At 40.5% G+C, this 72,089-nt stretch overlaps 2 protein-coding genes across 2 annotated transcripts; both read right to left on the bottom strand.

Annotated features, from left to right (window-relative positions):
• Window positions 1-23,870: 23,870 nt before the first annotated feature.
• Window positions 23,871-26,374, bottom strand: LOC146081109 (olfactory receptor 6B9-like). Its single transcript, XM_083189084.1, has 2 exons — window positions 26,359-26,374; window positions 23,871-24,835 (listed from the first exon to the last, which is right to left on the bottom strand). The coding sequence occupies exons 1-2, from the start codon at window positions 26,372-26,374 to the stop codon at window positions 23,871-23,873; spliced, it is 981 nt and encodes a 326-aa protein (XP_083045210.1).
• Window positions 26,375-26,383: 9 nt separating this feature from the next.
• Window positions 26,384-56,512, bottom strand: LOC146081103 (olfactory receptor 6B9-like). The gene is made up of 3 exons (XM_083189071.1): window positions 56,245-56,512; window positions 33,321-34,252; window positions 26,384-26,425 (listed from the first exon to the last, which is right to left on the bottom strand). Exons 1-3 carry the CDS (start codon window positions 56,510-56,512, stop codon window positions 26,384-26,386), a joined length of 1,242 nt encoding a protein of 413 aa, XP_083045197.1.
• Between the last annotated feature and the right edge of the window lie 15,577 nt (window positions 56,513-72,089).

The following is a 72,089-nucleotide window of genomic DNA, read 5'->3' as shown; positions in this document are numbered from 1 at the left end:
CATATAATACAATAATTAAGCTATCCTTTAAGTAAAGCATTGTCATTAATTTCAATGTCTGTAGTGCCCTGCTCCAGAGAAATTGTCGGGTAGCAGAGATCCAGTTATGCCACCTGTGCACCCCAGAAACCAGGAACCTACATTCGCATGGGGATGCCCACCATTTTCCTGGGTGCACCCAGCATTTTCGTGGGTATGCCCAGGAAACACAGGACGTTCACATCCGAATGCCCCCAGCCTGCCTCCTCCATGCCACCCCCCTTGTGAGCAACACAGATACTTTGCAAGTCTTAAAAAGGCGCCCACATAGAAGCTCTGCACATGCGCATAAGCAAATATGTGGATGCACAGAGCTTCAGCATTAAACCCCCATGCGAATGCACCGGTATGCTCACAAATCAGAATGACCGCACATACCATAATACCCATGACACATTATGCCACACACCATAATGCCCATTACATATTACACCACAAACTGTAATACCCATTGCATATTATACAACACAACATAATGCCCACTACGTATTATGCCACACATCGTAATGCTAATGACATAAAATGCCACACACTGTAATGCCCATTTGCACATTATGCAACACACAGTTATGTCACTGACACATTTTTATGTCCCACACTCAAAAATGCCCGTTGTAAATTATGCCCCAAAGTAAGGCTTCTAATTACTCACTGCCAGGGGTTTCTTGCCAAAAGATGCAGCTTTCTGCATCCTCTCCAAAGCACTATGCAAATGATCCCGGCACTTCCGGGTATTGCTTTACATGCACTGGTGTAATAATAAATATTGGACCCCTTCATGGAATTTTACTGTCGCTTAAACACATAATACCCCCTGCAGTGTGGTGTAGATGCATAATGACCTTGCAGTGCAGTGTAGATGCATAATGTCGCAACTAGTGTTGCTTATAAAGAATGCCTCTAGTGGGACTTACCATCCTACATGTTTGTTGTTTGTTACATGAATTTCTCTAGTGGGACTTACCATCCTACATGTTTGTTTGCCCCATGGCAACAAACAATGTTTTTTGCCATGGGGGTTATATGCTCGTTGCCATAGGGTTTACATGCTCATTGCCATGTGGGTTATGGCTAGCTGACATTGCTTATAGTGATGTCAAAGGGCATGAGTGCATACTCACCCTGTCCTCCTTGGCCCGCAGCTTCAGCATGGTGCTGACACACAGGTTGATGGATAGACTAGCAAAGACCTTCCTCTGGAGCCTGGACTGTGGCCTCTCCATCATGTCCCACAGGGCAGCTTTGCAGTAGGCCAGGTGGGGGGAGGGGTCAACAGGCAGCAGCACTCCAGCTAGGACTCCTCAATGCCCTAGTAGTGGAGTTCGTTGGGAAGGAGAGGACACAGCAGCCACAGCTTCCCAGCGCACAGGAGCCCAGTGATTACCACAAATGCGCCAGCACCCATATTGATGAGCAATCTCCGCCAGACACAGCCACTCCTGCATCCTGCATCCTGACAAAGGAGATTTATGTTCTTATAGTGTCACACACACACACACACACACACACACATAGGTCACGCTAATCTTGCATAGACAGGTGAATTGAGCACCACCTGGAGATCCAGAGCCTTAAATAACCCCATACGGTTACAAACAGCTTAGATACCAGGCATCTGCAGCCCTATATGAACCGGGCAGCTGCAGTGGGACTCTGGGCAGATCAGAGACAGTTCTTTGAGAGGGGAATGGGGGAGAGAGGGATATTCAGGGTCCGCACACGGTTTGTCCAATAAGGACAGATGCCCCGAAAATAATTTTTGGGGGAGAGTAAGTAGGCTGCCTTTATCAAGATATGTGGCAGTGGGTGCTATCCAGGCAATGTGGTAGATATAGGAACGAGAAAGAGAAGAATTGCGCTGTGGATGCACACCAAGGAGAAGGGTTTGTTTGCCCCATGGCAACAAACAAGGAGAAGGGTTTGATTTGGGGGGGGGGAAAAGGTATCGTACCCCACAAAAAAATGGTATTTAAAATATAACTTTTATTATTGGTTACTAAAAAGAAAAGAGACCAACTTCTCTTGCAGATTTTTTATATATATAATCGCATGGGGTGGTCCCTTTCCGAGACTTGCGAAATTATTGGAGAATTAAAAATACTTTAAACGGTACTTATGTAGTAACTGGGCTGCCGATTTTGAAATCGGGTCCATCGCATCGCACCCGACCAAATCGCATGCGATGCGATGCGATGCGATGCGATGGACCCGATTTTTCCATAGGATTCAATGTTAAAATGGACTGAGTCCATTTTAACATGGAATTCAATGGGAAAAAGGGGTCCTTTTCATACCCCTACTATCCAAGTGGGCATGGAGTTGGATATAAACCTGTGGCGAGCGTAGCGAGCCACCGAGCCCGAAGCGTGGCGAGCGTAGCGAGCCCCGCGAGGGGACACAGAATACCGTCCCCTCGCGGGGCTCGCTTCGCTCGCCACGCTTCGGGCTCGGTGGCTCGCTACGCTCGCCACAGGTTTATATCCAACTCCATGCCCACTTGGATAGTAGGGGTATGAAAAGGACCCCTTTTTCCCATTGAATTTCATGTTAAAATGGACTCAGTCCATTTTAACATTGAATCCTATGGAAAAATCGGGTCATCGCATCGCATCGCATCGTATGCGATGCGATGCGATATCGCATCGCATCGCATCTGATTGTATGCCTTAACTTAAGGCATACAATCAAAAAATCGGCAGCCCAGATACTACATAAGTACCCTTTAAACATACAAACATGTAACATACATATGTGACGTGCTTTGGCACGAAAGAAAGAAAGGTGATTTTTATAGGGATAAAAAGAGTTTCCCTAGGGCTGGCTACAAATTTTTGCTGTGAATTTGTCTTGCTGTATTGGATAGGTTGTATTCCTTAGTTGGAGAGGGGGATGTTTTGGGTGTCTTTATTGATAGGGGTTTTAATTCCCACTTTTATAAAACCTGTTTGTATCCATATCCTGGTCAATACTTGGTGGATGGTTTGCTTCCCCAAAATTATTGGGTCTGTGCGTTTTTATTCCCTTCTGTGGGGCTATTCAGTGCTTTAGGAAAGGTGTTATGGATGGTTTTCTCATCCGTTTATAGGGGTTTTAATTCCCATTTTTATAAAACCTGTTTATGTCCTTATCCTGGTCAGTATTTAGTAGATGATATTCTTCCCCAAAATTATTGGGTCTGTGCACTTTTTATTCCCTTCTATGGGGCTTATTCAGTGATTTAGGAAAGGTGTTATGGATGGTTTTTTTTATCCGTTTGTAGGGGTTTTAATTCCCACTTTTATAAAGCCTGTTTATGTCCGTATCCTGGTCAATATTTAGTAGATGGTTCTTTCCAAAATTGTTGGGTAGACTTCAGAGCTCAGTTATACCAAAGAATACATCAAATCAAATATAAAGATTTAATTTACTAGAATATACAGAATGGATGAATCTAGACCCCGGAGTCTGTAAACCCCATAAGATGTACAGCACCATAAACAATTTACTGGGAATATATTGGCCCTGAATCTCAGAAAAACTTATCGGTAACTGTCCAATTCAATAGGAGTCATATCACAAATATAACAACACAAGAACAACTTAGAAATGTCGAACAATTAGAAATAAAGACATTGAAAACATATGACAACTTATAATATACAGAGTCCGGGGCTTGAACGTCATGCAGATAAAATATTAGAAACCCTTTGTAATGGACATACAGATTCCAGGGATGACAACATCCATGACGAGTATAACCAAATAACCAATGAAGAATAAAGAATATTACGCATGTCCGGAAGAGTCCAAGAAAACACTCACCATATAAATGAAAGACGCCCTAACTCTCATAGCAATATCAAATATGAAACTTAAAGAACAAAGTTAGAAAAAAGAAATTAAAAACAAAGATTATAAAATATACAGAGAGCAGGGCGAGTCATAGGAACCCTGAATTTCCGGGTCGCGGCAAACACCAGCCGCGATTGGATGAAAGACACCACGTGACCGGAGAAGTGACGTCACAAGCCGGTCACGTGACCGACACGCCGCAATACAGGGCGGAAATAGCCTCCACAGTGAGGGCAGCACCAGTAAAAACCGATTGGATGAGCACATGACCCTCAATAAGCCAAATGATTGGCTGAGGTGTACTAATAAATATAAATATGATACACAGGAGACATTCGGCTTGTGGCTCTGAGGAAGCAGTACTTGTGAAACACGTGTCAGCCTTAAGCTGGCTACAAATGTTTCTAATCATATTGAAATGTTTAGTTAAATGAAACAATGTTGTTGTGAATTTTGTTTGCAAACTTTGAAGTGCTAGGAGGGGGAATGACCAACTGGAAGGTGTTGAAATAGACATAATCCCAAACAAGGGAGATATCCCAAATCTGTCTGAACAAAATAGCCAGACATTTTGGGAATATATATTTAATATAAAAAACTCAGCGGATTTAATATCAGCAAAATTCTAATGCTGATAAAATAATTTGTCTAAAAATTATATAGACAAATAAAAGTCTATTAACACTATGTCTAGGTGACCGAATGCCTGCAAAAAATGTCTTACACTGACTATAAGGGCAAAGTGTCAGAAATCCAGTTATAAACGTCATTTGAAACCTGTATACATTTACACCACTAGTCTTGGTCATAAATATTCCGAAATTTATCAGTATCAGATTTCATGTAAATTGGGACTAAACCTGTTACTGTGCATAGTATTTACCCTGATCAATTACCAAGGGAGCCTTGAGATCCAGTGGACACATCTAATGGCTGCACCCTGATATATAATAGATGGTATAAAACATCAGACACTATAACCACCCAGGCATAGAAAATAAAGGGATACTAGGAAACCAGTAATTTATTGGTATTCTCCATCCCTGGTATCGGATGATATTAATGCAAGGTGGTCCACATATGGGATAATAAATAAATGCAGAAGTCAATGGCAACTAGCCATCCAGATGAATAAGGAATATTGAGGAATTAAACCCAATATTTGGCACTCACCATTCCCTGCATTAAAAAATATTCACATAAGGCAACCCATATATGAAAAACCTTCTATAACATCGTTCCTAATGCACTGAATAACCCCATAGAAGGGAATAAAAAGTGCATAGACCCAACAATTTTGGAAAGAACCATCTACTAAATATTGACCAGGATACGGACATAAACAGGCTTTATAAAAGTGGGAATTAAAACCCCTACAAACGGATGAAAAAAAACATCCATAACACCTTTCCTAAATCACTGAATAAGCCCCATAGAAGGGAATAAAAAGTGCACAGACCCAATAATTTTGGGGAAGAATATCATCTACTAAATACTGACCAGGATAAGGACATAAACAGGTTTTATAAAAATGGGAATTAAAACCCCTATAAACGGATGAGAAAACCATCCATAACACTTTTCCTAAAGCACTGAATAGCCCCACAGAAGGGAATAAAAACGCACAGACCCAATAATTTTGGGGAAGCAAACATCCACCAAGTATTGACCAGGATATGGATACAAACAGGTTTTATAAAAGTGGGAATTAAAACCCCTATCAATAAAGACACCCAAAACGTCCTCCTCTCCAACTAAGGAATACAACCTATCCAATACAGCAAGACAAATTCACAGCAAAAATTTGTAGCCAGCCCTAGGGAAACTCTTTTTATCCCTATAAAAATCACCTTTCTTTCTTTCGTGCCAAAGCACGTCACATATGTATGTTACATGTTTGTATGTTTAAAGTCTTTTTAATTCTCCAATAATTTCGCAAGTCTCGGAAAGGGACCACCCCATGCGATTATATATATAAAAAATCTGCATGAGAAGTTGGTCTCTTTTCTTTTTAGTAACCAATAATAAAAGTTATATTTTAAAAACCATTTTTTTGTGGGGTACGATACCTTCCCCCCCCCCCCCCCCAAATCAAACCCTTCTCCTTGGTGTGCATCCACAGCGCAATTCTTCTCTTTCTCGTTCCCAGATCAGAGACAGAGCTGCTCGAAAAATCTGTATCATCTACACCTGACATGGCATAGAACATTGGGATCAACGGCCAAGCTATACAGCTTCTCTCCGGTCGGGGGTCGGCCATCTCTGGTCTGGGTGGCCGCCCACAGTCCAACATGGAGCCGGCAGCTTTATTCCATCTAGGCACCTGCAATTACGGTTCTGTCTAGCCAGGATTTAGACACTCTCAGCCCTGACAGCTGCATTCTGCCCCGACACCTATCCTGTGCAATTCCTCTCCTGTTGGGAGTGACAAGTGGTCTTGTCACATACTACAGATGCAAATTCTTCCTTCATAAAAGGATCAAAAAGCCGGTAATTGCCGAGAAAGAAATGACAGACCCATCTCATTCTGCACTCTTGGTACTGGTAAATATAAAATCTACTTGCTGTATAAACTGGGTTTGCAGTGTAAATGATTGGCGCTTAAAAAAACTAGAGATTTCTTACCAAATCTCTCACTTTTTGAATCTCTCATCCTATTAAATTTCACCCTATGGCTCTAATAACACTATGGGACTAATTGGAGAACTTTTGTTGCATTTACTAACTCTGCATTAAATAGCTTTATATATGCTAACTGCTTCTAAATAAAATTGCATACAAATTGGATAATCGATGGCAACTGTGATTTCCAAATAAATATCTGCCTAACAATATACTGAATCTGCACTGAGTGGAGCCACTAATTGGACATTTTGTGATATATATATTGTGGGTGTTAGGTGTTCTCTAATTGTGTTTTTTAATTGTGTCTTTCTACATTTTAATGTTATCTTTGAATATAAAGTTACCCCTTTTTTAAGGAAAATTAAGTGTGTGTGTGTGTGTGTGTGTGTGTATATACACTAAGAATAATGTGTAATTGAACCAATTATTCAGTCTAGACAGCAATCCAAATGAACTCTATTATATCCCTAAGGATTACTAATTGCCAGGCAACAATCATAAGTCATTATTGCTAATAAATAATTTTCAAATCCACCCAGAACAAAACAGTAATACAGGGGCAATACAACCAGTCTCAGATAGCATTTTATTGTCAGATATCAAATATGACTGCATTTTTGGCATAATAACTGATATGTAACACATTTCCATGAAAGCAAAATTACAGAGGAAAAAGTACATTGTATGTTGAAGTTTTGAGGTTTGGCAGATGACAGTGATGACAATATTTCCAGATACTGTAGAAACATATATTACAAAAAATATAAAAAAGAAATACCTGTAGTATATTGTTGACTTGAAATCTATGAAGAATAAATACTGTTATTATGGTGTGGTTCTCAATATCCATTTTTTCTTAATATGTTGCGCACAGAAAATAATAAATACAGACTTGCTAAATAGTTAATTGTTGCTAATTATAATGAAAACATTGTAGTGCACAGAAAAAGCTTGCAATAATGATAGGATGGTGGTATTGTGCCTCATGATCTTAATATTGATGCACAGATCGTTGAATAAAGTCACTGAAAGAACTGATGGTACTGCAGGGAGAGATGCCTTATGATACTGGACCTGGTCAGATGAATAGCTGTTGTAGCACATGTGCATTGAATGTTCAATATACATGTGCCAGAACAGCATTTATTCTAAAAAAGCAGACTGTGGTTTCTCCTGGGCATCCAGTGACAAGGAGAGCGGAGGAGGAGTGAGTACAGATTGCCCAGGACTTGGTCTACGTCTTGCCCACTCACCCAACCTTAACTGTCAGCTCCCTTTTATGTCATCAGATGGCCTGTAGTGCCTGCAAAGTACTTGTTGATACTGAGCATCAGGGAGGAAGGGTTAACATTTAAACTGATTGTGCCCCCCTTCTTAATCAGCTCCTGACTGGAGAGCACAACAGCACCCCTTGTAGGGAATGCTGAGCCATAAATACTATAAACAATTATACCTTTTGGGACGGAGACATGGACAAACCCCCTTTCATTAGGACCATCGCCTATTACTTGGGCAGGGCCATTCTGTCCATGTCCAAGTGGGCATCGAATGGCTTGACTGCACATGGAACCATTCATTCTCAGAATATGATTCTGCAGGATGAATATGCATCACCATCCAAACTCAAACTTTCTTTAGAAATTGCTCTGCTCCTGAATAAAGATATATATTTTTTTCTCTTTGTGATTGTTTCATTAAAAGTTACTGAGTGCAGTAGTGAGTAATCACTAGATAAAATTGGTAATTTATAGTGTATGATGATGATGATGATGATGTACAGTAAACATTCTGAGAATAGTTAATTATGGCAAATTCAAAGGTGAATGATGAACTGATTGGTTAGATGTATTCTGATAAAATAAGAAAAAAGTTATCATACACTTAAGAATATTTGAATATTTCTTATTAATATACGCTTCATAATTAATTATTTTTGTATGTTATAACATTACTGCATTGTTGAAAAAAGGAAACAATTGGTTCAGTTAAACCTAACTGTGGCAATGCAGTATATAATATGTCTTAATGGGGTAAGAGTTTTGAAAATATGAGAGATCAGCAGTAAACCCCACACTTATTAAACTCGACCAGTGTAATAGACTCTGAGAACATGACAAACTCTTATGTTTAATGGTCTGAAAAAAACTCTCACGATTTAAACCTCATTCAAATGTTTTCCCATGTTGAACACACAACTCGCAATTTCACATAGAACAGGTCTTAAAACTCCACTAAAAAGTGTTTTTATCAGTGTGGGAAAACATTAGTACACATTAAAACATATTTACAATGAAGAACATTGTCTATTATTATTATTATTATTTTTATTATTATTATTATTATTGTGAGGAGGAAGACCATTGACTCCTTCCTGCCCCTATCGGTGACCCCCATATCCAGACACTATGGGTGCAATTTAATAGGATGAGAGTTTCAGAGAGAGAGATTTGGTACGAAATTTTTTAAAAGCAGGAATGATTTACACTGCAAAACCAGTTTGATTTTGCAGTGTGAATGATTGCCGCTTGTGTTCCAAGGAGATCATATTCTTTTATCATGCCGGGGGTTCGTTTCTTTGATGTTAGTAGATCTTGCTCTCGAAAGATATATAAATATAAATACGGGCATTCAAATATGAATAGATAAAAACATACTTGTGTGATAAAAACATTAAAATAGTTCTTGTCTATTTAAAAATATATATTATGTATACAAATTAACCCCTTATACTTCTCACATAAAGGTAAGAGAAATTTATACATTTTTTAAAAAAAACATATACTCAGTAGGAAAAACATATATTGCCCTACTCCTGACTAAAAAGCTTATGAAAATAAAAAAACAGGTCTTAAAGAATGAAAAGACCAAATATCCAAAGATAATTTTTTACACATTGGATGAAATATTCTGAGAACAGGACAGCATCCCAGAAGACAGTTTAACATTGCTTGTCATTTCGGTTAAATCCCTGATTGACATACACGGAAAAGAGGAACGGTATTTGTTGACAAGGGATGCACATTTCCTTTAACATTTCCTCTCCTCATATGTGGTGCAGATAGTGGGCATATCCAAAACCTTTGTATTTTTGCACCAGTCTGTACAGATGGGAGGGCACCTGAAGGGATACACTGTATTGGCAGCCTAATGTGCACTAGCAGAGACTTATACACTTCTTGTTTTTTTTGTGCTGCTAAGCTGCCGTGGTCAAAGTAGAAAGACCGGTGCAATCTTTGTTAAGTCTGATCGTTCGGTTCGGGGTCTATGGAGGAGCCGTTGAGGTTGCAGATATCTGCACTGTGTCCTCCTGGTTTAACCGCCAGTCACTGTCCGTACGCTGATACGGCAGCGGTGCTGTTTATTTATCTGCCGCTTGCTGTGCAGCCACTGTGTCTAGTTATAGTGTGCGCTCAGCAATTGAGCATGCAAACTTAGGTCTGTACGTTTTGGAGTGGGGAGCCGTTGATTGTTAAGTTTTAAACTCAATACATCCTATCTCATATATAAATTGTGCCCCCAACACAAGTCTTCTTATTCTATGTGTATTCTATGTGTATTCACATGGTTTTGTCCATTTGAGAAGGAATTTGCCTCTGAGAGTGAACCAGAATAAGGGCCACAGTTAGGATGCTATAAAGTGCTGGCTGAGGTCAATGGTTTTTCACATAGGAGTCTATGGGCCTCCAGCTCCTTCTACAGGGCCACAATTGCCTGTGTTTGTTCCTGTATGGCCTGTGTCTGCTGCCACATCTTCTGCAGCTGTTTGACCTGCATCCACTTCCATGTGGCCTAGGGTAGGTTACAGGTAGCCTGTGTTGCAGCATGCTGTTGTTCTTTATAAAGCTGCCGCTCAATCAAGTCCAGCAGGCTAATTGGTTTTGCCAAGAATTGTGGAGGGACAAGGCAAGTGGGAACACTGGCCTGCATGGTGGGTGGTGGTGGCTGGGGCTGCTCAGTTGGTGGCACATGTAGCATAGTCACCAAGGAAGTCAGGATTCCTAAATATTAAATCCATGGTAAATCAAAATACATGTAATAAACAGTTTAACTGTTCAACTACCTAATAAAGACACTGCATGCAGCAAATGTATCTCAATTTAAGTTAGTTTTACCCCTTATTTAATGCCTTATTTTTAGTTATATAAATGATTATGTCCTATTTTAAAATGTAAAGCTTTTAAATTGATTTATTTAAAAAAAAAGAATGCTTTTAACAATTATTGTTTGCACAAAAGACAGTGTTTACTTGTGTCATTTTTTTTATCAAGGACAGTTACGTTTTTTCAATTAAATAACTATTTAGTTATATTTTTTTGCTTGCCAACTTTTGTGGTGATTCTGTGGTGAATTTAGCTTACTGTGGGCATGAATTTGAAATGGATGGTATTGTACAGAAGCAGTTGTGATTCTCAAATGCTATAGGAAGCAGGGACACGCAGCCAAGGGACGCAGTGCCTCCTCTGTCATTAATGATTAAAATAATTCATAGAAGATACTTATGACACATATTCTGTGTCATGAGCAGGGCTGCCGAGAGGAATGCCGGGCCCTGATAAATTGGGGCGTGGCCTAATCGTGGGAGGCATGTCCACCTCCCGCGATTAGGTCACTCCTCCAAAATTATTACGGGGGAGTGTTATTGTCCCCCACCCCTTTAGCAGCAGCACACACCTACAACATGTACTGTTCTGACAGCAGGCTCAGCATGAGCTCTCTTGATGTCAGTGAGATGCTCATGCTGAGCCTGCTGTCAGCACAGCACATGCTGTACATGTGTGATGCCACTGCATCTTGGGATGGACAGAGGGGGAGGGGGTCAGACCAGGGCTCCTGCAGGAAGAGAATTAGTAGAACATGAGGACACACTGACTTTGGGTACTGGGGGAAGTTTACTAAGGTGAATTTGCCTGATATAGGCGTATTGGTAAGCAGTTGTATGCAAATATGACTGCCTATGCATATTTTCCGCATTTACTGTCCCGAAAATACGTCAATTCATATTCATGGAACATTCGTATTCGTATTTATGAATACAAATGCATACACAATTGGAAGAATAGGAATAGGGATCCCGCAAAAATGAAAAAATGCACCAGGATTGGCCTCCCTACTTGAATATTGATGATTTATTTATTTTATTTATTTATTTGTATTATTAATAGCCATGCACATAAATTCTTCACACACATACTGTAAGTGCCAGGCTGATATCTATATACTTTTCTTGTTTTATTGTTACACTGCCCAAGTACATATTTATTGCTTTAGAATTAGATGCTATTACTCACAGATAAAGGTATAGTGCTGGCATTTTATTTCTACCAAAATATAAGAAGTAGGATCCTTCCATTGCAGACTCTCCTACAATCACAAACAACTGTATTGGCACTTCAGAAGACAAAAGTTATCCGAGAAATATTCAAAAAGGCCATCAATTATGAATACAATTACAATAACATTGTTAGTCTTTCACATTATTTATATATATATATATATATATATATATATATATATATATATATATATATATACTATTACTGTTTACTTTATCATTAAATTAACAAGACCTCTGATTAGTGTAGCTCCAGTACAAATTACGAATTCCAAAGGAATGTTAGTATAATGTGACTTGATCTTAAAGGATGCAAAAGACAAAGGTTTTGGGATAAATCCACTTTCAGCGCCACTACTGAGGAAAGGTATTATGAAAGGAGATATACGTTCCTTATAATTAAATACCGTTCCTCTTCTCCGTATGTGTCACTCGAGGATTCAATCGAAATGACAGGCAATTTTTAATGTATCCTTTAGGATGTCGTCCTGTCCCCGGGGTATTTCGTCCAGTATCAGATCAAATTGAGAACTCCTTTTGGGGAAATTCTCAAATGAAGCATGGATTGAAGGGATAGCGTTCTGTCCTGTCCGGATTCAGTCCAGTGCAATGTCCCTCCTGCTGGTAATCGTGGCCTCCGTTCTCCTCAGTGCCTCCACAGTCCCGTACACCAACGCGTTTCAATCGCTGACTGCGATCTTTTTCAAGGTTGAACCTTGAAAAAGATCGCAGTCAGCGATTGAAACGCGTTGGTGTACGGGACTGTGGAGGCACTGAGGAGAACGGAGGCCACGATTACCAGCAGAAGGGACATTGCACTGGACTGAATCCGGACAGGACAGAATGCTATCCCTTCAATCCATGCTTCATTTGAGAATTTCCCCAAAAGGAGTTCTCAATTTGATCTGATACTGGACGAAATACCCCGGGGACAGGATGACATCCTAAAGGATACATTGAAAATTGCCTGTCATTTCGATTGAATCCTCGAGTGACACATACGGAGAAGAGGAACGGTATTTAATTATAAGGAACGTATATCTCCTTTCATAATACCTTTCCTCAGTAGTGGCGCTAAAAGTGGATTTATCCCAAAACCTTTGTCTTTTGCATCCATTTGTACAGGTGGGTGGGCACCTGAAGGGATATACCACATTGGCAGCCTAGTGCGCACTAGCAGATTCACATACACCAGTCTTTTTGCACTTGATCTTAAAGGATTCTTACAGAAATATAAATGCACTACGATACATACAATTAACTGTAATAATAAGCTGATGGTGCTCAAAACACCAATTTATAAAAAAAAAATTCTGCAAGCAGATTTCTTAAGATAGTGCTCAAATCATAATTTTGTTTCTTAAAATAACAGTAAATATATTGCAACTATATATATTTTGCTAAGACAATTTTGGAATTCCCGAAAAAGAAGAAAATACAAATTAAGAAATTAATTCAGCAATTTTGAATGTGTTAAGGTTTCTTTCTTAGGTTGGTAATAGATGTATGGTTTCTAAAATAAATCATTTTAATTGACATAATATATACTACTGTTAGTGTGTGTTTGATGTAAATACATATTGACTTTGAAATACAGTATGGGGGAAATTTACTAAAGGAAATTTGTAAAAAAAATAGGTGTATTTGTATCCAGAAATACACTCATTTTTTACATTTACTATCCCGAAAATACGGCAATTCGTATTCGTATTGATAGCACATCAATACGAATACGAATTGCCGTATTTTCAGGATAGTAAATGTCAAAAATGAGTGTATTTCTGGATACAAATACACCTATTGTTTTACAAATTTCCTTTAGTAAATTTCCCCCTATGTGTCATTATGAAAATGAATACCTACAGTAAATAAGCATTATTTGTTATGACATTTACCTGTACCCCAAACTGATGTTTATTTTACTGTTATAATCAAAAAATCCTTAGTTTTAAAAATCATTACTGATGTGACTTTTTTCTAGTGTTTTATATTACAGCTGGGCAGTATATACTGTAATTTATTTAAATTTAAAAACAAATTTGAAACAATTTCATATGTGATTACATAAAATTGACCTTTGTTTACCATTTCATTTGTATACAGTATATAATATAGAATTTGTCAGTAACTTGGAAGTTCAGATTTTTTTTTTAAGGCTTTTGCCTGTCAGACATTATTATCATCTTGTTTTTTTCTATTAGGCTAAGTTACACATGTTTTTTTTTTAATTTACTAAGAAAAGTCTAATGAGCATGGCTACATCTTTACGTCTCTATCTTGTGTATTTAAAGAAAAAAACAAAACTAAAACTTGTAGATAAAATAAATAGATATGCACAGGCAACAAAGAAAACTATAGGGGGGAATTTACTAAGACTACGAATACAAAAAATTGTATTCATATTCTTGATACGAATGACTACGACTGCATACGTCGTATGCAAAGTCGTTTTCCGGAGGGGAATTTACAAAGCAGTCAAATACGACTGCTTTGTAACCCTCCGATGTCGTATTAATTTGTATTAACGGCCGTATACATGGCCGCTAATATGAATTCCTACAGGCAGTCTGCACGGATCAGTCAGATCCGTGCAGGCTGCAAGGTGTAAAAAATAAATAAATAAATAAATAAATAAAAAATCGGCGTGTGGTCCCCCACCCCATAAACCCCCCCCCCCCCCCGTAACCAGCACCAGGCTAAAAGAGCCGGGCCGGTAATAAAAAATCAGGAAACCCGACAAATAGGGGTTCCCCGATTTTTTAAAACCAGCTCCAGGTTTGGGGCTGGTTCCCAAAATACGGGGAAAAAATTACTAGGGGTCCCCTGTATTTTAAGAACCAGCCCCAGGCCAAACCTGCCAGCAGGGTAATGTCACAGCCGGGGGACACTTATTATATAAGGTCCCGCGGCCAAAACATCACCCTACTGACCAGTCAGCCTGGCCAGGGGCCCTGGGGGAGTGGGGACCCCCCAATAAAGGCTCCCCCCTCCAGGACATACCTGACCAGGCTGAAGCCTGGTGCTGTCCCCGGTGGCCCTGTGCGGTGGTCAACGGGCTGATTTCAGTGTAAAAAAATAGAATAAAAACGATTGTCTTTTACTGTGGAACTATGAGTCCCAGCAAGACTTCCCCGCAAGCTGGGACTTGGAGAACCACAAGTCCCAGCATGCGGGGCATTAAAGGGCCCACTGGCACTTGTAGTTCCACAGTAATAAAAATAGTCAAATAAACACACACTGACACACAATAAAAATACAACTTTAATACATCCAAAGAACATACATACTGATACTTACCTATCTTGAGCCCGTAGGTAGGTCCCTGGGTCTTGGTCTGGTGTCCTGCTCCTGGTCCATGTCGGCATTTGGCTCCATGTCGACGTCCAGGTCCATGTCGGTGGCGTCCGGTCTGGGTCCGAAGAATTCCATGGGGGACCTGTGGAAGGAAATCCAACTTACCCAGGTCCTCCTGCGAAGATCTGTCGTCTTGATCCACCGTAGTCCTGGTCTTCTGTCACGTGCCGGCGATTCCGGCAGCTCCCCATATCGGACTGATAAGAGGCGCAGAGATCTTTCATCTTCCGCACCTCTCCACTGAATGATTCTATTGGCCGCCTAGTGGGGAGCTGCCGGAAATTGCCGGCATGTAACAGAAGACCTGGACCATGACTAATGTAATTTTTCTTTCACTTCTTTTCATGAAATGCAACATTCAATATCGATACCATCAACATGAACATTTCAGCATGCGCAAGGGCACGCATGAGGGCCAGAGAGGAGGCCCAGCTGCAGGAGGCACAGCTGCAGGAGGCACAGCTGTAGGAGGCCCAGCTGCAGGAGGCACAGCTGCAGGAGGCACAGCTGCAGGAGGAGGATTTGGTGGAGACCACCTTGGGGCCTGCTGGTACCCACACCATCTTCCCCTCCACTTCCACCAGCCACTCACCCACCCCCACCCACACCCCTACCCCCACCCACTCCCCTACCCCCACCCACTCCCCTACCCCCTCCCCACCCCATTTCCAACCCCCCTACACCTCCCCACCACCCACCCCCAAACCTCTCCAATCCCCACTCCAACCCACTACCTCTATCCCAAGTCCAATCCCATCCCCCTTGCTCCTGAACCCCCCAACCACCGGACACCCAACCAGCGGCGGGCAGGATGGCTCAACTAGCCGTAAGTAAATAATGTGGCTAATGTTTACCTACACATTTCTACACATAAACAATCACAACAACCACATATGTGTATCCAACATCAACATTAGTTGCAACATATCACTGCAGGGCGACCATGAGGTGTGGCCTGTCCTTCTCCAGGAACAAGGGTCCCCTTGGTGTATTTTTTGAGTGTGGCCATGCCTCACCCCTTGAATAATTGACATAACAGTACATCCAATGACATATCCGACATTAGTAGTGTTGTAGTTATGTGGGTCCAGGTGTTGCGTAACTCCACTTCCCAGCATGATGTGCAACATTAATTTATAGATTGTTTTGTTAATAGTGTGTGAGGCCATGCGGATGCATGCTTTAGCAACTTTGCTTTAGGCCTATAATTTGTACAGCAATGTCCAAAATTTAAAATAGTAAGGAGTGCTTAAGCCGCAACAATTTCATAACCCTTAAATAGAACAGCCTAATTGTGAGGTTAGAGGTGAGTCCCCCAAAACAAAACTACCAATTGGGATACAGCATACATTCATCCAAGAAGGAGTAATTTAATTAATGTTATTTACTATGTACAGTATGTGTGTGTTAACATATTAGTTTTTAGTACTGTGTTTACATCAGACCCATCTTCAATGTAGTTGAAAAATGTATGTGGCCTTCAAACATAACTCACAACTTCTTATTATGTACCAATACAACAAACATTTGTGTATGTTATATATTAATATTTTTATTTTATCCCTTCACTACAGACACTGAACAGCACCAGGAGGAGGTGGACAACATTTTGCGTGAGATATTCCTGACGTTATTTTATTTGAATATTCTTTTTTTACAATTGGAGGCCCTCATTTAATTTATTTTTATCCCCCCCCCCCCTTATTATGTTTGTACTAAATAAAAGTTTTTGTTAGAAGTTGCCTGTGTTTTTAATCATAAATATGTTATAGGGTTTGTAAGGGTAGGTACATACAGATGTGTAATGTAAGATATATTTGTAATTTGAGGTGAGGGGTAACGATTGATATGTGAATGTGTGTGGTTTTGAGTTAAATAACACATAGTGAAAATTCATGAATGTTTAATATTGTTAGATTAAAACATCACACATAACATCAGGGTAGGTATACATGTTAAAAAATCAGAACAAACTAATTAGGGACATAATTTAGTACATATACATTTAGTACATATACACAAACACCAACATAACTTTGTTTAAAAGTAACAGCAATGTGGGGACACATAGATAGTGATTAAAATGCAACATTAGAACATAATAAATATACATGTAATGAGGGTTAAAATTTTGTTTTATTAGGGTCTTTATTAAGGTAGACAATTGAGTTAATAGAAAACAATAATTGAATAACAATTAGAATAATTAATTATTTGTCTTAATTCTAGTTGAAAGGCAAGATTTGCAGGTCCATATATGTGAAGGGTATGCCAGCGTGCACGGACGTACGCTCACTCTCACAAGCGGTGACATAAGCTGAGTTTTCCACTGAAAACAATAGCGACCCGTCCGTGCAAGCTGGCGTACGCTCAGATAGCCGCAAGAAGTCGGTGGGAAGATGGACGAGAGACGTCCGTAAACTGTGGCGTACGCTCTGTTGTACGCCAGTTGTCGGAGTGTAAGGGGTGATCCGTCCGTGTACGTTGGCGTACGCTCAATTGTACGCCACTCCCCTTTGTCGGTGTTTGTGCCCGTACGTATGCGGCTGTTTTGTGGGTGGACTTTACCTCAACGGCCGCGTACAGAGAGCGTACGTTGATATGGAACGTACGCACGTTTGGCCGCACCAACCAGAATAAACCCCTAAGTTTTCTGCAAACTGAGCCCACCAAAACTTCCAGGGTCTGAGGGATTCCATTTAACACAAGACTGTCATAGTTGTTTTGTTGGATGTCAGAGAAAGGACACTGAGCCTAACTCAGCATGTATCACTAGTTAAAAAATTCAGTGCTGCGATCAAATAGTTGCCACCCAGAAAGAAAATAAAATGTCCATTAAAGAAATTACAAATTATTAGCAATTTGTGGTCATGCATGCACATTGCAAATTCTGTGCACATGCAATCGCTCGATAGTAGATGTGATTGCTTTTTCTCCACTTAGCGATGCTTGCTGAATTAGACCCAATGATTGATAGGCAGTGTTGACCACATGTCCCTCACTAGTGTTAAGGGACATGTGGTTCATCTTAATAGTTATAGTGTTAAGTAAGGGACATTTGATTAGTGTTAATATTGTATTAATACTGGCCAAGCTAGTTTTGATCTGTAAGCAATAAGCAAATAATCTATACATTAATAGAATAAGGACAAAAGTTAACGGCGGTTTATTTCTTTGATGAGCAGGACACATATACCAATGAAAGCTCTTGGTCCATAGATATACCAAATTAAATTAATGTTGCACAGTAACTGGCCAATCACAATGCATCACCATTTTCACTCTTTTAGAAATGTGACTGTAAGTCAACCCTGGGTATAAGGTGGATACCGTATGAGGGTATCCACCTGGGGGCGATCAATATGTGTGGTTAATAACAGCAGCTGCACAAACAGACCTGTTAAGGACAAAGAAAAATGGGAAATAGAACACAGGGTTCTAGAGCAGCGCTAATAGGATGTGTATGGTTCAAGATTCAGTGTATTTAACAAAAAATGGAAGATTGGATGATCTATTACAATGGATGTAATTTATTAATTTAATAAACTGGTAATATGAAAACATAGACATAATTAAAAAATTGTGTATTTAAAAAGCATGATAATACACATTGTATAGTACACTCTGCATGTTGGACATTAGTATGTAGTCCCAAGATGGAAAATAATTGGGTGGACGTAATACAGTTAGTATTGTATGGATATAGTTACCACTCCAAACGGATGATATGCGACAGTGGTGATAGGAGTCCTCCTGCCAGTTGGCTGTGGGTAATAGATGTACCAATGATTTCCAGTGCGGTTCTCCTATTGTTTTATGGAGATTGATGGTATAACCCCAATGGGCTAGAAGGGTAAATGGCTCCTAAATGATGGATCCTCTCTAGGAAATGGCCTCGGGAAGAAGAATTCAGGTTCCACGGCCACTGGAGGTTTTCTGGTCGTACTGTTAGAAATTCAATGGAGATGGTTGGTTGGTATTGTATCCAATATTTTGTATGTCCAGAATTGGCATAGGGTGTCCAACAGAGCAGCAGTGAAGAAATAGGTGGGTTACCAACGCATTTCGCTGCTTACCCAGAGTGCAGCTTTATCAAGGATAAAGCTGCACTCTCGTTTAATTCTGGGTTTTTTACGAAGCCATATAAATTGTTGGGTCAGGGTTCAGATAGATTTAAACCAAACTTCTGGGATAGAGATAGGTAAGGTCTGGAGTACATAGAGCAATTTGGGTAGGGAGTTCATTTTAGTGATGTTAATTCTGCCCAGCCAGGATAACTGTTTGTTATGCCATCTGCTATAGTATGCACGGATGGATTTAAGTAGGGGTTGGTAATTCAAAGAGTATAATCGGGTTAGGTCGCTGGGTTAGTTGATACCTAAGTATGTGATGTGGGAGGGTTGCCATGTGAATGAAAAATCATTTCTCAACTGGGGGACCGCTGCGGGGGGTACTGAGATGTTAAGGATACTTGATTTGGATATGTTGACTTTTAAGTTGGAAAGGGAGCTGAAGCGATCCAGTTCTTGTATAAAGTGGTGGAGTGATGCCTCTGGGTGTGTAATTATTGCCAGTAGGTCGTCGGCAAATAGTGCCAACTTATAATCCACCTCTCCGACTTGTATATCCGAAATATGTTTGTTAAGTCTTATAGCTCTGGCCAGGGCCTCCATGCATGGGACTTAAATTAACGGTGAGAGGGGACAGCCCTGCCTTGTTCCATTACTAATAGGGAAGGGATCGGAGAGGAAGCAGTTTGTCCTTATTCTCGCTGTGGGCATGTGATATAGGGCCAGAATTTGATGAAGTGCTTGTGTGCCTAAGCCAATATGCTCCAGTATAGACCACATGAAACTCCAACTGACCCTATCGAAAGCCTTCTCAGCATCTGTGGAGACCAAAATGGTGGGGATCTGATGCTGAGAGGCGAGATGGATCAGATTAAGGACCTTGGTGGTTTTGTCCTTCGCTTCATGGCCAGGAACAAATCCAACCTGGTCGCTGTGGATCAATGCGAGAAGAAGTTTGTTTAGTGTGTTCGCCATCAGTTTTGCAAATAGCTTAACATCGATGTTTAAAAGAGATATGGGTCTATAGCTAGAGCATACCGAAGGGTCTTTTCCGGGTTTTCTGTGCCTCTAGTGACTGTTTAGAGAAGTGGGAATCTGCAGAAATGGCGTTGAAAGTATGGAGCAGTTTAGGAGCTAAGAGGTTTTTAAAAGTTTTGTAGTATATAGCTGTGAAGCCGTCTGGGCCTGGGCTTTTGCCACAGGGCATAGAAGAAATAGCTAGTTCCAATTCTAACTGAGAAAATGGTTTATCTAGTAGATCTCTATCAGGAAGGGGTAAGGTAGGGAAAGCTACTGAGGATAAGTATTCCTTGGCCTGAAGCATTTTGTGCAGGTGGTCTGTTGGGGTGGAAGGTTTATGAAGGTTATATAGTAAGGAGTAATAGTTTTGGAAGCATGCCGCAATCTCCAGGGTTTTGAAGCAAAAGGAATTTGCATCCTTTTTTATTGCGTTAATAGAAGAGGCAGACCTTTGGGCTTTAATGGCTTGTGCGGGAAGATGACCCGGTTTGTTGCCCCACTGGTAATATCTACTTTTACACTTGCATATTTCTACTTTGGTGCGCTCAGTGAGAATTCTGTTCAAATTAGAACGGGCTTCTTCTGCGAGTGTTGATGGCAAGGCGTTAGATTTGTGCATGGTTTCAATATTGTGGATAGTGTTCCGTAGTGCCCTTACCCTATCAGATTTTAGTTTTTTAGTGTATGTGCCCAACTGTATCAGTTTACCCCTTATGACGCATTTGTGTGCCTCCCATAGAGTTATTGCAGATATTTCCGCGGTGTCATTCAGACTAAAATATTCTGAAAGTACTTTGTCTAGTTCCAATTTGCAATACGTGTCTTGCAGTAGAGATTCATTAGGTGTGCGCACATTGAGTGTTAAGGGTGCACAGGCACCCCCTATTGTTGTGCCCACCCTTATGAACACCTCCCTGCCGCTAGCAATACCAACAATACCTTTAACCAAAGACTTTTGCTTTTTAGAACTGTATTCCATTTAAAGAAGCGCCCATCAATCGATAATGTGTGTTTGCATTGGTAATTGTACTAGACCATTGTCATATTACTACATACCTGTGTCATCCATATATATGTATGACTTTATTTGCATTGGTAATTGTACTAGACCATTGTCATATTACTACATACCTGTGTCATCCATATATATGTATGACTTTATTTGCATGTGCTGTTAGTGTTACATAGCGTAATTAGAAGATGAAAACTGAAAAAGGCAGGAGATTATGTTGTGGCTGAGAGACTTTTTATATTGTAGCGAGTGCCAATAGATGACGGAAGACACGCCTGATTGGCGGTGTTAGACATGCCCAATAGGTGGAGCTACTCACACCCCTTTGACGGTGCACCCCCTAATAAAATGTGCTGCGCTCGCCTATGTTCATTAAGTCTCCATGTCCACTGGCTGGGGGTATGTTGGGGAATCGTTAGAGTCATTGAGATTGGGGCATGATCCAACCAGGTAATGGAGCCCACGAATGCGTCTAAAAGCTGAGGTAGGTGTTTATGGCTTAGGAATAGATAGTCTAAACAGGAATAGGTCTGGTGGGGATGGGAATAGAATGAGTAGTCCCTGCCAGTAGGGTTTAGAACTCTCCAGGAGTCGGCCAACTGGAGGTCATGAAGGATTTTGTGGACTTTTTGATATTTGCGGGTAGAGAATCGGCGGGAGCTGGTGGATATATCTGTGATTGGGTCTATGGTCCAATTAAAGTCTCCCCCCCACAATTACCCTGCCCTCAAAAAGGGGGTCTATACATGTAATATGTGATTGAAAGAATGCATATTGGTCTTGGTTGGGAGCGTAAACTACTACGAATGTATATGGCTGTGTAGAGATCTTACATTTGATAAGGAGGATTCTACCAGGAACTATTTTCTGTACAGATATATCGGAAAGTTGAAGATTTTTAGAGAACAGAATTGCTACTCCTTTATATTTGCTGTTGGGTGTGTTGCAATAGTAGGCGAGGGGGAAGCGGCGGTTGGAAATTGATGGCTTTTGGGAAGATAATCTGAAGTGGGTATCTTGGATCATGGCGATATCTGCCCTTTCGGCCCAAATGGTCCTGAGTAGGCTATATCATTTCTCTGGGGTATTAAGGTCTTTTGCGTTGATCGAAAGGATCTTAAGTTTACCTGATGTAGTCATTTGTGTTGAGATGTGGTGAGATTTTCACGGTTTCGGTAAGGTCAGGTGAGTGTCTATCGTATTAATTAAATGTGTTTACAACTTATAAATTCATTTTCAAATGTTGGTATGCAGGGTACTTATACAAACCAGCTTACCGATTCCCAGAGTGCCCGGGTGCACAATAGCCCCCGTGTATCCCCATTCAACCATGCAAGGGGATGTGTCCGCTGTCAAAGAAATAATTTGCTGTTCACCAACCATTGAATGATTTCTCCAGGGCTTGCAAATATAAGTCATTGGAGACATATTTCTGGGGATCTGGCCAAAGACAGGGCAGACGGCTGACGTCATGTGATGATGCTGGGCGTTCACATAGGTGCCCTCCTCCAGGCCGCACACTATGTGCAAACTGCTTGGTGACTATACATTCACCTAAAAACACTGCACATGCACATAAAACATTATGCGTATGTGCAGTAGGAAAACATCAGTCTGCCGTGCGACGGGACCGAATCAACTAGAGTGACCTCTACAATGTATGGTTGCAAAGGTTACAAACACTTTAGGTGTAACCAGTGCTGGATCTATCATTAGGCAGCTTTAGGCAGCTGCCTAGGGCATCAGGATCAGGGTTGCTCCACTGAGACAGTCTATTACAAAATTAAGGAATCCTATTGGGAAAGTATTTTCTGCATATATATGTATAATACTGCAGACTGTTGAACTTTTAAGACTTCATCTCCAAACGTTCACCGGAGGGGGCTGGAAATTTGTGGGGTAGGTGTGGGAACAGTAGGTTGATTATTGGTAGCTTATTGGTAGCTATGGTAGCTTTAGTGCGGCATGCCCTTACATTCTATTAACACTTTTCCATCACTAACACTATTTCTATCCTATTTTAATTACATTCATTTATCTCTCTTTTTATATAGCTTCGGCTTCCTATCACTAATTATTAACACTTAGTATATCACTGGCATGCCGCGCTGGGCTTCCCAGCTTATGATAGTTTTTTGGGGTGCCGCACCCTGCACCTAGATATAGCGCTAGGGACCCCCAATATACAGAGAAGCCTTGATGCGGCTTGGGGGCTTAGCATACACCTGCGCAGGTATATGTAACCAATATCTCTGAATTCTATTATCATGTAGTGTTCTAGATTGGTTACTAGCATTGCTCAGTGTGTTGAGGGAAAAAATGTCTTGTTTTACTTACCCAGTATTTAACCCCTCCCTCATGCACCTGGGAAATGCTACTGAACTAATTGAGCATCTACCATTATCTGTATGTAAGTAGGTTGATTATTGCCTAGAGTGCCGGCAAGCTGTACACTGGTCCTGGTTTTATCTACAGTGGGTTTGTCAGATGATTGTATGGATGCATGTAAGTTTTATTTGTAGGATTATGGGAACTGAAACACTGACAAAATATCTAGTAACCACTAATAAAATAAACATTATTTATTTTACAATAAGCATGACAGATAAAACATTTTCACCAAATGCAATCGTCTTTTAATTGATTCTTTTACATCTTTATTCCTCAAGCAGTAGATAATGGGGTTAAGAATAGGGGTTATCACAATATACAAAACTGAAACCACTCGATTAAGAGTAAATGTGAAGCTCATCTTCGGTCTTACATACATAAATATAACAGTACTATAGTAAATAAGGACAACAGTTAGGTGAGTCCCCCAGGTGGAAAATGCTTTCTTTCGACCTTCAGTTGTAGGGATTTTTAAAATAGTTGCAACTATATATAGGTAAGAAAATAAAGTCACAGTGAAAGAGGTTAATATTACAACTGAAGCACAGATAAAATCAAAGACATCATTCAGGGAAGTATCCACACAGGAAATCTGTAGAAGAGGAGGGGTATCACAAAAGAAATGGTTAACAAGTTTACTACAGAACTGGAGCCGAGATATTAAATAAACAGGAGGGAATGTGGTCACAAAACCAACAAACCATGAACAGATGCTTAGATTACGACACATGATTATATTCATCAGAGCTGTATAACGTAAAGGATGACATATTGCCAAATAACGGTCAAATGCCATGACACCCAAAAGGAAGCATTCTGTGGAACTTAGGAAGAAGAAGAAGAACATCTGAGCCATGCAACCATAAAATGAAATGAGTTGTCCATTTAAAGTAATGGTGGCTAGAATCTTGGGAACAGTCACAGTTACATAGCAGATCTCTAGTATTGAGAAATTACGGAGATAAAAGTACATAGGTGTGTAAAGACAACATTCTGTCCAAGTAATAATAACAATCGTAAAGTTGCTGAAAACCGTTATTAGATAAGTAAACAGTAGTAATATAAAGCACAAATATTGCAAAGCTGATGGTCCAGGGAATCCCAAAATTGTAAATTCAATCACCAGGCTTGTATTTTTCATTGCTATCAATATGTTGTGTTCTGCATGAAATAGTTTATACAGTACACTATCATTTAATATAAATATAGTGACTCAGAGCCTATTTTTACAATATTTAAAATATAATTTTATAGTCAGTTGTATATACAGAACAATAATACAGAATGGCTCTTTGCTAACATTACATTTAAGGCCCACAATTACTAATGCAAGGTATCGCACTAGTGTGAGGGTAGGTGGATCCAGTCCAGGTGTTGAAGTTCCAAAAGGCAATGGGTTGGGGAGCAAGTTTCCTGATGATGGTAGGCACAAATGTGCATGCACATGGTGCCAGGCTTGACAGATGGAATTCCAATCGGCAATAGGTGAGGAAATATTTATCTCAATGGGTTCAGGTCCAAAGCTCATTCTGAGTATATAGTAGTGGCAAATCCACTAGTGTGTCCAAATATAATGCTACAAACACGTTTTGTCTTTTGATAAAGTTGTCTACTACAAAATGAAATGCCTTAGTGCATTATATTTGGATATCTGGTCCCGGACCCATTGCCTTTTGGGCCTTCAACACCTGGACTGGATCCACCTACCCACACACAAGTGAGGACTATGCCATTCTTTCGTCTACTAACTCTTTATATTGACCAAGGACTGAGTACGGTATTTCAAGAATTCATGAACATCCTCTGAGCATGTCCATATCAGATATTTTATTAACATAAGTTTATATATATATATATATATATATATATATATATATATATATATAAATCCTGGGGATGGCACTCCAGTCGATGAATATATTATGCAGCAGGTAAATATCCGGTGCCTTCCTAATCAAGGGCGAGCATTGTCCCCTCTGGATATAGATAGGTGTGGGCGGCGGCACTCAGAAATAAATGCGAGACAGCAGGCAATGTGGGGTGCCGACGTTTCAAAGCCCGCAGGCTTTTTTATCAAGGGTTCACCAGCACCTTGATAAAAAAGCCTGCGGGCTTTGAAACGTCGGCACCCCACATTGCCTGCTGTCTCGCATTTATTTCTGAGTGCCGCCGCCCACACCTATCCATATATATATATATATATATATATATATATATATATATATATATAGAGAGAGAGAGAGACTTGAATAACAGCAGCACTCCGACAGGCTTTTTCTTTTGCAAGTAAAAAAGTTTTACTTGCAAGTTTTTACTTGCAAAAGAAAAAGCCTGTCGGAGTGCCGCTGTTATTCAAGTCTCTGCATATGAACCTGAGGGTTCTTAAAGAAGGCACCGCAGCATTTACTAAGGTTACTTTGGAGTGCCGGACCCTGATCAAGTATCATATATATATATATATATATATATATATATATATATATATATATATATATATATATATATACACAACCCAATAGTGTTATTCAGCGCTTATAAACAAGTCTTTAGTGAATTCAGTCTTTCCACACTTTGTACAATTATAAAATTATCAACCAAGAATTCTTCTTAGATATAAATTCTTTATTATAAAACATATAAAAAACAAATGCTCTTGCAATAGAAGTATCCTCTTGGGATCATACCAAGTACCAAACGCATTTCGTCTCTTTATGAGACTTCATCAGGGGTTTTGATACTTATAGTATGAATCTATAAAGTAGAACATAATTATAAATATAAACAAACAGGAAAGACATTGATGACAATTTAAGAGCGTCTTTTTACAGCTTAACAAGAATAACAATGGATAAGATAGAGATAGCGAACAGAATGGAATCCAGAACAGAAGGATGAAGGGAGAAATGACTAAGAGGCTGCCATACCAGATAAACCATTAAATTAATGGATTCTTCAAAGTAGGAAAAATATATGTGTAATGGCATACCTCTAAAGTTGTTATAATTCCTAAAAAAATTGGATGAATTTTTCTCAGTGGTTTTTCTCAGTGGGACGATAGTATTTACTGCAAATAAAATATGTAGATTATAATGTCTCGTGTGCATTTATTTGTATCAAACACTAATTAACTTATTTTTTATTTATTTTATTGTACCTGTATTAATTCTTTAAATCAGGAATTTTAGCAATCTTCAATTTTTCTCTATTAAAATGGTAACACTGTGCCAATTTGCCTCTATTAAAATGGTAACCCTGTACCTAAGATAATAGAATCAAACAATTTAATCAATTTTTGGGGTTATACTAATCGAGCCATAGTAGGAACCTGCTATCACACCATTAGCATATCTACTTTATGTATATACTACAGTATATGATATTTTCTCACATCACATATTGATATTTACCTCTGCATACAGTGTATAAATATTATACATAACCTTTTCATCTATATTATTCCGATATATTCATCCATTATTTTTGTTTGTATGCCTCCCTTCATATTATTGGGAATGAAATAAAAGAAAAATGTGCAACATTAGCTGAGGTTTATATAAAGGCGATGCTCCTAATCAAGGAAATGTTTTCCTGAATTCATATGTATTTCTGCCCTAAAGGACTATTTTAATTATGTGATGTATATGTTTTAATTCCCACAACATGCACATCTGTTTTTGCTTATATTCTATAGAGTCCAATTAATGTCTGAAGCTTATATGTTAACCATTTCATGATAAGTTTCAACTTGAGATTTTGGGCCTTATTGTGATTTGCTCGGTTGCAGGGGGGAACCAATGCTTCCCTAATGAGCATTTCTGCGCATGCGCATACGCTGGGAGTGAGCGGGCACAGTGAACTGCTAGTCCGATGTCCCCTCTGTACCCACCAGTGTAGGGGTGGGGGATGAGGGGTGGCAGTGAGGGGATGCACCCATTGGAACGCCCAGCATTTCATGCCTTATTTTTGCTGTACGTTTCAAATCATTCGATGGTCGGCGACCATCAAATAATTTGGTCCCCACACACAGGGCTGCGAATGGATGTTTATACAAAACATCCATTCCCAGCCATGTGGGAATTCGGGGAGTGAGAGGGGGAGGCGGGCGGCTGTACATGTGGTGGGCGGCATTAAAACCACATGCAGCTAAGGTCCTTTGTCACACAAAGATGCATGGAAGCATAGATTCTTAGGTATAAAAACACAGGAAAGAGCTGACTATAATTCTAGAGTTTACTTAGAGGGTTCTAAAAGGGTTTAATGAAGTTGAGTTGACTGACAGTTAACAGTAGATCATTTGAAATGTTATTCTTTCATTTTAACCAACAAGGTTTAAAGGGTGTCAGCGCAGCATTTGTTAACACTACGAATGTAGTTCTGACAGTCACTTATATCTCTGTACTGTATTGCAGTATGTCAGGGCAATATCTGTCAGTTATAGACAGTGGCGGATCCAGGGGGGGGGGGGGCATTGCTTAACACAGTTTTTCTTAACACCGAGCTGAGAGAGCGGTGGTGCACCTGGTTCAGCTACTGCTGCATTGAAGCAGCTAGTAGCGCTGCAGCAGTACTATGCTGCGGCCAGAAGACTCAGAGGAGAGGGCAGTGTACCACTCCCCAGAAGACTCAGAGGAGAGGGGAGTGTACCACTGCCACCTCGATGAAACAGCTACTGTAGTAGCGCTGCAGCTGCAGCCAGAAGACTCGGAGGAGAGGAAAGGCTCTTCCTTCCCTCTCCTCCCCTCTTCTTCTTGGTCCTGCATACCACGCTTTCGCCGATGCGAAGATATCTTATAAGAAGATTACGTCCCTGTTAATAAAGGAATGGTCCTCTTCTCCATAAATATGATAGTGTACAATACCACACGCTCCTTTTGGTCAAAGAACGTATCCTCTTCTAAGCACAGATAGACAGTCAATATGAAACACTAGATCCCTTAAACCAGCAGTAATAGGGCTGTTCCACTCCAGGAGTAATTTCAGAGATACCGAAAAATGAACAGAGGATGATACATAGAATAATACCATTTATTTAAACATTGACATACACAAACATGGACATGTGGTAAACAATGGCCAATTACCCAGGTGTTGGAGAACTGAGCATAAACTGAGTTCTCATATGCGCATGAAGTGGGAGGTAAATACCCGGGATCAACCTCCAAACTTTAGGCAAACAAGGTAACAGGTCCAGAGTCCATCCACAGATCCACTCTAATGGAAAGCAGGAGCTCCAAACGCGTTTTCGATCATCAGCTATGATCTTCTTCAAGGAGAGTGCTCCTGATTGCCCTTACTCCATATTTAAACTGACATCAGCCAATCAAAATACATAAACACGCCCATCCTAAATGACCCCCCAAAAAATCCTCCAATCTCAAATTAACTAATGGTGCACACACCAGTCCTTTGGTGTTTGCGTTCCATATCATATTAGCGTCACCGGAAGTACCCAACTTCCGGGTTCCATCTCTTACTCTGTAATATCACTGTTACCACCGAATATTCGGGACGTTTGCGGCATTACCTCAGTTCCCCCAGAGCTATTTCAGCTTCCTCCATATATCGGGACCTCCCGGTTGCCATATTGAAGGTGGACTGTATATTTTAAAGCCGTCTGATGTCCTAGACGTATGTGGTATTAAATCATTTGTCCCAGGAGGTGTGTCAACTTCCTCCATATATCGGAACCTTCCGTTCGCCATATTGTAGGTTGAATATATACCTGTACTTGAAGGGATCATTATTGGTTCTTTCCACTCCACGGACTCTTAATGTATTTACGTTTCTCTGGCGACTGGTCTTATTCTGCATGGTTCTTTTATCTCTCTGGGTCAATTGTAGTGATTTTTCATACAGCCAATTTATCCTCCAAAGAGAAGAATGAATATATGAGTAAAATGTAACAACTAAATTCAACAACCAATACATAATACAATAAAGAAATAAAACAAAAATCAGGGATCTACAGATCACAATAATTTATAAAGGCAACTTTCCCAAGAGGAAACATTCTTAATAGGGTGGTATCTTGGCACAGTGAAGCACCTATACCTATTCTTTTCTGGCTAAGCGGTGAATAGTCTTCCTCCCGGCAATGTTGGTATTGAATACACCATCTGATGTTAATGTTTAGTGGATAAGACCTCTTTAGGTGGCCATACCTATACAAGGTTATGATAAAGACGATGTCTCCAATAGATCGGGGAAGGCCCAGTGTGTGATATGAATGGACCTAGGCTCAATTCCTGGTAAATACCAACTGTTAAAACTTAATTTGGATTAAAAAGCAGTAAATTCAGTACAGAGTCTGGGATATTCCAAAGGCAATTCTCACCTTCAGTATATGTACGTCCCCTCGCATGGCTCAGTGCTTCGCTGCGTTCGACACACTATTTTATTCTCCCTCCATCTATAGTGGATGGTAGGGCATGAAAAACCACCTGTCGGCACATGTCTGCTGAAAATTTAGTAAAAAAATGCATGTCGACCTTTTTCATGTCGACCTTTTGACCATATCTACCTGTAGACACTGTCGACCTATTGTGTGTCGACCTTTAAACCCTGTCAACCATTTGACTGTTGACCATTAGTGGTCAACCATATGACTGTCTATCTTGAGGCAGCCTATGATCAGTCTGGATACCAAGCAATGTCTCTGAGTTGTTGCAGGGAGAACAGCTAGTGTAAAACTTGTTACACCCTACATTAAATGTGTAAGTGGAACATTGAATGGAATATGGAGATATCCCTTCAGCCACGGTGCAAATATCAGCCCCTATTCTAAAAGAATTGTTTATTCTATAGTCCATAGTTTATTCTATTCAAACCCAATGCCACTAAGCAATGCCTAAAAAAACTCTGCAGCTGGAAATTCCTAAGGGAAGCTACAGCAGCAGTGAATAAGCATTGATGACCTTAAGAAGACCAGAATATTTTTAAAGTGTATTTTTGCACCTTGCAAGTCATCACTGGAAAATGACAAATTGCTATGCAATTGCACAGAAATAGTTCAGTATATCTAGCATTATCACTGATTTATTCTTTTGTACCAATTATATTACATTCATCTGAGGATAATTAGTTGCGTTTTAATAGTACATTTAGTACATTTTAATAGCCATAATTACTGGTACAATACAACTTATTAAATATTACCATTTAGCGATTTCATCTTGATAGGTAATAGTATAGCAAATTATTTCTTCCTGGCATAATATTTTACCAGGAATTATTAATAAGTATACTATTTTGCTAAATATTATTATATTGATATAATTATGAAATTATTTAGAATACATTAAAACATTTTTAATCTTCTAAAGTACATGTTACATGATGATAAGTTTTTCTATATAACATCTAAATGGCAAATCTATTTCTTTGCACAGTATATACAGATGTTCCTACTACAGCTTTACTGTATATAGGAGCTTATTCTGCTTTCAGACTGCAAATGCAGGGTCGCACCGGGACTTTGAAACGGTTTAGTCCCGGTGCGACCCTGCATGTGCAGTCTGTTCAGATTGCATAAGCAAACTGGAAATATTGCTGGTTTGTTGACATCATGTGGGGTGCGGTGGAGCATCGGAGCATCATCGGGGGTGGGGGAGGAGGCAGCGCTTAGAGCTGACGCTGCTCCAAGTGCTGCCTCCTCCATAGTGTGAATGGGTTAATCGGGTCGCTCGACCCAATTAACCGGTTTACACTGCACAGCAAAATGGAAACGAAATGGTAAGAACCCTTCATTTTACCTGGTTCATATTGACGTGTTGCTACCGATTAGCTGTAACCGGTAACCCCTTTCACATTGCACAAATTACCGGGTCAAACCGGCATGAACCCAGTCATTTTGTGTGATGTGAAAGGTGTTTTACTGTAGCAGGCTTGCAATGTGTGCATATCACAGCCTGGTCCCATTGTACTCAATGGGAGGTGGGCATATGAGCACGTCAGCTCCCATTGCAGTGAACGGGCTAGCAGGACAGTTTGCTCACTTCTGCCCACCTTTGTCGCATGTTGCATGCTGTGATGCATACACATTACAGCAGCAACACAAACAGACAAATCTGGAATAGTAGTAGACAAAAATGGTTATCTAGATCTGATAAAATGAATATAGCAGCAGTATTCCATTGGCCACCAAATTGTGTGCAATTCTCAACTAGACATTAAAGCTAAGTTACCTACCTAAAAGCCACAAGCAATTGTCCATACTGATTGGTCAGTAACCATCAAATGATTTTTAACCCTTGCCAATGGCCCTTATTCAGATATGATCACAGTACAAATTTGTTCTCAAAATGGGCAAAACAATGTGCACTGCAGGTGGGGCAGATGTAACATGTGGAGAGAGAGTTAAAGTTCCACATTATAGCTGAGAAAAGATTTACAAGCACAAAAATATTGATATATATTGCACTCATTGAAAAGGTAAAGGCAGGTGCCGGTCAATAATGCATAGAAGATTCTTGCTAAGTGTCCCAGCTGAAAACAGCAAGTAACTGAGTAAGTGGGCCAGCACAGCACACCAATATAAACCAACAATTTTGGCTTTAATACTTCATCAGACTATACATTCACCTAAAAACACTGCACATGCACATAAAACATTATGCGTATGTGCAGTAGGAAAACATCAGTCTGCCGTGCGACGGGACCGAATCAACTAGAGTGACCTCTACAATGTATGGTTGCAAAGGTTACAAACACTTTAGGTGTAACCAGTGCTGGATCTATCATTAGGCAGCTTTAGGCAGCTGCCTAGGGCATCAGGATCAGGGTTGCTCCACTGAGACAGTCTATTACAAAATTAAGGAATCCTATTGGGAAAGTATTTTCTGCATATATATGTATAATACTGCAGACTGTTGAACTTTTAAGACTTCATCTCCAAACGTTCACCGGAGGGGGCTGGAAATTTGTGGGGTAGGTGTGGGAACAGTAGGTTGATTATTGGTAGCTTATTGGTAGCTATGGTAGCTTTAGTGCGGCATGCCCTTACATTCTATTAACACTTTTCCATCACTAACACTATTTCTATCCTATTTTAATTACATTCATTTATCTCTCTTTTTATATAGCTTCGGCTTCCTATCACTAATTATTAACACTTAGTATATCACTGGCATGCCGCGCTGGGCTTCCCAGCTTATGATAGTTTTTTGGGGTGCCGCACCCTGCACCTAGATATAGCGCTAGGGACCCCCAATATACAGAGAAGCCTTGATGCGGCTTGGGGGCTTAGCATACACCTGCGCAGGTATATGTAACCAATATCTCTGAATTCTATTATCATGTAGTGTTCTAGATTGGTTACTAGCATTGCTCAGTGTGTTGAGGGAAAAAATGTCTTGTTTTACTTACCCAGTATTTAACCCCTCCCTCATGCACCTGGGAAATGCTACTGAACTAATTGAGCATCTACCATTATCTGTATGTAAGTAGGTTGATTATTGCCTAGAGTGCCGGCAAGCTGTACACTGGTCCTGGTTTTATCTACAGTGGGTTTGTCAGATGATTGTATGGATGCATGTAAGTTTTATTTGTAGGATTATGGGAACTGAAACACTGACAAAATATCTAGTAACCACTAATAAAATAAACATTATTTATTTTACAATAAGCATGACAGATAAAACATTTTCACCAAATGCAATCGTCTTTTAATTGATTCTTTTACATCTTTATTCCTCAAGCAGTAGATAATGGGGTTAAGAATAGGGGTTATCACAATATACAAAACTGAAACCACTCGATTAAGAGTAAATGTGAAGCTCATCTTCGGTCTTACATACATAAATATAACAGTACTATAGTAAATAAGGACAACAGTTAGGTGAGTCCCCCAGGTGGAAAATGCTTTCTTTCGACCTTCAGTTGTAGGGATTTTTAAAATAGTTGCAACTATATATAGGTAAGAAAATAAAGTCACAGTGAAAGAGGTTAATATTACAACTGAAGCACAGATAAAATCAAAGACATCATTCAGGGAAGTATCCACACAGGAAATCTGTAGAAGAGGAGGGGTATCACAAAAGAAATGGTTAACAAGTTTACTACAGAACTGGAGCCGAGATATTAAATAAACAGGAGGGAATGTGGTCACAAAACCAACAAACCATGAACAGATGCTTAGATTACGACACATGATTATATTCATCAGAGCTGTATAACGTAAAGGATGACATATTGCCAAATAACGGTCAAATGCCATGACACCCAAAAGGAAGCATTCTGTGGAACTTAGGAAGAAGAAGAAGAACATCTGAGCCATGCAACCATAAAATGAAATGAGTTGTCCATTTAAAGTAATGGTGGCTAGAATCTTGGGAACAGTCACAGTTACATAGCAGATCTCTAGTATTGAGAAATTACGGAGATAAAAGTACATAGGTGTGTAAAGACAACATTCTGTCCAAGTAATAATAACAATCGTAAAGTTGCTGAAAACCGTTATTAGATAAGTAAACAGTAGTAATATAAAGCACAAATATTGCAAAGCTGATGGTCCAGGGAATCCCAAAATTGTAAATTCAATCACCAGGCTTGTATTTTTCATTGCTATCAATATGTTGTGTTCTGCATGAAATAGTTTATACAGTACACTATCATTTAATATAAATATAGTGACTCAGAGCCTATTTTTACAATATTTAAAATATAATTTTATAGTCAGTTGTATATACAGAACAATAATACAGAATGGCTCTTTGCTAACATTACATTTAAGGCCCACAATTACTAATGCAAGGTATCGCACTAGTGTGAGGGTAGGTGGATCCAGTCCAGGTGTTGAAGTTCCAAAAGGCAATGGGTTGGGGAGCAAGTTTCCTGATGATGGTAGGCACAAATGTGCATGCACATGGTGCCAGGCTTGACAGATGGAATTCCAATCGGCAATAGGTGAGGAAATATTTATCTCAATGGGTTCAGGTCCAAAGCTCATTCTGAGTATATAGTAGTGGCAAATCCACTAGTGTGTCCAAATATAATGCTACAAACACGTTTTGTCTTTTGATAAAGTTGTCTACTACAAAATGAAATGCCTTAGTGCATTATATTTGGATATCTGGTCCCGGACCCATTGCCTTTTGGGCCTTCAACACCTGGACTGGATCCACCTACCCACACACAAGTGAGGACTATGCCATTCTTTCGTCTACTAACTCTTTATATTGACCAAGGACTGAGTACGGTATTTCAAGAATTCATGAACATCCTCTGAGCATGTCCATATCAGATATTTTATTAACATAAGTTTATATATATATATATATATATATATATATATATATATATAAATCCTGGGGATGGCACTCCAGTCGATGAATATATTATGCAGCAGGTAAATATCCGGTGCCTTCCTAATCAAGGGCGAGCATTGTCCCCTCTGGATATAGATAGGTGTGGGCGGCGGCACTCAGAAATAAATGCGAGACAGCAGGCAATGTGGGGTGCCGACGTTTCAAAGCCCGCAGGCTTTTTTATCAAGGGTTCACCAGCACCTTGATAAAAAAGCCTGCGGGCTTTGAAACGTCGGCACCCCACATTGCCTGCTGTCTCGCATTTATTTCTGAGTGCCGCCGCCCACACCTATCCATATATATATATATATATATATATATATATATATATATATATAGAGAGAGAGAGAGACTTGAATAACAGCAGCACTCCGACAGGCTTTTTCTTTTGCAAGTAAAAAAGTTTTACTTGCAAGTTTTTACTTGCAAAAGAAAAAGCCTGTCGGAGTGCCGCTGTTATTCAAGTCTCTGCATATGAACCTGAGGGTTCTTAAAGAAGGCACCGCAGCATTTACTAAGGTTACTTTGGAGTGCCGGACCCTGATCAAGTATCATATATATATATATATATATATATATATATATATATATATATATATATATATATATACACAACCCAATAGTGTTATTCAGCGCTTATAAACAAGTCTTTAGTGAATTCAGTCTTTCCACACTTTGTACAATTATAAAATTATCAACCAAGAATTCTTCTTAGATATAAATTCTTTATTATAAAACATATAAAAAACAAATGCTCTTGCAATAGAAGTATCCTCTTGGGATCATACCAAGTACCAAACGCATTTCGTCTCTTTATGAGACTTCATCAGGGGTTTTGATACTTATAGTATGAATCTATAAAGTAGAACATAATTATAAATATAAACAAACAGGAAAGACATTGATGACAATTTAAGAGCGTCTTTTTACAGCTTAACAAGAATAACAATGGATAAGATAGAGATAGCGAACAGAATGGAATCCAGAACAGAAGGATGAAGGGAGAAATGACTAAGAGGCTGCCATACCAGATAAACCATTAAATTAATGGATTCTTCAAAGTAGGAAAAATATATGTGTAATGGCATACCTCTAAAGTTGTTATAATTCCTAAAAAAATTGGATGAATTTTTCTCAGTGGTTTTTCTCAGTGGGACGATAGTATTTACTGCAAATAAAATATGTAGATTATAATGTCTCGTGTGCATTTATTTGTATCAAACACTAATTAACTTATTTTTTATTTATTTTATTGTACCTGTATTAATTCTTTAAATCAGGAATTTTAGCAATCTTCAATTTTTCTCTATTAAAATGGTAACACTGTGCCAATTTGCCTCTATTAAAATGGTAACCCTGTACCTAAGATAATAGAATCAAACAATTTAATCAATTTTTGGGGTTATACTAATCGAGCCATAGTAGGAACCTGCTATCACACCATTAGCATATCTACTTTATGTATATACTACAGTATATGATATTTTCTCACATCACATATTGATATTTACCTCTGCATACAGTGTATAAATATTATACATAACCTTTTCATCTATATTATTCCGATATATTCATCCATTATTTTTGTTTGTATGCCTCCCTTCATATTATTGGGAATGAAATAAAAGAAAAATGTGCAACATTAGCTGAGGTTTATATAAAGGCGATGCTCCTAATCAAGGAAATGTTTTCCTGAATTCATATGTATTTCTGCCCTAAAGGACTATTTTAATTATGTGATGTATATGTTTTAATTCCCACAACATGCACATCTGTTTTTGCTTATATTCTATAGAGTCCAATTAATGTCTGAAGCTTATATGTTAACCATTTCATGATAAGTTTCAACTTGAGATTTTGGGCCTTATTGTGATTTGCTCGGTTGCAGGGGGGAACCAATGCTTCCCTAATGAGCATTTCTGCGCATGCGCATACGCTGGGAGTGAGCGGGCACAGTGAACTGCTAGTCCGATGTCCCCTCTGTACCCACCAGTGTAGGGGTGGGGGATGAGGGGTGGCAGTGAGGGGATGCACCCATTGGAACGCCCAGCATTTCATGCCTTATTTTTGCTGTACGTTTAAATCATTCGATGGTCGGCGACCATCAAATAATTTGGTCCCCACACACAGGGCTGCGAATGGATGTTTATACAAAACATCCATTCCCAGCCATGTGGGAATTCGGGGAGTGAGAGGGGGAGGCGGGCGGCTGTACATGTGGTGGGCGGCATTAAAACCACATGCAGCTAAGGTCCTTTGTCACACAAAGATGCATGGAAGCATAGATTCTTAGGTATAAAAACACAGGAAAGAGCTGACTATAATTCTAGAGTTTACTTAGAGGGTTCTAAAAGGGTTTAATGAAGTTGAGTTGACTGACAGTTAACAGTAGATCATTTGAAATGTTATTCTTTCATTTTAACCAACAAGGTTTAAAGGGTGTCAGCGCAGCATTTGTTAACACTACGAATGTAGTTCTGACAGTCACTTATATCTCTGTACTGTATTGCAGTATGTCAGGGCAATATCTGTCAGTTATAGACAGTGGCGGATCCAGGGGGGGGGGGGGGCATTGCTTAACACAGTTTTTCTTAACACCGAGCTGAGAGAGCGGTGGTGCACCTGGTTCAGCTACTGCTGCATTGAAGCAGCTAGTAGCGCTGCAGCAGTACTATGCTGCGGCCAGAAGACTCAGAGGAGAGGGCAGTGTACCACTCCCCAGAAGACTCAGAGGAGAGGGGAGTGTACCACTGCCACCTCGATGAAACAGCTACTGTAGTAGCGCTGCAGCTGCAGCCAGAAGACTCGGAGGAGAGGAAAGGCTCTTCCTTCCCTCTCCTCCCCTCTTCTTCTTGGTCCTGCATACCACGCTTTCGCCGATGCGAAGATATCTTATAAGAAGATTACGTCCCTGTTAATAAAGGAATGGTCCTCTTCTCCATAAATATGATAGTGTACAATACCACACGCTCCTTTTGGTCAAAGAACGTATCCTCTTCTAAGCACAGATAGACAGTCAATATGAAACACTAGATCCCTTAAACCAGCAGTAATAGGGCTGTTCCACTCCAGGAGTAATTTCAGAGATACCGAAAAATGAACAGAGGATGATACATAGAATAATACCATTTATTTAAACATTGACATACACAAACATGGACATGTGGTAAACAATGGCCAATTACCCAGGTGTTGGAGAACTGAGCATAAACTGAGTTCTCATATGCGCATGAAGTGGGAGGTAAATACCCGGGATCAACCTCCAAACTTTAGGCAAACAAGGTAACAGGTCCAGAGTCCATCCACAGATCCACTCTAATGGAAAGCAGGAGCTCCAAACGCGTTTTCGATCATCAGCTATGATCTTCTTCAAGGAGAGTGCTCCTGATTGCCCTTACTCCATATTTAAACTGACATCAGCCAATCAAAATACATAAACACGCCCATCCTAAATGACCCCCCAAAAAATCCTCCAATCTCAAATTAACTAATGGTGCACACACCAGTCCTTTGGTGTTTGCGTTCCATATCATATTAGCGTCACCGGAAGTACCCAACTTCCGGGTTCCATCTCTTACTCTGTAATATCACTGTTACCACCGAATATTCGGGACGTTTGCGGCATTACCTCAGTTCCCCCAGAGCTATTTCAGCTTCCTCCATATATCGGGACCTCCCGGTTGCCATATTGAAGGTGGACTGTATATTTTAAAGCCGTCTGATGTCCTAGACGTATGTGGTATTAAATCATTTGTCCCAGGAGGTGTGTCAACTTCCTCCATATATCGGAACCTTCCGTTCGCCATATTGTAGGTTGAATATATACCTGTACTTGAAGGGATCATTATTGGTTCTTTCCACTCCACGGACTCTTAATGTATTTACGTTTCTCTGGCGACTGGTCTTATTCTGCATGGTTCTTTTATCTCTCTGGGTCAATTGTAGTGATTTTTCATACAGCCAATTTATCCTCCAAAGAGAAGAATGAATATATGAGTAAAATGTAACAACTAAATTCAACAACCAATACATAATACAATAAAGAAATAAAACAAAAATCAGGGATCTACAGATCACAATAATTTATAAAGGCAACTTTCCCAAGAGGAAACATTCTTAATAGGGTGGTATCTTGGCACAGTGAAGCACCTATACCTATTCTTTTCTGGCTAAGCGGTGAATAGTCTTCCTCCCGGCAATGTTGGTATTGAATACACCATCTGATGTTAATGTTTAGTGGATAAGACCTCTTTAGGTGGCCATACCTATACAAGGTTATGATAAAGACGATGTCTCCAATAGATCGGGGAAGGCCCAGTGTGTGATATGAATGGACCTAGGCTCAATTCCTGGTAAATACCAACTGTTAAAACTTAATTTGGATTAAAAAGCAGTAAATTCAGTACAGAGTCTGGGATATTCCAAAGGCAATTCTCACCTTCAGTATATGTACGTCCCCTCGCATGGCTCAGTGCTTCGCTGCGTTCGACACACTATTTTATTCTCCCTCCATCTATAGTGGATGGTAGGGCATGAAAAACCACCTGTCGGCACATGTCTGCTGAAAATTTAGTAAAAAAATGCATGTCGACCTTTTTCATGTCGACCTTTTGACCATATCTACCTGTAGACACTGTCGACCTATTGTGTGTCGACCTTTAAACCCTGTCAACCATTTGACTGTTGACCATTAGTGGTCAACCATATGACTGTCTATCTTGAGGCAGCCTATGATCAGTCTGGATACCAAGCAATGTCTCTGAGTTGTTGCAGGGAGAACAGCTAGTGTAAAACTTGTTACACCCTACATTAAATGTGTAAGTGGAACATTGAATGGAATATGGAGATATCCCTTCAGCCACGGTGCAAATATCAGCCCCTATTCTAAAAGAATTGTTTATTCTATAGTCCATAGTTTATTCTATTCAAACCCAATGCCACTAAGCAATGCCTAAAAAAACTCTGCAGCTGGAAATTCCTAAGGGAAGCTACAGCAGCAGTGAATAAGCATTGATGACCTTAAGAAGACCAGAATATTTTTAAAGTGTATTTTTGCACCTTGCAAGTCATCACTGGAAAATGACAAATTGCTATGCAATTGCACAGAAATAGTTCAGTATATCTAGCATTATCACTGATTTATTCTTTTGTACCAATTATATTACATTCATCTGAGGATAATTAGTTGCGTTTTAATAGTACATTTAGTACATTTTAATAGCCATAATTACTGGTACAATACAACTTATTAAATATTACCATTTAGCGATTTCATCTTGATAGGTAATAGTATAGCAAATTATTTCTTCCTGGCATAATATTTTACCAGGAATTATTAATAAGTATACTATTTTGCTAAATATTATTATATTGATATAATTATGAAATTATTTAGAATACATTAAAACATTTTTAATCTTCTAAAGTACATGTTACATGATGATAAGTTTTTCTATATAACATCTAAATGGCAAATCTATTTCTTTGCACAGTATATACAGATGTTCCTACTACAGCTTTACTGTATATAGGAGCTTATTCTGCTTTCAGACTGCAAATGCAGGGTCGCACCGGGACTTTGAAACGGTTTAGTCCCGGTGCGACCCTGCATGTGCAGTCTGTTCAGATTGCATAAGCAAACTGGAAATATTGCTGGTTTGTTGACATCATGTGGGGTGCGGTGGAGCATCGGAGCATCATCGGGGGTGGGGGAGGAGGCAGCGCTTAGAGCTGACGCTGCTCCAAGTGCTGCCTCCTCCATAGTGTGAATGGGTTAATCGGGTCGCTCGACCCAATTAACCGGTTTACACTGCACAGCAAAATGGAAACGAAATGGTAAGAACCCTTCATTTTACCTGGTTCATATTGACGTGTTGCTACCGATTAGCTGTAACCGGTAACCCCTTTCACATTGCACAAATTACCGGGTCAAACCGGCATGAACCCAGTCATTTTGTGTGATGTGAAAGGTGTTTTACTGTAGCAGGCTTGCAATGTGTGCATATCACAGCCTGGTCCCATTGTACTCAATGGGAGGTGGGCATATGAGCACGTCAGCTCCCATTGCAGTGAACGGGCTAGCAGGACAGTTTGCTCACTTCTGCCCACCTTTGTCGCATGTTGCATGCTGTGATGCATACACATTACAGCAGCAACACAAACAGACAAATCTGGAATAGTAGTAGACAAAAATGGTTATCTAGATCTGATAAAATGAATATAGCAGCAGTATTCCATTGGCCACCAAATTGTGTGCAATTCTCAACTAGACATTAAAGCTAAGTTACCTACCTAAAAGCCACAAGCAATTGTCCATACTGATTGGTCAGTAACCATCAAATGATTTTTAACCCTTGCCAATGGCCCTTATTCAGATATGATCACAGTACAAATTTGTTCTCAAAATGGGCAAAACAATGTGCACTGCAGGTGGGGCAGATGTAACATGTGGAGAGAGAGTTAAAGTTCCACATTATAGCTGAGAAAAGATTTACAAGCACAAAAATATTGATATATATTGCACTCATTGAAAAGGTAAAGGCAGGTGCCGGTCAATAATGCATAGAAGATTCTTGCTAAGTGTCCCAGCTGAAAACAGCAAGTAACTGAGTAAGTGGGCCAGCACAGCACACCAATATAAACCAACAATTTTGGCTTTAATACTTCATCAGCCAGAAAATATCCAACATAATCATCCATCCATTATTATACTCGGGGACAGAGTTTCAGACAGCATTCAAACTCAGTTAAATTGCGTTTTTTGCCCTCTTCAAACTCTGCAACACAATGCAATTCACTTGTCCTGCATTCCCTTTATATAGCTATCTCGCCCTCTAGCGGAAACAAGGTGAAGTTATGGCCACATTATTATAACCACTTGACACTTATACACTGATCGGCCATAACTTCACCTTGTTGCTGCTTGATGGCATCAATTGCACTGTGTTGCTTGTGAATAAATGGGCAAAATATTTAACTGATTTTGAACTCGGGATGATTGTAGTTGCTCGAACCGTCGGAACCAGTATCAGCAAAACAGCTGCACTTGTGAAGTGTTCGAGAGCAGCAGTTATTAATGTTTACAGAGAGTGGACTACCAAGCGGAAAACCAGGTCTCAACAGTACGTCAAATTGTGGGGAATCTTAATCAAGGAGCCACTGCAAAGGACTCTGAATGAACTGTTCGCCGAACATTACACCGTATAGGGTATGGAACGCGACGACCTGTTCAAAAGCCTCTACTGTCTGCCTTGAACATGAGCAGATGTCTCCAGTTCGCAAAGGAGCACAAGGATTGATCTTAGTATACGGGAAGGAGGGAAGGACAGAGGAAGAATTCCCAGAACTATAAAGAGGGCAGGCAGTGTGCATGGTGGGGAGGCTTGTAGAGAGTCTATTGAAGGGGAGAGGGGAAAGAGGAAGCTAGTAAAGAATTCAAATGGGTCCTGGGGTGAAACTAATCACAATATTAGAGCCTTATCTAAAAATAAACATAAATTAAAATGCTTACTGGCTAATGCAAGAAGCTTAGTGAGTAAAATCGGGGAGCTAGAAACGGTGATCAGTAGGGACGACTACAACATCATTGGTATTACAGAAACATGGTGTAATGAGTTGCATGACTGGGCATTAAACATGGAGGGATATACACTCTACAGGAAAGAAAGGGAAAATAGAAGGGGCGGGGGTGTGTGCCTATATGTAAATAATAACTTAACATCATGTGAGAAAAATATGAGCACAGACCTGGAAGAAGACAACTCGGAGACAGTGTGGGCAGAGATAACCGACAATAATAAAAAACAAAAAAACACATTTATAATAGGGGTATGCTATAGACCACCAAATATAAACGAAAGGGAAGAGTCTCTTCTTTTAAACCAAATCAAAATAGCATCAAATCAGGGTCAGGTATTAATTATGGGGGATTTTAATTTACCCGACATTGATTGGGAAAACAAAACAGGTAAATCAGCAAGAAGCAATGGGTTCTTAAGCTTACTTAAAGACCAGTTTATTACACAAACGGTAGAAACTCCAACTCGTGATGAGGCACTCTTGGACTTAGTATTAACAAATAACACAGACTTAGTTTCAAACACAAAAGTAATTGAACAATTAGGGAACAGTGATCACAATATGGTTTCACTGGAAATCAACTTCAGTAAATTACATCAAAAAGGATCTGCAAAAATACTAAACTTCAGAAAAGCGAACTTTGAATTATTCAGGGAAGCCCTAACAGGAATTGAGTGGGAAACGGTTATGGAGGGAAAAAATGCAGAGGAAATGTGGGATACTCTAAAAAAGGTGCTTGATTCACTAACTATTGAATACATTCCTAAAGTAACTAAAGGTAAATTCAACAAAAAAAGCCACCATGGTTGGACAAAGAAGTAAGGTCAGCTATCAACAATAAAACCAGAGCCTTTAAATTCTATAAAAATAACTTGAATGAGGAGGCGTTCGCAAAGATACAAAGAATCAAACAAAACTTGTAATGGGGTAATCAAAGCAGCTAAAATATTATATGAAGAGTGCATAGCCACTGAAAGCAAAACCAACCCAAAGAAGTTTTTTAAATACATAAATAGTAAACGTTTAATTAAGGAAAACATAGGCCCACTAACTGATACTAGTGGAAAAAGTGTTACTGAGGACAAGGGAAAAGCAAAACTGTTAAATGAGTTCTTCTCATCAGTATTTACTAAGGGAGAGCAGACTGTGGAATGAACATTTACCACAAACGGGACAAATAAGCCAGATCTCATTGTGGATTTCACGCCAAAGGAAATAATACTGAGGCTAAGCAAACTCAAAACAAATAAATCACCAGGACCAGATGGGATTCATCCGAGTGTATTAATGGAATTAAGGGATGAACTAGCTACCCCCCTACATTATATCTTTAGCAAGTCACTATCGTCGGGTATAGTACCAACAGATTGGAGAATAGCAGAGGTAGTGCCAATATTCAAAAAAGGAAAAAAGGAAGATCCCGCTAATTACAGACCCGTTAGTTTAACATCAATTGTGGGTAAACTATTTGAATGATTTTTAAGGGATAGTATCCAGGAATATTTAGATCATCACCATCTACTCAGTACTAACCAACATGGGTTCGTGAAAAATCGTTCATGCCAAACTAATCTACTAGGGTTCTATGAAGAGGTTAGCAAAAACCTCAATAATGGAAATGCTGTAGATGTGATTTTCCTAGATTTCGCTAAAGCATTTGATACTGTCCCACACAAGAGATTGATTAATAAAATGGAGAACCTATGATTGGGTGAAAATATCTGCAGATGGGTAGGGAATTGGCTATGTAATAGAGAACAAAGAGTGGTTGTGAATGGTGCCGTATCAGATATGATACCGGTACTAAATGGAGTGCCCCAGGGTTCGGTTTTGGGGCCCATTTTGTTTAACATTTTTATTAACGATATTGGGATAGGGTTACTCAGCAATGTATCTATCTTTGTGGACGATACAAAACTTAGCAAAGTCATCAAATCATCAGAAGATGTCACCATGCTTCAAAATGATCTTGCAATTCTAGATGTGTGGGCAAAAAAATGGAAGATGAGGTTCAATGTAGATAAATGTAAGGTTATGCACCTTGGGAGACACAACCAGTGTGCAAGTTACAACCTTAGCGGAGAGGAACTGGGTAATTCCATACCTGAAAAGGATCTAGGAGTCCAAATAGACAGCAAACTGGGATGTAGTGCCCATTGTAATGTAGCTACAAAAAAGGCCAACAAAATACTGGCATGTATTAAGAGGGGAATGGAAACTAGGGACTCAAGGGTAATTATGCCACTGTATAAACCGTTGGTCAGACCTCACCTCGAGTACGGAGTGCAGTTCTGGGCCCCACACTGGGTAGAGATTAAGCAATTTGGGACTATTTACATTAGAAAAGAGACGTTTAAGGGGGGACATGCTCAACATGTACAAGTATATCAAGGGCCAATATAAGGAACTGTCACACACCCTCTTTTCTACTAGAAAGGAATCTAGGACACGAGGGCATGAGTATAGATTAGAAGAAAAAAGATTTCATTCAGCTAGTAGAAAGAATTTCTTTACGGTCAGAACAGTCAAACTCTGGAACTCTCTTCCCAGAGAGGTGGTAACGGCTGGCTTATTAAATGCGTTCAAGGCAAAGTTGGACAAACATTTACTGGAGAAAAACATCCATGGGTCCAAATAAGAAATATAATTTGTCTGTAAAATATCAGAACCTACCAAATCAGCAATGGATATCTATACCAGGTTGAACTAGATGGACTCAAGCCTTTTTTCAGCCTTACCTACTATGTAACTATGTAACTATATGATTGGACAGTAGATGGCTGGAAAAGTGTCATGTGGTCCGATGAATTGCGGTTTCAATTACACCATGCAGATGACAGGGTGCAAATATGGAGAAAACAGCACAAAAGCATGGACCCCAACTGCACTGCCACAACACTTCAAGCGGGTGGAGGCAATATTATATAAGTCTCCTGATGAAGTCCTAGATCATGGTTCTTCAAACTGTGGCCCTCCAGATGTTGTGAAACGACAAATCCCAGCATGCCTTGCCACAGTTTTAACACTCCCTTATAGCAAAACTGTGGCAAGGCATACTGGGATTTGTAGTTTCACAACATCTGAAGGGCCACAGTTTGAAGACCCATGTCCTAGATGATGAAAAGCGTTGAGGCATTCCCAATGCTGACGTTGACGCTGTGTACTGTCTGTGATCTGCTGGCTCCCGGACTCTGCTAGACTGGCGCTGCACACTGCCGCATGCTGAAAGTGACTTGGCAGCTTGGGTGACTGCTGATATTGGCTTGGTGATTTTATGCTGATGTTCGCATTTTAAAACTAATGTGCATGTGAGCTTTATTCACACTTAGTAAAGTGCTTTTTATATTATTACTCATTGTGCTCTTCTCCAATTTCTTTCTATATATGGTATCCGTTTATGGGCACAGGTGAGCCCACGCTTGGAGTGACAGCCACACCATCCACTGATTTGATCATCTCTGACTGATCTCTATCACTCATTGTGGACATTTACGCAATTTTTGGATCAATATATCATTACAATTTTAACCCTACTCAGATAGTAATATTCAGCACCCTTGATCGTGGTTTTATTTCAGAATAACTTTGCATATTTGTAATAAACCTATATTTTACTGGGCATGACTTGTCAATGGTTATAAATTTTATTGTATTGTAATGCATTCCATGTACAGATGTGTCCAAGTTCAACTTCAGTTCTATTTGCAGCAAACGTGACCTGTTTGCCATGAAGTCTGCCCTCTCCCATAGAAATGCAGGGTGTGTATGCACACTGCAACTAGTAGTAGCAGGCAGTACCCGGATGGCTCTCAGGCATGTCTAGATTATTCATTAAACTGTCTGATATGTGAAATATCAATACAGGGCCGGAGCTAGGGTGTCTAGCATTCCCCTGCAAACTGAAATTTTGCGCCCTCCCTTCAATAGCCCATAAAGAGACAACTCATGCTACAAAAATATTTTTGTTCGAGTATCTCTTCCTATTTGATTTTTTTTGTTACAGTATCCCTTTCCCAGGATTTTTGATGGTTGATAAGTGTGTCAGTATTTGGAATAAAAATGGCATTTTACTATGATAGACAGGCAGATAGATAAATAACAATAAAACAAGTTGATAAACCTAGCTGCGCACACAGGAGCAGCTACAATAGAGTAAATGCAGTATGAGGGAGTTCATCAGCTAAATAAATAGACAGATACAGTATAAAGTAGATATAGACAGAGATCTAGGAAAGAATACAGGAAAAAAACTCTGCACAACCACACCCCCATAAAAGGATAAAGTAATAATATAATAATATAATAGATTATTAATATGAATAAATGTATAAGAAAATATTTTTATTATATGCAATTAGAAGCAATTAAAAGCAATATAATGGATTAATTTATATCTGCCATATCTAGAAAGCAAATTTCTCAAAAGATATATATATATATATATATATATATATATATATATATATATATACTTGGGAAGAAATCACGGCACTCCAAGGATTTTTCCAAAAAATATATATTGAAGGGAAAACACACACCCTTCAATATATATTTTTTGGAAAAATCCTTGGAGTGCCGTGATTTCTTCCCAAGTCTGCACATCTTTCTTCAAGGGCACCGGGGTCCTATAACCACAGCCGGGAGAGTGCCAGGCCGCCAACCCCCATATATATATATATATATATATATATATATATATATATATATATATATATATATATATATATATATATATATATATCTTAACTATAATGTATCCTAATACCAGTATACAGACGTACAAACATATATAAAAAGTAAAAAAAATATAATAAATGGTATAATAAATAAACATTAGTCTGTGCAATTGAGAGGCAAATAGCCTATTTACAGTAGTTGGTCTACAGCTCTCCAAATGGGCAGGCTGGTGACCAGGAGTATGCAGCTGCAGTGGTCTCCTCTGTCCCAATAATACATTGTCCCGGGATGCAGTTAAAATCCCGGCGGTCGGGATCCCGTCGTTCAGAATCCCGACGCTGGAATCCCGACCGCCGAAATCCCGACACTTTCTCCCTCCGTGGGTGTCCACGACACCCATGGAGGGAGAATAAATTAGCGTGCCGAGTGTAGCAAGGCACCGGGCCCGCTGCGTGGCGAGCGCAGCGAGCCCGCAAGGAGGGGCGATCCACGTCCCCCCCTTGTCGGGATTTCGGCGGTCGGGATTTCGGCATCGGGATTTTGAACGCCGGGATCCCGACCGCCGGGATTTCATACTGAATCCATTGTCCCAGCATGAACATCTGTGAATAGTTTCAATAGAGAATGAGGTCAAAATTGACCATAGATTACCTCACCAAGTTTAGGTAGGTCCTCCGGGGTTGTGGGGGTGTGCCAGCAGACTTTTCTGATTATACAACAGTGTGCACTGAGCGGTATTAAGCAGGAATAATCTGTGAGATGATAGTAATGATAATACCATGATGATAATACCGTATTAGGATATATTGTAGTTAAGAGAGAGATATACTGTATATCTTTTGAGAAATTTGCTATCTAGATATGGCAGATATAAATTGATACAGTATATTGCTTTTAATGGCATTAGAAAGATTTTCTTATACATTTATTCATAGTAATAATTTATGGATGGTTTAGCATTACTGCCTCACAGCACTGAGGTCATGGGTTCGATTCCCACCACAGATTTAACTGTGCGTAGTTTGTATATTCTCCCCGTACTTGCGTGGGTACTCCGGTTTCCTCCCACAATTCAAAAATATACTGGTAGACTAATTGGCTCCCAACAAATTAACCCTAGAATGTTTGTGTGTGCGTGTACATGTGGTAGGGAATATAGATTGTAAGCTCTACTGGGGTAGGGACTGATGTGAATGTTCGAATATACTCTGTAAAGCGCTGCGGAATATATGTGCGCTATATAAGAAACTGTTATTAATAATAATTATTATATTATTATTATTATTATTATTATTATTATTATTATTATTATTATTATTATTATTACTATTATTATACTTTTATGTGGCTGTGGTTGCGCAGAGTATTCTTTCCTGTATTTTTGGATATGTGTAGTGTATCCCTTGAACTCAGCTGCAATTTATAATCCCATGTGGTTCCAAGCGCAACTTCTTATACCTATATCTGAGACAGATATAGAAAGACTGACATACAGATAGAGAAAGATAGATAGATAAAAAAAGACAGAGATAGATATAGACAGACAGAGATACTGTAGATATAGACAGATAGCTAGATATATACTATGTGGTGTGTGACTGAGTCCATGTGCGACTTTCCCAGCTGCCTATTCTTTTCCTCCCTCTGGTTCAATCATCCATAAACAATCATAGGGCAAAAATGGGGTGTTTAGGGTTAACTAACAGGCACTTGGATCTGATGTACCAATCACTGGTCTTTGTAAATGTCAAAAAAATATTTTGGATTTTATTTTGTTTTAAAAAAAGCAAGTTAAATGATAAAAAGACAATGTTCCTTTAAAAAACATAAAATACATATAATCCAGCAACTCTGTGCTAAAAATATCCACAAGGGGACTATGTAAAAACCGGTCCTCCGGACTGAACCCCGGACCGCCGGAACGGACATCAAAATCTGCAGTCCGGAGATTGTAGTGTCCGTTCTGGGGGGTGTCCCGTCCGGGGGTGTCTTAACCGGGGGGGGGGTGTCCCTGTGTTAGCTATAATCAGGGACATGGGGAAGGGGAGATTACAGCCTCCCTGTGTGGTCTGGCTCATCCGTTTTTTGCTACATGCCAGGACCATACAGGGAGGCTTTATTCTCTCCCTCCTCCTCTCCCTGGTGACGTGTCACAGGCAGCCCCCCGGACAGGACACCCCCTGGACCGGACGCTACAAGCTCCGGACTGCAGATTTTGATGTCCGGTCCGGCGGTCCGGGGGTCTTGTCCTGGTACAGTTTTTACCCATACCCATCCACAAGGGATGATAGGGGGTGGGAAAAACAGGTGAAAGTTCGTACCTCCACTCCCGTCCTCACCGTCCTCTCCTTATAATCAATGACATAGAGGTCATTGGAAAGCTCTGTTATCCTCTGCTGCAGCCATGGTCCAGCTTCCAGCAGCATAGACAAGTAGATTTATGTGTGTGAGGCAGTCCGTGCAGGAGCTGTCTATGCAGGAGGTATTATTGTATGGCCAGCTTCTGATCCTCCCCGTGCCATCTGTGATTGGAATGTCTGTTGCAGACGCTGGTTCTCTCCAGTTTTTTGTAATGTAATGCTGGCTTTGAGGTGTCAGTGCAGCAAGTTCCTTGTGGATGCCTTTCTGTTTTGTAAATCTCTGGGGTTAGCTGGATCAAGTCAAATAAGATAAAATATTGTAGAATAAGGGTGACCACATCCACCTGCCACCAACGCGTTTCAATCCACTAAGGGATCTTCATCAAGGCTCAGGGTGGAGGTGGTCACGTGGTCACCTTTATACCCATAGGTATCGTTCATCCATGTTCCTTATGGGACTTATTTCATATGCCTATTCCAGGGTTCTCTTAATGCTGTCTCAAAATTTTTAATCGTTTATCATGATTGATCAAAAACTATGTTATATTTATATAAGACGTATTCTCTCTTTTTACATGTACATCCTTAGAAGAAAACTGATTTATAATTTTCATGGGCTAAGGAAAAATGTAAAAAAAATATAACAACTTTGTTTATTTTTAAAGAAATATAAAAATTCAATTGTAATGATGAGAAAACACTGCACTAGATGTATAGACTAATTTTTCCTACTAGAACCACTTTAGCTCGAAGTCCCCATTTAGTCCTTGGAGACTTAGAGCCTTATTCTGATTCGGTCGGTGCAACGTACGTACGGTCAGTTTCACCGTACGTTTCCCGTAAGCGGACAGTGAGCGTAAGTCCGCCCACAAAACATCCGCATATGGACGGTCACAAACACCGACAAAGGGGAGTGGCGTACACTTGAGCGTACGCCACCGTACACGGACGGATCTCCTCTTAGACACCGATAACTGGCGTACAACAAAGCGTATGCCACCGTTTACGGACGTCTCTCGTCCGTTTTCCCACCGACATCTTGCAGCTATCGGAGCGTACGCCACCGTGCACGGACGGGTCTCGCCTGTTTTCAATGGAAAACTCAGCGTATGTCACCGATCGTGAGAGTGAGCGTACGTCCGTGCACGGTGGCATACCCTTCACATATATGGACCTGCTAATCTAGCCTTTCAACTATGATTAAGGCAATTAAATTAATTATTCTAATTGTTATTCAATTATTGTTTTCTATTACCTCAATTGTCTACCTTAATGAACACCCTAATAAAAATACATTTTAACCCTCCTTACATGTATATTTATTATGTTCTAATGTTGCATTTTAATCACTATCTATGTGTCCTCACATTGCTGTTACTTTTACAAAAAGTTATGTTGGTGTTTGTGTGTATGTACTAAATTATGCCCATAATACCTGGTATGTTTGTGCTAGAGTGAAAAAGTTGACACATGTGGACTTCTGTCAATTGAGTGTCCTGCTGTTTAAAGTATATAAAAACACTTACTGAATGTGTGTAAATGGTTATAAACTAACTACCTTGGCATATATAAGCAGGTCTTAAAATTAATCTTAACTAAAATGAAACCAACCTTTACATGTAGAGAAGTGTAGAAAGATATGCTTCCAATGTGTTTGAGGGCTGTGTGTGGCTTGCAGGTAGTGAAATAATGGTTGTGACTTAATAGGCTGCAGCATTGCTTATTACATTCAGGTGTCTGAGTTTGAGTAGTAATCAGCGTTAATTAGCAGACCCAGGCGTCTGCTCTCATACGGTATCTCTAGGGGTGGTCTGGAGGTTTATTTGGTGTCCACCTGTTTTAGGGCCGAAATGCACGGTGCTTTCGCCGATCGAGCGGTTGTAGCACCGTACATTTTTTGGTGCACACCCCCGTGTACGCCTAAGTTTACGCCCAGTTTTCCTCATTATTCCGGCCGCTCCCCTCAACACGCCCCTATGCTGCCCACAATGACCGTACTCTTGCGGACAGGTTTTTTCGCACGGAAAGACCCGTCCATGAGCGTTGTGAAGTCGCCGCACCTGCGCATTGCGAAAGCTACGCATGCGCAGATGAAAAAAAACCCAGATCCGCCCGTTTACGGTCCCATCGTAGCGAGTAGACTAACCCCCTTAGAGTCTTGAGTTCATAGATCCAGCACATCTCAGCCTGCCCTAAAGCCACTTATATATTCTTTTTGCGCCAATTGCCCTTTACTTGTTCCATGACTTTAAAACGTATTAATTAATTTATAGAGCATTTATGTGATTGTTTAAAGTGGGCAACATACAGTGACTGTCTACCCCATTTCTTATATTTCTGAAGTGCTCTCCTAAGCGGGTTTTTAGAGCTTGGCTGGTTTTACCAATATATTGTTTCTGACACCTGCACTGCATCAAAGTAAATCACATTTTTGCCGTTGCAGGTGGCAAAACTTTTAATTTTATAATCTTTTTTTTGTTGTACATGATACAAAAGTTTTTATTTTACTGCCTTCTGTGTTTGCGGAGTTTCTGCAGGCTATACATAAGCCGCAGTGAAAAAACCTTGTGATTTAATGTTAGCGCATGCATTTTTTGGCACTACTGCACTTTTAACCAGATGTTTGCTGAGATTTGGAGCTTTTTTTATTTATCATCACTGGTTTCTCTGGTATGATTTTTTGTAATACTGGATCTGACATTAAGAGGCAGATTTATTAAGCTTGGAGAAGAGATAAACTGGAGATAAAGCGGAGAAAAGGTAAAAGGAGATAAAGCACCAGCCAATCAGATGTGTTTGAAAAGGACAGTTGGGAGTTGATTGGCTGGTGCTTTATCTCCTTTTACCTTTTCTCCGCTTTATCTCCAGTTTATCTCTTCTCCAAGCTTAATAAATCTGCCCCTGATACTTTCCAGTGAAGGTTTATTATCTTTTCTATACGTTTATGTGTATCATTAAACACTGTTATAAATGAACATGAGAAGACTTGTTTGTTTTCCTTTTAACAGATCTTGTCGTTTTATTTTGTTTACTTTTTCTTGTGCAGTTTTTTAAACTTTCCTCTTTATAGCCCTTATTGACAAATTTATTTTTCATATGTACAACCAGATTTTCATACACCACCTCATTGGAACAATTCCTTTTCATTCTTTGGAATTGACTAGCTGGTCAACTACCTTGGATGGTGGTTACTGTCTGTCCTTATTAGAGAATTAGTGTCGGCTTTTGGTAATTTTTCGAGAGAAGTTTTCCCTCACTTATATAAACTGTCAGGTCCAGAATATTGACAGTGTTTTCACTTATGTCAAACGTTAATTTGAGCCCAAAATCGTTAAAATTCAGATGTTCACAAAAGGCTTTTATTCATTTCCTTCTTGCGATAGATATAGACAGACAGAGATACAGATATAGACAGACAGAGATACAGATATAGAAAGACAGAGATACAGATATAGACAGACAGAGATATAGATATAGACAGACTGAGATCGATATAGACAGACTGAGATCGATATAGACAGACAGAGAGACAGATATAGACAGACATAGATAGATATAGACAGACAAAGATAGATATAGACAGACAGAGATACAGATATAGACAGACAGAGATAGATATAGACAGACATAGATAGATATAGACAGACAGAGATAGATATAGACAGACAGAGATAGATAGATATAGACGGACATAGATAGATTTAGACAGACATAGATAGATATAGACAGACAGAGATAGATATAGACAGACAGGGCCGTATTTCCATGCCATACCGCCCATAGGCACCAAATTTTTAGCCCCCCCCCCCCCCCACGAGAGAGAGTACAGAAAGAGAAGAGAAAGAGAGAGAGAGAAAGATACCTTCAGCAGTGCGGGGCTGCAGTTCCCGGGTGTTCAGCCCCATCTGCAGCATCTCCGCAGTGCCGGGTGTTCAGCAGCAGCACTCACTCCCCAGCGCCGGAAGCATTATGCTTCTGTCATGTCACTGGCATGACAGGGCTGCCTCGGCACTTGATCCCCAGCGCCGGTTCACAGAACAGACGCTGCAGGCAAAGCTGGGGAGGGGGCGGCACTTCCCGCACGGCAGAATTTTTTTTTTTCAGTGACAAAAGAAAATCACGCCACTGCTTGCCGCCCCAAGTAGGTGCCACCCATAGGCCCGTGCTCGCTCTGTGTGTGGGCTGTCAGCTCTGTGTGCTAGGCGATAGCGGCGCAGCACAGCCCGACCTAGCATAGCTAGGTAGCCCTGCACACATTGCAATGTGTGTAGGGCCCAATAGTGAGATATAGATAAAGACAGACAGAGATACAGATATAGACAGACAGAGATACAGATATAGACAGACAGCGATAGATATAGACAGACAGCGATAGATATAGTCAGACAGAGGTAGATATAGACAGACCGAGATACAGATATAGATAGACATGCTGTAGATAGATATAGACAGACAAAGATAGATATAGACAGACAGAGATACAGATATAGACAGACAGAGATAGATATAGACAGACAGAGCTAGAGACATACCTGTAGATAAACAGAGAGAGAGAGAGAGATAGCAGACAGACACACAAAAACAAACTCATGTCAGTCAGTTTCTCTCCACCCCGGTCCTGGTCTGTCTCTCTCCACTGATAAGGGCAGAGCTCCACAGTGGGATCAGCTGGGGCAGTCAGCAGAAACTCCGGAGCCATCCTCTGCAGATCTCATCACACACGTCTCTGCCTCCCCCGACCCTCACCCTATCCTGCGTGCAGGACATCAGTGGCGCAGGTAGGTGCGTCATGTTGCCAGTGCCGCTGTCTGACATGCAGTGTGACAGGCAGAGGCAGCCAGCAGGGTGCAGAGCAGGGAGAGCGCCTCCATGCTTTGCATCCCTTTCTGAGTGGGTTCCGCCGGCCCTGTATAAATATTAGCAAATGGTATACAAATAAACAGATTGAAATTTAAAATGTGTCACTGTGTCTCACTGAGCACAAAGGGTACTCCTAATCTGGCGCAAATAATGGGTGCTAATTTAATAGCAAGCAGCTGGTTAAATCCAGGGGACTATCCAATTCCCCAATCCAGGAACTGTTTACTGTGTCTCACTGTTCGCATAATTTCTAATCAATTGAAATTAATTTGATATGAGTTGAAGTTTTGTTATAAATTAGATTAAATTGACTCTCAAATTATGGAGAGTATGGGGTCAACTCAAGTATTGGAGGCTACAATGCATATACATTCAAGTAAGTAGCTACAATGTCATACAAATGATACAGAATTATTCCATATACAGAGGGTGGACCTTTTCCATGTCAACCTTCTGCATCTGTTGACATTTTGTCACTGTCGACCTGCTGTCAATGTCAACCTAGTACATGCAGGGGTGTAGGGAGGGCGGAGCACAAGCTCCGGGCGCCAAGAGATTACAGGGCACCGGAGCCATGCACCGCAAACTGTGCCGCTGACTCCCCTGCCCCCCATCTGCCCGCTTGCTCCCCGCTGCTAGATTCTTCACCTCTGGCAGCTCCGGAACTGCAGACACTATATATCTGGCAGGAGGAGGAGAATTGGGGCCAGCTACAATCTGTGCACATGTGCGGTGTGTGTGCGAGTCTCCGCTGGCTGCTCCACCCGTGGTATGTACTGGAGGGGATGTACTGAGCTGCAGGGTATGCTTGTGGGGATATGTACTGGAGTGCCCTGCGGTGTGTAATGTGGCAACCCAGGGTGTGCATGCAGGAGGATTTACTGGGGTGACCCGGGATGTGCACACATGGGTATATACTGGGGTGACTCAGGATGTGTGTGCAGGAGTATATACTAGGGTACGTGACCTATGATGTGTGTGCGGGGGTTTATACTGGTGTGTGACCTGGGATGTGCGTACAGGAGGATATACAAGGGTGACCTGGGATTTGCATGTGGGGGTATATACTGAGGTGACCCGGGATGTGCATGCAGGGGTATATACTGGGGTGACCCGAGATGTGCATGTAGGGGTATATACTGGGGTAACTAGGGATGTGTGTGCGGGGGTATGTACTGGGGTGCGTGACCCGGGATCTGTGTGTGGGGGTATATACTGGGGTGCGTGACCTGGGATGTGCGTGCGGGGATATATACTGGGATGTGCAAAACATGCCCTTGATCTGGGCACCGTGGCACCTAGCTACACCACTCAGTGCATGTTGACCTTTTGTCAATATCAACCTAGTGGTATCAATTAAGAACGGATATGGTTTACTGTGGTGCTGCAAGGCTAAATGTTCAACTTCTTGAACATATACTTCTTATATACATTGTACTCTTTTCTAAAAACTAACCCAAGATTCCCAACGCTCCCTTGCTAACCATTATTTTCCTTCTTAGTTTAGTTACAGCATTTGCCATATCTCTATTCCTTAGACTGTAAATGAGAGGATTAAGTAGAGGAATAAATACAGCATAAATAACTGAAAGAATTTTATCTTGATTGGGGAAAAAAACAGACTGTGGTTTGATATAAGCGATGAATAATGTTCCATAATAAATGAATACCACCATTATATGGGATGTGCAGGTAGAAGTGGCTTTCTTTCTCCCTTCCACTGAGTGCATACGGGAAATGCTAGAAATGATGAATATATATGACACAAATATACACACAAAGCACACAATACCTAAAAAGACATCTGTTGTAAGTGTTAATATTTCATTTACAGTAGTGTCTGTGCATGATAGCTTCAGTAATGGAGGAAGCTCACAGAAGAAGTGGTCAATCTCTTGGTGAAGACAGAATGATAGACTAAAAGTCACTGATGCGTGAACAGCTGAACTGAAAGACCCTACAACCCAAACAGTGATGGATACCTGGTAACAGACCTTACGAGTTATGATGAGAGTATAATGTAGAGGTCTACAGATGGCAGTGTAGCGATCAAATGCCATGTAGGTGAGAAGCAGAAGTTCTGTAATCTCAACCCAAGTGAATAGGTAGAGTTGGATAATGCATCCATAAAATGTGATAGTAAAAGACGATGTTATGAAGTTATATAACATTTTAGGTACTGTAGTGGAGATGCAGCAAATATCAAGGACTGAAAGGTTTGAGAGAAAGAAGTACATTGGGGTTTGAAGACTAGAGCTCAATGATATGGCCACAATTATAGTCAGATTCACAAGCAATGACATGATGTATGTAATTGTAAATATAGAAAATAGAGGAATGTCATATTTTGAGTGGTACAAGAGTCCACAAAGAATAAAATCTGCTGGATGAGATTGGTTTTTCTTATCCATCATTGAAAGGAGTTTATTGAATCACCTGTTGGGAAAAAAAAGAAAAACAGCAACAAAGCATATTCATTTGGTAAAAGAACTAAAACAGATTGTCATAGAATTGTGTAACCGTAAAAAAAATCTAAACATACAGCACAGCAATGCTAAAAATACATTACTCTGAATTCTAAAAGCTTTACAGTAATAATAAAACTGTGATGTTATTTACATAAACAAAACTTTTTTAGATGAACATTTAAAAAAAAAAAAGGAAGTACTGTATATGAGGCACTGATGGATAATGAACCTACTCCTGCTTACACCAATGTAGCATTCATCTTTGTTCTTTGTCAATCTTAAATTGTAATTAAGTTGCACAATGATATGTATGCATATATATATATATATATATATATATATATATATATATATATATATATATATATATATATATATATATATACAGGTATATATATATGATTTGATGGTATTGCAACAGTCAAAATGAAATTCAAACAGCAAAAAACATTGAGGATTTTCATGTATAAATATACAGTGTAGGGAACAAAGGAATATGTCTTTAGGGATTTATTTTCACACAACAATTTAATATTTAATTAGTCGAAAATGGAAAGGAAACAATCATTCAAAAATATACAGTGTAGGGAACTAAGGAATATGTCTTTAGGGACTTATTTTCACACAACAACAATTTAATATTTAATTAATAAAATAATGGAAATGGAAGGGAAAAATCAAATGTGAATCTCAAGTAAACATGCAAGCAGGTAGGTTATTGGGACACGGTTACTAGGTCTACAAGCATTGGGTCTACAAGCATTACAGTAGGTCAACACCACTAGGTCAGCATGCATGAAGGTCTACATGACTGAAGGTCGACATGCAGGAAGATTGACATGACTGAAGGTTGACATGGGTTAGGTCGAAAGGGTTATTAAGTCAACATGCATTAGGTCGACATGGGTCATTAGGACGAGATGGGGTTTTCACATTTTTTTCTGAGCTGACATGTGCCGACAGGCGGTATTTTATGCCCTACCATCCACTAGGGCCTGGTGGAAGAATAAAAAAGTGTGCCGAGCGTAGCAAGGCACCATGCCCGAAGCATGCCAAGCGCAGCGTTGACTGTGTCGACATTCGGGACAAAAAAGGTGAAAAACCCCATGTCGACCTTTTGCCTGTCGACCTTCCCCATGTTGACCTAATGCATGTCGACTGAATGACCCTTTCGACCTGACCCATGTCGACCTTCAGTCATGTCGACCTTCCTGCATGTCAACCTTTAGTCATGTCGACTTAGTGTTGTCCACCTAATGCTTGTTGATCTAGTTTCTGTCTACCCAATGATCCATACTCCATGATTTCAAATTCATAAAACATACAGATGTAGAGTCACTCTCAGCTTGCTGTGATGCGTATGCACATGTGTACACATTTCAGCATGTGGGTGCAATTGCACCATGCAGTCTATATTGTGCCCATTTGTAGGCACATTTTGTGCAATTGGTTTGCTGTGATGTGTACACATTGGAGCTTATTCTGGTTGAAAAGCAGCATTGCGAAGTTCACAGCACTGCGTGTCTTTATAAGCCATTCATAATGACCCTGGCCCCCCTTCGCTGTGAATGGATGTTTTTCATAAACATCCATTCGCAGCCTACGGGGCCAAAACCACATCATTCCATGGTCGCCGACCATCGAATGATGTGAAGCGCACTTCTAAAACTAAGAAACTCTCAGGTGTCTTAGGTTGGTTTGTGTGCCTTGTACGAGGACAGGGCGGGCAGCTGACATCCGGTGATGTCAGCAGCTGCCGCCCCCATCACCCACGTCATCGGGGCATTAGCATGAGAATGCCTGGTGTTTTCACAGAATTCCCATGAAATGCTGGGCATTCCCATGGGCATATCCCCCAGCCGGCCACCCCACCCCCGCACAGTCTGTTCACCATTGCTGCATGCACATGCGCAGAAATGCATTGCACTCTCATGCGAATTCCAATGGGAGAGCATGGACCAGAATAAAGTCTATTGTGTACAATATGCAATCCAAGATTCAGATACAGGTGCAATTTAGGCCTGATTCTGGTTCGCTTGCAAAAGGAAATTCTGTCTCTTATGGGCAAAACCATGTACTCTGCAGGTGGGGCAAATATAGCATGTGCAGAGAGAGTTAGATTTGGGTGGGGTTTGTACTTTAAAATTGTATCTATATTGCAGTGTAAAATTAAACAAGCAGACAGTATTTACTCTGCACAGAAACAAAATAACACCCACAATTGAACTCTCTCTGCACATGTTACATCTGCCCCACCTGCAGTGGTTCTGTCCATTTTAGAGAGAATCTGCTCTTGCAAGTGAACCAGAATCAGGCCCTTTATCAAAGTTCTGCACAGCATAAGGTCCAACCTGGACCCTAACCTCCCTTAAACCCAGCCAGGATCCAACTGGACCACCTCGCATTGGTTTCATGACAATCAGTGCAAGGGTTTCTGAATACATACATACAGTAACTAAACAGACAAACAAACCAATGCATTTTATATAAAAGATGTTGGGGGAATTTACTAAGATGTGTATTTCACTTCACATGTGAAGTTGCTATGAGTTCCTATCTACTATCTTCTAGATGGTGCTAAATAAATAAGAAGTAGATTCTGATTGGTTGCCCATAGCAACGTCACATGTGAAGTAGAATACACATCTTAGTAATTTGTGGTGGATAAGTCTTCTATAAGAGGTTCTGTAAGTCCCAAGTTTATAGAATTAAATATAAGTTGTTATATCTAGGAATCCATCTCAATGTATTCACCTTGTCATGTTAAATGGACATTCTGTTAAAGTGGCACATCTCAATGTATTAAATAATGTGCTGTATGTTGAGAACTATGGACAAGATGTAATAATCATAGGTGTGCGCACATTGAGTGTTAGGGGTGCACAGGCACACCCTAATGCTGTGCCCCACCCTTATGAACACCTCCCTGCCATTAGCCATACCAGCAATGCCTTTTACCAAAGACTTTCGCTTTTTAAAACTGTATTCCATTAAAAGAAGCGCCCATCAATCAATTATATGCGTTTTATCTTGTTAATTGTACTAGACCATTGTTATATCATTACATACCTGCATCATCCATATATTTGCTTTTTACTTTATTTGCATGTACTGTTACATAGAGTAATTACAAAATAAAAAATTAAATCATCAGGAGATTTTGGTGTGGTTGAGAGACGTTTTATATTGTAGCGAGTGCCAGTAGATGATGGTAGACACGGCTGATTGTCGGTATTAGACACACCCAATGGGCGGTGTTAGACATGCCCAATAGGTGGCACTAGGCACACCCCTTTGACGGTGCACCCCCTAATAAAATGTGCTGCGCATGCCTATGGTAATAATATGAAGAGTATGTACTGCATATAGACATTTATCCACAGCAATCTCCACTATTATATCAGGGGTACAAGTGTACAAGTTTCCAAGGGGTACAAGTGGAACCCCTGTAACCATGAATGAGAACAAGAAATTAGTGTGAGTGAGCTATGCACATCTTGAACATAGTGAATGTTTTTTTAAACAAAACAAAAAAAAATGCATTTTGGTGTAGTTTGGTTAATAGCTTTATATGGGTCCTATATGATATGCCGGCGGTCGGAATCCCGGCGGTTGAAATACAGATGGTGGTACCCTGCCGGTAGCAAAGCAGACAAGGGTGCCCGTGGATCGCCCCCCCCCCCTTTTGGGCTCGCTGCGCTCACCACGCAGCAGGTCTGGTGCCATAGGGAGAGGTATCAGCAGTAGAAAGAAAGAAGTAATAATGCCACTGTATAGGTCATTGGTACGACCTCACCTAGAGTATTGTGTTCAGTTCTGGAGGCCATATCTCCAGAAGGATATAAATACATTGGAGACTGTACAAAGAAGGGCAACTAAAATGGTGCATGGCCTACATCACAAAACGTACCAGGAAATAATAAAATATCTTAATATATATACTTTAGAGCAGAGAAGGGAAAGGGGGGGGGGCATGATAGAAACTTTCAAATATATCAAGGGTTTTAACAAGGTACAGGTGGGATTAGAGATGTGCGGGCCCGGATTTCAGAGATCCGAGCCCCCACGGACGTCATCATTCCGAGCCCGATTCTGAGCAGCGCTCGGAGATTCCCGCCTGACTCGGTCCGTCCGCGTGATTAGAACGTCATCTCCCGGCGTCGGATTTCGCGAGGCTTTATAAGCGGCTGCCGCGCCCGCCATCTTCACTCCAGTCAAGTAGTGGGTTGGGAGAGGGTGTGTTGGTGCTGCTGCTGGGGCTTAAACTTGAGCTTGACCTTGAGCTTTTGCAATCGCTGGTGCTGTCTCTCAGTGCTGCTGTGTAGTAGTCTAATTGTGTACTTGTAGTACTACTGTCTCCTCTGTGCGGTCTACCTCTGGTGTGTTGCTGTGCTGTAATTAATTATTTTATTTGCTGGGACTGTCTCCCTCAGTGCTGCTGTGTACTCTGTTCTCTGCTTATGAGAACAGTCAAACTGTGTATTCACAAGTCACTTACTTCACCTCCTGGTCGCCCCATAATTTCCGGTGTTGGGTCCCTCACGACTAATTTGTCCGCTTTTGTTGATTCACATTTACAGGATTTAGTTTTTGCACTTCCATCACATATTAAAGACACCACTCAGTTTTTGAAACTCATTATGGATATTGATTGGCAACCTGATTATGTACTAATGACATGCGATGTTGAGTCATTATACTCTAATATTCCGCATAAGAAAGGCATTTTGGCCTTACAGCACTATTTAGACACTGATGGGAGTCTTAGTGATGAAAGAAAAACATTCATTTTACAGTCTGTTCACTTCATCCTCACGCATAATTATTTTACGTTTAACGGTGTTTTTTATTTACAGTCACTTGGGACTGCCATGGGCACCAGGTTCGCCCCTAGCTTTGCAAATCTTTATATGGGTCAATTTGAAGAACAACATGTGTGGCATAGTCCACATAGGGCGAACCTGGTGTGCTATGGCAGGTATATTGATGATTTATTTTTTATTTGGAAGGGGGACATCACTTTAGCACAAACCTTTGTTAACTCACTCAACACCAACACTTTTGGTTTAAAATTCACTTCCACTATTGACAAATTACACATAAACTTCTTGGATATAGCTATCTCCATAGAAAACAACAAAATTAAAACTTCAACATATAGAAAAGAAGTTGATAATGGCGGCTATCTAAATTTCCGTAGCTGCCATTACAAACCATGGATACACAATATCCCCAAAAATCAGTACTGTAGACTAAAGAGAAATTGCTCGGATGTAGCTCAATTTGAAAATCAATCGAAAGCAATGACTGAAACATTTATTGAACAAGGTTACCCAGAATGGCTTTTGGAGAAAGCCATAAAAGAAACTGGGAATATAGAGAGATCCACCCTCTTAAAAACTAAAACAACTCCTAAAACTGCTTTTTCAGACAAACCTATATTTGTAACCAAGTTTAATATACACTCAGAAGAGCTGAGAGAAATAATTAAGAAAAATCACAGGATACTGAAGTGTGATAACTTATTAGCCCCATACTTAGATGATGAACCAAAGATAGTCTTCAAAAAGAACAACACCCTAAAAGACATTCTGTCACCTAGCCACTTTAAAGAAAACAGAAACATTGATTCATTAAACAAAGAGATGATTAAGGGCTTCTTCAGATGTAAAAGAAATAAATGCATGACATGCGAACATGTCATAAATCCCTCCACTTCTTTCCAATCTACCCATTCTGGCTCCACTTTTCCTATTAAAAATCATATTAACTGTCAGACATCTTATGTAATTTACTTAATTACCTGTATTTGCGGCTCCCAATATGTGGGCCGCACTATACGGACACTCAACACCAGATTTCTCGAGCACAGAAGGAATGTGATGAAAGGATTTTTAAAACATTCACTTTCTAAGCATGTAAAAAACAAACACAATGGAGATCACCGGGTACTAAAAATACAAGGTATAGAACACATAGAACAGACCCCAAGAGGAGGTGATCGCTATGAAAGACTATGTGCTCGAGAAGCTTACTGGATTTTCTCATTGGGTACCTTATTTCCGGCAGGTCTCAATGACAATATAGAGCTTAATAATATTTGAAAATTTAATCATGGCTCATTGATAAGTCTCTTTCTCCTCTGCTTCTTTACATCTTCTGATTACCTAATAATATTTCAGATTAAAATATATATAATCTCTGACAAATGTTCCCTCTTAGGTCTCTAAATTTGAGACAAAAAATATGTTTATTTATAAGTACGGTAGAAAATATTGTAAATTTATATAAATCTTTTATCCCTCACGATGATAATATATGCCTATAACAATTGAACGAGTTTTAGAACTTATCTTTGATATGAATCTCCCACATATAACCATAAATTGGTCTTTTCTATTTAGAATTATTTTTTGGTTCTGTCTAGTTATGTCTTATAACCATATTGGTATTTATTCATTTATCTGTATATTTATATATACCTATTATTATTCTTGCCTCTCTATTATAATTATTATAATTATTAATATTTTTTATTACGATCCCTTCCCCTCCTTTTTCATTCATTTTTTTATCTAATTTATTTTATTTATTATGATTATTATGAATATAGAAATGTACATTGTTCCCTCTAAATTTTGTAACTGAAATCATTATGCTGATAATAACTGGTCTATAGTTGTAAAAAATAAACGTTACAAAACAATTTAAAAATGAATTATCAGCTATTAGCATAATCTATAGATTAAGACCCTCTTAACTGAATGTTAATGAGTCCTTTTTTTATTATTTTTTATATAATTATTTTTTTATTATTATTTTTTTATTATTATTTTTCTTGATAATTTGTGTCAAAATGTGATAGATTCCTACAAAAGTATATAATGATAATGAAAATTAAGAAATAAATATTCTTGTGAGACAGGATGGGACTCGAACCGGTCTCTTACTGTGATATTCCTCTACAGTCAGATTCTCTACCACGGAGCTACGTTAGCTCCACATGATAAACAAGTGCCAATTAGATCTACTTATACCTGGTCTAAATATTTTCCTCAAAACGTTCGTTGATGCCTTTAGAGTTTAATAATAAAAATTATTGTTTTATTGTTGTATATATAGCTTTCTAATAATATATTTAATATTTAGAGTTACTATTAAAAGCAGATTTGAGTCCACACATCTGAAATTGCAGATACGTATTTCTCTGAATACCTGACCCGTATTAAAACTACAGCTGCGGCTTGATTGCTACTAAAGGCTGATTGGCCAGAACAACCTTTATATACCTGGGCAGGTAACCAATTATTTACCTTCTGATGAAACCGTCAGCACCCTCAGACGGAGAAACGCGTCAAGGATTTACTGCCCGACTGTCCTGAATACCTCTGATTGATCCAACACCACTTACACCTTTGAGATTGGACTTTGGGATCCGCTATACTACCTCACCGCATCTTGTACCCTCGATCCAGGTGCTTCTCCGTTACGCCCGTCCATCTGGACGCCCGGGCTACCATCTACCATCAGCGACCTGTCAGCTCCCAGCGTCAGCCCTCTTCCATCCGGGGCTACGCTGGTTGTCAGCGGTACACTTCGCAGCTTGTCAGCTCCCAGCGCCAGCCCTTTTCCACCTTGGGGCCACGCTGGTTGTAGCAGACGAGCGGACGCCCGGCTACTGAGTCTGCTCCCGATGTCAGCTCATCAAACACCAGAGCACTATCGGTGGTAGCGGACTCTTGTAACGAGTTCTATTACATCACACCAGGACGAGGACTACAAGGGGTAATATTTATGTCTTTACATAGGAACTAAGACAAATGTGTCAATTTAACTCCGATCTCCCTAAACAAAGTTACGATTGACTTTTAAAAGGATCCATTCTTTGAACAGAGGCATTTTTCGCAATATTCAGGTTCAATATCAAGTCCGAGGCTTATATATATCAATTGTATCTGCATATGCATTTTAATATTGTGTATTTTTTAACATTATGTACTGTTTATTGTATTTAATTTTTTATTGAGTAAAAATAACAGATCAACACAGTGCGCGCTCTCTTTATTTAATTTAGTTTTTAAACTGTGTACTTGTAGTACTACTGTCTCCTCTGTGCGGTCTACCTCTGGTGTGCTGTGCTGTAATTAATTATTTTATTTGCTGGGGCTGTCTCCCTCAGTGCTGCTGTGTACTCTGTTCTCCTCTGCTTAGGAGAACAGTCTAACTGTGTACCTGCCTGTAGTACTACTGTCTCCTCTGTGCTGGGGCATACCTCTGGTGCTGTGCCATTTATTATATATATTAATAATTAATTAATTATATTAAATAAATATATATATATAGTCCACTGGTGCTGCCTACACTGAATCTGCCAGTCTGGTGGTCTGTGGTCTGGGGCTCACAGCCTAATAAATAATACTGCCATATATCTAGTTACCTGTGTGGTCTGGGGCTCACTGCCTAATACTGCCGTATCTACCGTCTGGTCTGGGGCTTACTGCCTAATAAAATAAAAATACTGCCGTATATCATATTATCATTATCTACCTGTGTGGTCTGGGGATCACTGCCTAATAAATAATTAAATACTGCCGTATATCTCTGCCTTTGTGGTCTGGGGCTCACTGCCTAATAAATAATTAAATACTGCTGTATATCTCTACCTTTGTGGTCTGGGGCTCACTGCCTATACTGCCGTATGTACCGTCTGGTCTGGGGCTCACTGCGTAATAAATAAATACTGCCGTATATCTACCTGTGTGGTCTGGGGCTCACTGCCTAATACTGCCGTACCTGTCTGGTCTGGGGCTCACTGCCTAATAAATAATTAAATACTGCCATATATCTCTACCTTTGTGGTCTGGGGCTCACTGCCTAATAAATAATTAAATACCGCTGTATATCTCTACCTTTGTGGTCTGGGGCTCACTGCCTAATAAATAATTAAATACTGCCGTATATCTCTACCTTTGTGGTCTGGGGCTCACTGCCTATACTGCCGTATGTAACGTCTGGTCTTGGGCTCACTGCCTAATAAATAAATACTGCCGTATATCTACCTGTGTGGTCTGGGGCTCACTGCCTAATACTGCCGTACCTGTCTGGTCTGGGGCTCACTGCCTAATAAATAATTAAATACTGCCGTATATCTCTGCCTTTGTGGTCTGGGGCTCACTGCCTAATAAATAATTAAATACTGCCGTATATCTCTACCTTTGTGGTCTGGGGCTCACTGCCTATACTGCCGTATGTACCGTCTGGTCTGGGGCTCACTGCCTAATAAATAAATACTGCCGTATATCTACCTGTGTGGTCTGGGGCTCACTGCCTAATACTGCCGTACCTGTCTGGTCTGGGGCTCACTGCCTAAAAAATAATTAAATACTGCCGTATATCTCTACCTTTGTGGTCTGGGGCTCACTGCCTATACTGCCGTATGTACCGTCTGGTCTGGGGCTCACTGCCTAATAAATAAATACTGCCGTATATCTACCTGTGTGGTCTGGGGCTCACTGCCTAATACTGCCGTACCTGTCTGGTCTGGGGCTCACTGCCTAATAAATAATTGAATACTGCCATATATCTCTACCTTTGTGGTCTGGGGCTCACTGCCTAATAAATAATTAAATACTACCGTATATCTCTACCTTTGTGGTCTGGGGCTCACTGCCTATACTGCCGTATGTACCGTCTGGTCTGGGGCTCACTGCCTAATACTGCCATACCTGTCAGGTCTGGGGCTCACTGCCTAATAAATAATTAAATACTGCCGTATATCTCTGCCTTTGTGGTCTGGGGCTCACTGCCTATACTGCCGTATGTAACGTCTGGTCTTGGGCTCACTGCCTAATAAATACTGCCGTATATCTACCTGTGTGGTCTGGGGCTCACTGCCTAATACTGCCGTACCTGTCTGGTCTGGGGCTCACTGCCTAATAAATAATTAAATACTGCCGTATATCTCTGCCTTTGTGGTCTGGGGCTCACTGCCTAATAAATAATTAAATACTGCCGTATATCTCTACCTTTGTGGTCTGGGGCTCACTGCCTATACTGCCGTATGTACCGTCTGGTCTGGGGCTCACTGCCTAATAAATAAATACTGCCGTATATCTACCTGTGTGGTCTGGGGCTCACTGCCTAATACTGCCGTACCTGTCTGGTCTGGGGCTCACTGCCTAATAAATAATTAAATACTGCTGTATATCTCTACCTTTGTGGTCTGGGGCTCACTGCCTATACTGCCGTATGTACCGTCTGGTCTGGGGCTCACTGCGTAATAAATAAATACTGCCGTATATCTACCTGTGTGGTCTGGGGCTCACTGCCTAATACTGCCGTACCTGTCTGGTCTGGGGCTCACTGCCTAATAAATAATTAAATACTGCCATATATCTCTACCTTTGTGGTCTGGGGCTCACTGCCTAATAAATAATTAAATACCGCTGTATATCTCTACCTTTGTGGTCTGGGGCTCACTGCCTAATAAATAATTAAATACTGCCGTATATCTCTACCTTTGTGGTCTGGGGCTCACTGCCTATACTGCCGTATGTAACGTCTGGTCTTGGGCTCACTGCCTAATAAATAAATACTGCCGTATATCTACCTGTGTGGTCTGGGGCTCACTGCCTAATACTGCCGTACCTGTCTGGTCTGGGGCTCACTGCCTAATAAATAATTAAATACTGCCGTATATCTCTGCCTTTGTGGTCTGGGGCTCACTGCCTAATAAATAATTAAATACTGCCGTATATCTCTACCTTTGTGGTCTGGGGCTCACTGCCTATACTGCCGTATGTACCGTCTGGTCTGGGGCTCACTGCCTAATAAATAAATACTGCCGTATATCTACCTGTGTGGTCTGGGGCTCACTGCCTAATACTGCCGTACCTGTCTGGTCTGGGGCTCACTGCCTAATAAATAATTAAATACTGCCGTATATCTCTACCTTTGTGGTCTGGGGCTCACTGCCTATACTGCCGTATGTACCGTCTGGTCTGGGGCTCACTGCCTAATAAATAAATACTGCCGTATATCTACCTGTGTGGTCTGGGGCTCACTGCCTAATACTGCCGTACCTGTCTGGTCTGGGGCTCACTGCCTAATAAATAATTGAATACTGCCATATATCTCTACCTTTGTGGTCTGGGGCTCACTGCCTAATAAATAATTAAATACTACCGTATATCTCTACCTTTGTGGTCTGGGGCTCACTGCCTATACTGCCGTATGTACCGTCTGGTCTGGGGCTCACTGCCTAATACTGCCATACCTGTCAGGTCTGGGGCTCACTGCCTAATAAATAATTAAATACTGCCGTATATCTCTGCCTTTGTGGTCTGGGGCTCACTGCCTATACTGCCGTATGTAACGTCTGGTCTTGGGCTCACTGCCTAATAAATAAATACTGCCGTATATCTACCTGTGTGGTCTGGGGCTCACTGCCTAATACTGCCGTACCTGTCTGGTCTGGGGCTCACTGCCTAATAAATAATTAAATACTGCCGTATATCTCTGCCTTTGTGGTCTGGGGCTCACTGCCTAATAAATAATTAAATACTGCCGTATATCTCTACCTTTGTGGTCTGGGGCTCACTGCCTATACTACCGTATGTACCGTCTGGTCTGGGGCTCACTGCCTAATAAATAAATACTGCCGTATATCTACCTGTGTGGTCTGGGGCTCACTGCCTAATACTGCCGTACCTGTCTGGTCTGGGGCTCACTGCCTAATAAATAATTAAATACTGCCGTATATCTCTACCTTTGTGGTCTGGGGCTCACTGCCTAATAAATAATTAAATACCGCTGTATATCTCTACCTTTGTGGTCTGGGGCTCACTGCCTAATAAATAATTAAATACTGCCGTATATCTCTACCTTTGTGGTCTTGGGCTCACTGCCTATACTGCCGTATGTAACGTCTGGTCTGGGGCTCACTGCCTAATAAATAAATACTGCCGTATATCTACCTGTGTGGTCTGGGGCTCACTGCCTAATACTGCCGTACCTGTCTGGTCTGGGGCTCACTGCCTAATAAATAATTAAATACTGCCGTATATCTCTGCCTTTGTGGTCTGGGGCTCACTGCCTAATAAATAATTAAATACTGCCGTATATCTCTACCTTTGTGGTCTGGGGCTCACTGCCTATACTGCCGTATGTACCGTCTGGTCTGGGGCTCACTGCCTAATAAATAAATACTGCCGTATATCTACCTGTGTGGTCTGGGGCTCACTGCCTAATACTGCCGTACCTGTCTGGTCTGGGGCTCACTGCCTAATAAATAATTAAATACTGCTGTATATCTCTACCTTTGTGGTCTGGGGCTCACTGCCTATACTGCCGTATGTACCGTCTGGTCTGGGGCTCACTGCGTAATAAATAAATACTGCCGTATATCTACCTGTGTGGTCTGGGGCTCACTGCCTAATACTGCCGTACCTGTCTGGTCTGGGGCTCACTGCCTAATAAATAATTAAATACTGCCATATATCTCTACCTTTGTGGTCTGGGGCTCACTGCCTAATAAATAATTAAATACCACTGTATATCTCTACCTTTGTGGTCTGGGGCTCACTGCCTAATAAATAATTAAATACTGCCGTATATCTCTACCTTTGTGGTCTGGGGCTCACTGCCTATACTGCCGTATGTAACGTCTGGTCTTGGGCTCACTGCCTAATAAATAAATACTGCCGTATATCTACCTGTGTGGTCTGGGGCTCACTGCCTAATACTGCCGTACCTGTCTGGTCTGGGGCTCACTGCCTAATAAATAATTAAATACTGCCGTATATCTCTGCCTTTGTGGTCTGGGGCTCACTGCCTAATAAATAATTAAATACTGCCGTATATCTCTACCTTTGTGGTCTGGGGCTCACTGCCTATACTGCCGTATGTACCGTCTGGTCTGGGGCTCACTGCCTAATAAATAAATACTGCCGTATATCTACCTGTGTGGTCTGGGGCTCACTGCCTAATACTGCCGTACCTGTCTGGTCTGGGGCTCACTGCCTAATAAATAATTAAATACTGCAGTATATCTCTACCTTTGTGGTCTGGGGCTCACTGCCTATACTGCCGTATGTACCGTCTGGTCTGGGGCTCACTGCCTAATAAATAAATACTGCCGTATATCTACCTGTGTGGTCTGGGGCTCACTGCCTAATACTGCCGTACCTGTCTGGTCTGGGGCTCACTGCCTAATAAATAATTGAATACTGCCATATATCTCTACCTTTGTGGTCTGGGGCTCACTGCCTAATAAATAATTAAATACTACCGTATATCTCTACCTTTGTGGTCTGGGGCTCACTGCCTATACTGCCGTATGTACCGTCTGGTCTGGGGCTCACTGCCTAATACTGCCATACCTGTCAGGTCTGGGGCTCACTGCCTAATAAATAATTAAATACTGCCGTATATCTCTGCCTTTGTGGTCTGGGGCTCACTGCCTATACTGCCGTATGTAACGTCTGGTCTTGGGCTCACTGCCTAATAAATAAATACTGCCGTATATCTACCTGTGTGGTCTGGGGCTCACTGCCTAATACTGCCGTACCTGTCTGGTCTGGGGCTCACTGCCTAATAAATAATTAAATACTGCCGTATATCTCTGCCTTTGTGGTCTGGGGCTCACTGCCTAATAAATAATTAAATACTGCCGTATATCTCTACCTTTGTGGTCTGGGGCTCACTGCCTATACTACCGTATGTACCGTCTGGTCTGGGGCTCACTGCCTAATAAATAAATACTGCCGTATATCTACCTGTGTGGTCTGGGGCTCACTGCCTAATACTGCCGTACCTGTCTGGTCTGGGGCTCACTGCCTAATAAATAATTAAATACTGCCGTATATCTCTACCTTTGTGGTCTGGGGCTCACTGCCTAATAAATAATTAAATACCGCTGTATATCTCTACCTTTGTGGTCTGGGGCTCACTGCCTAATAAATAATTAAATACTGCCGTATATCTCTACCTTTGTGGTCTTGGGCTCACTGCCTATACTGCCGTATGTAACGTCTGGTCTGGGGCTCACTGCCTAATAAATAAATACTGCCGTATATCTACCTGTGTGGTCTGGGGCTCACTGCCTAATACTGCCGTACCTGTCTGGTCTGGGGCTCACTGCCTAATAAATAATTAAATACTGCCGTATATCTCTGCCTTTGTGGTCTGGGGCTCACTGCCTAATAAATAATTAAATACTGCCGTATATCTCTACCTTTGTGGTCTGGGGCTCACTGCCTATACTGCCGTATGTACCGTCTGGTCTGGGGCTCACTGCCTAATAAATAAATACTGCCGTATATCTACCTGTGTGGTCTGGGGCTCACTGCCTAATACTGCCGTACCTGTCTGGTCTGGGGCTCACTGCCTAATAAATAATTAAATACTGCTGTATATCTCTACCTTTGTGGTCTGGGGCTCACTGCCTATACTGCCGTATGTACCGTCTGGTCTGGGGCTCACTGCGTAATAAATAAATACTGCCGTATATCTACCTGTGTGGTCTGGGGCTCACTGCCTAATACTGCCGTACCTGTCTGGTCTGGGGCTCACTGCCTAATAAATAATTAAATACTGCCATATATCTCTACCTTTGTGGTCTGGGGCTCACTGCCTAATAAATAATTAAATACCGCTGTATATCTCTACCTTTGTGGTCTGGGGCTCACTGCCTAATAAATAATTAAATACTGCCGTATATCTCTACCTTTGTGGTCTGGGGCTCACTGCCTATACTGCCGTATGTAACGTCTGGTCTTGGGCTCACTGCCTAATAAATAAATACTGCCGTATATCTACCTGTGTGGTCTGGGGCTCACTGCCTAATACTGCCGTACCTGTCTGGTCTGGGGCTCACTGCCTAATAAATAATTAAATACTGCCGTATATCTCTGCCTTTGTGGTCTGGGGCTCACTGCCTAATAAATAATTAAATACTGCCGTATATCTCTACCTTTGTGGTCTGGGGCTCACTGCCTATACTGCCGTATGTACCGTCTGGTCTGGGGCTCACTGCCTAATAAATAAATACTGCCGTATATCTACCTGTGTGGTCTGGGGCTCACTGCCTAATACTGCCGTACCTGTCTGGTCTGGGGCTCACTGCCTAATAAATAATTAAATACTGCCGTATATCTCTACCTTTGTGGTC

This window comes from Crinia signifera, chromosome 1 (assembly GCF_055691185.1).
Source record: "Crinia signifera chromosome 1, ASM5569118v1, whole genome shotgun sequence".
Taxonomy (NCBI): domain Eukaryota; kingdom Metazoa; phylum Chordata; class Amphibia; order Anura; family Myobatrachidae; genus Crinia; species Crinia signifera.
This window is presented reverse-complemented; position numbering and strand designations above follow the sequence as displayed.

Excerpts from the sequence above, each read along its gene's own strand:
- LOC146081103 (XM_083189071.1), bottom strand. The coding sequence starts at position 56,512 with ATGGCATTTGATCGCTACACTGCCATCTGTAGACCTCTACATTATACT. Across the intron at positions 34,253-56,244 it reads TACAACAGATGTCTTTTTAG|AACACAACATATTGATAGCA; the intron begins GTATTGTGTGCT and ends TATTTCATGCAG. Across the intron at positions 26,426-33,320 it reads TTAAAAGACGATTGCATTTG|ATTCATACTATAAGTATCAA; the intron begins GTGAAAATGTTT and ends TCTACTTTATAG.